This window comes from Salmo salar, chromosome ssa09 (assembly GCF_905237065.1).
Source record: "Salmo salar chromosome ssa09, Ssal_v3.1, whole genome shotgun sequence".
In the NCBI taxonomy this organism is placed as follows: domain Eukaryota; kingdom Metazoa; phylum Chordata; class Actinopteri; order Salmoniformes; family Salmonidae; genus Salmo; species Salmo salar.
In genome coordinates, this window is record NC_059450.1 from 2,009,249 (window position 1) to 2,081,337 (window position 72,089).

Consider the following 72,089-nt stretch of genomic DNA (forward strand, 5'->3'; position numbering starts at 1 on the left):
CGTATGTACATTCCGTCTGCTGTCCGTGACCAGTTGATCTTTTGGGCCCACACGTCTCCCTCCTCTGGTCATCCATGGATCGGTCGGACGGTGCGCTGTCTGACTGGGAAGTACTGGTGGCCCACTTTGGCTAAGGACGTGGGGGTTTATGTCTCCTCCTACTCGGTGTGTGCCCAGTGTAAGGCTCCGAGACACCTGCCCAGAGGTAAGTTACATCCCTTACCCGTTCCACAACAACCTTGGTCACATCTGTCAGTAGATTTCCTAACGGATCTTCCTCCCTCACAGGGAAATACCACGATCCTGGTCGTTGTGGATCGTTTTTCTAAGTCCTGTCGTCTCCTCCCTCTGCCTGGTCTCCCTACGGCCCTACAGACTGCGGAGGCCCTGTTTACACACGTCTTCCGGCACTATGGGGTGCCTGAGGATAAAGTATCAGATCGGGGTCCCCAGTTCACATCGAGAGTTTGGAGGGCGTTCATGGTCTCGATTAGCCTTACCTCGGGTTTTTACCCCGAGTGTAACGGGCAGGTAGAGAGAGTCAACCAGGATGTGGGCAGGTTTCTGCAGTCCTATTGCCAGGACCGGCCGGGGGAGTGGGCAGCATTTGTGCCCTGGGCCGAGATGGCACAGAACACGCTTCGCCACTCTTCCACTAAACTCTCCCCCTTTCAGTGCGTAATGGGGTACCAGTCGGTTCTGGCACCATGGCATCAGGGTCAGACCGAGACTCCTGCGGTAGACAACTGGTTTAGGCATGCGGAGGAGACATGGGAGGCCGCCCGTGTCCATCTCCAGTGAGCCGCGCGTCGCCAGAAAGCCAGCGCGGACCGTCACCGCAGTGAGACCTGGTCTGGCTCTCGACCCATAACCTGCCCCTCAGCCTGCCCTGCCGGAAGCTGGGTCTGTGGTTTGTGGGGCCATTTAAAGTCCTGAGGAGTGTGAACGAAGTATGTTATAGATTACAGGTTCCCTCTGATTATCGTATTGACCCCTCGTTCCATGTGTCTCTCCTCAGGCCGGTGGTGGCTGGTCCGCTCCAGGAATCTGAGGTGTGGGAGGTCCCTCCGCCCCCTTTGGACATCGAGGGGGCCCCGGCGTACATCGTTCATTCCATCCTGGATTCGAGGCGTCGGGTGGGGGCCTTCAGTACCTCTTGGAGTGGGTGGGGTATTGGCCGGAGGAGAGGTGCTGGGTTCCGGTTGCAGATGTTTTGGATCCTGAACTGCTGCGGGAGTTTCACCATCGCCGGCCGGATAGCCCTGCGCCTCGTTTTCCGGGTCGTCCTTGAGGCCGGTGTCGGAGCGCCGCTGGAGCCGCACATCAAGGGGGGGGTACTGTCACGACTTCCACCGAAGTCGGCTCCTCTCCTTGTTCGGGCGGCATTCGGGGATCGACGTCACCGGCTTTCTAGCCATCGCCGCTCCATTTTTCATGTATCCATTTGTCTTTGTCTTGTTTCCATACACACCTGGTTTTCATTTCCCCAATCAATCTACTTGTATTTAACCCTCTGTTTCCCATCATGTTTTGTGCATAATTGTTTCCTGTTATTATGGTGTTTTATTTACGCGCTTTACTTTTATGATGTTCCGTGTTTTGAGCGAGTTTTATTTATGTAGTGCTCAGGTTTTTGGAACTAAAATATAGTGTGCCTGTTTACATCACTCTACTCTCCTGCATCTGACTTCGCCTCTAATACACCCGCTGACACCTACATTTTCCAGTTTGGATGATTGTGTTATGCTGTAGCTACTTTTGTAAATGTCGAAACATTGCATCCAAAAATAAACTGTTTACATTCCGGACTGAACTTGGTATGGACTGTGTTTGTGCAAAATGTTTCTGTGAAAAAACAGTGTGGCCAGCTCAAATGCTGACTGTTGTGTCAATCGTAACTGAACCTTCTAAATAAGCGTTCTAATCCCACCGGATTGAGCGTACGCTGCAGGAACCACTGTAGAATGATCACACCTGTTTTTGGTATGTGAGAAAAGGTTAAAACACGGCCAAATCTACACTGGATTTCTTTACCAAGAAGACAGTGAATAATCCTGATGGGCATAGTTCCAGTTTTGACTGAAATCTACTTGAAATGGCAATACCTGAAAATGGCTGTCAAGCAATGATCAACAACAAAATTTGACACTGTTGTTACTTCGACGTTGTCTGCATCTGGGTCTTACCTCAAACCTGATAGTACGAACTGACCATGACTGACCCAGCAGACCAGGGCCAGCTGCTCAACTCCATCTCCTCCCAAGGTGCCACCCTTGGTAGGCACGAGGAATTGCTTAGTGGCCTTATGGAAGGGGTCCAAACGTTGGCTGAACGCCATTACCGGGCGCTGGACATTTTGCTGGAGCGATTCCGTGGGTTGTCTGGGAGGTAGCCTACCACGGTGGTAACCCCACAGCCTCTCAGTAACTCAGCTGTTAGCAGCACTGTCTCATCGGTCACCGCACCTTCTCGGGAGCCCCACTTACCTCCCCCGGAATGCTTTGATGGAGAGCCAAGCACCTGTCGGGTGTTTCTAGCTCTGTGTGCCCTCATCTTCGAGCTTCAGCCCTCCTCCTTCACCTCAGATCACTCCAAGATAGCCTACCTCATCATGCTGATATCCAGCAGGGCTCTCACCTAGGCTACTGAGGGTGGAATCCCGTGGCGCGTTATTCAAATACCTTAGAAATGCTATTACTTCAATATCTCAAAGATATGACTATTTTACACCATTTTAAAGACAAGACTCTCGTTAATCTAACCACACTGTCCGATTTCAAAAAGGCTTTACAACGAAAGCAAAACATTAGATTATGTCAGCAGAGTACCCAGCCAGAAATAATCAGACACCCATTTTTCAAGCTAGCATATAATGTCACATAAACCCAAACCACAGCTAAATGCAGCACTAACCTTTGATGATCTTCATCAGATGACAATCCTAGGACATTATGTTATACAATACATGCATGTTTTGTTCAAACAAGTTCATATTTATATCAAAAACCAGCTTTTTACATTAGCATGTGACGTTCAGAACTAGCATACCCACCGCAAACTTCCGGTGAATTTACTAAATTACTCATGATAAACGTTCACCAAAAACATAACAATTATTTTAAGAATTATAGATACAGAATTCCTTTATGCAATCGCTATGTCCGATTTTAAAATAGCTTTTCGGTGAAAGCACATTTTGCAATATTCTGAGTAGATCGCCCAGCCATCACGGGCTAGCTATTTAGACACCCACCAAGTTTAGCCCTCACCAAAGTCAGATTTACTATAAGAAAAATGTTATTACCTTTGCTGTTCTTCGTCAGAATGCACTCCCAGGACTTCTACTTCAATAACAAATGTTGGTTTGGTTCAAAATAATCCATAGTTATGTTCAAATATCCTCTGTTTTGTTCATGCGTTCAAGACACTATCCGAAGGGTAAAGAAGGGTGACACGCCCGACACGTTTCGTGACAAAAAAAATCCAAATATTCCATTACCGTACTTCGAAGCATGTCAACCGCTGTTTAAAATCAATTTTTATGCCATTTTTCTCATAAAAAAGCGATAATATTCCAACCGGGAAACCCTGTTTATGTTCAAAGAGAGAGAAAATAAAAACATGGGGTCGCCTCGTGCACGCGCCTCAGTCTCATTGTCCTCTGATAGACCACTTACCAAAGGCGCTAATGTTTTTCAGCCAGGGGCTGCAAAGACATCATTCAGCTTTTTCCCGCCTTCTGAGAGCCTATGGGAGCCGAAGGAAGTGTCACGTTACAGCAGAGATCCTAAGTTTTCAATAAAGAGAGTCAAGAAGCCCAAGAAATTGTCAGACAGGCCACTTCCTGTAAGGAATTGTAGGCGGAGACGTGTGAGTTCCATCGCTCCACCATCCTCTTTCTGGGTTACATCATCTCTGCCGGGAGTGTCCAGATGGATCCTGGGAAGGTGAGAGCGGTGGTGGATTGGCCTTAGCCTACGTCCAGGGTGCAGCTGCAACATTTCCTGGTGTTTGTCAACTTTTATCGCCTCTTCATCTGGGGTTCCAGCACCCTGACTACCCCCATCTGCACTCAGCTCTACCAAGGTTCCGTTCACGTGGTCCTCTGCCGCTGACCGGGCGTTCCGGGACCTCAAACACCGCTTCACCACTGTTCCTGTCTTGGTTCATCCTGACCCTTCCCGTCAGTTCGTGGTGGAGACCGATGCTTCGGATGTCGGAGTGGAGGCTGTCCTGTACCAAAGTTCTGCCATGGACCTTAAGCTGCATTCCTGCGCCTTCTTCTCCCACCGCCTCAATGCCACGGAGATGAACTATGATGTTGGGAATCAGGAGCTTCTCGTGGTGAAGACGACGTTAGAGGAATGGAGTCACTGGCTGGAAGGGGCGGAACAGCCATTCGTTGCATGGACCGACCACAAAAACCTAGAGTATCTCCGCACCACCAAGCGCCTCAACTCCAGGAAAGCAAGACGGGCCCTGCTGTTTACTTTTCCCTCTCTTACCGGGTGGGGTCCAGGAAAGTTAATCCGGATGCCCACGGTTACCACCCCGGAGCCTGAGACCATCTTTCCCACCTTGTGCCTGGCGACGCCACTCAGCTGGGGTCTGGGGAAACAGGTCCGGGAGGTACAGCGGTTCCAGCCGAACACTGGGGGGGCCCAGATAACCAGATGTTTGTGCCTGATGCTGTCCGCTCCACGGTCCTGGAGTGGGCCCATTCCTCCAGGTTTGCCTGCCACACGGGCTCCTGTCGGACTCTGGCCTTTGTGCGACAACCTTTTGGTGGCCTACTATGGTTCCAGATGTCACCGTGTTTGTCGCCACTTGCACGGTCTGTGCTCAGAACAAGACTCCTCGGCAAGCTCCGGCTGGTCTTCTTCAACCACTGCCTGTCCCTCACCGTCCCTGGTACCACATATCCCTAGATTTCATCACGGGTCTCCCCCTATCTAAGGGCAACACTGCCATCCTGACTGTAGTCGACCGGTTTTCCAAAGCCGTCCACTTCATTCCTCTCCCCAAACTACCCACGGCCATGGAGATGGCCCAGCTCATGATGCAGCATGTCTTCCGTATCCATGGACTGCCCATGAGCATGGTCTCCGTCCGGGATCTCAGGTCTCGTCCCACTTCTGGAAGGCGTTCTGCACCCTCATTGGGTCATCGGCCAATTCTGGGTTCCACCCCCAGTCCAACAGCCAGTCGGAGCGAGCCAACCAGTACCTCGAGACTACTCTGCGCTGCCTGGTTTCCGCCAACCCCACCATCTGGAGCCAACAGCTTGTATGGGTGGAATACGCCCACAACACCCTTCCCTGCTCTGACCCCGGCCTATCACCATTTGAGTGTTCCCTGGGGTATCAGGCCCCGCACTTCCCCGAGCAGGAAGAAGAGGTCGGCATACCTTCTGCCCAGATGTTTGTCCGCCACTTTATTCCAGGTACTCCTCGCTCTTTTGTTTGGTTTTCAACCATGTTTTTTGTTACCTGTTTGTTTGGTCTTCATCCCCGTGCCCTTACATGGCACGTCGTAATTTGGGCTTAATAAAATAAAAAAAATTACGCATTCCTGCGTCTGTCTCCCGATCCTTCATACCAGCGTGACAGAATAATTGATCATTAAGGGAGACCGTGGGAATGGTCCATCCTACGCCGTTGTGATTGGTCCGTCCGGTGCCGCCGCAACTTCGGCATCTGCAAATGGGCCGTCCAACGTTGCCACAACTGGCCCATCCGACGCCGCCACAACCAGTGCCACTTCGGCAGCTGCATCGGGTCCTGATCGACCCGCACTGCGTTCCTGTGATCGTCCTCGAGGCCGGTGTCATTGCACTGCTGGTGCAGCATGTCAGGGCGGGGGTACTGTCACAGATCCCTCCGGAACTTTAATTACGCACACCTGTCCCCTATTCCCAGTGATTAGTACTTGTATAAGTGTTCCCTGTGGTTTCCATTGGGCGGTCAATTATTGTTCCAATGTCCGTTAGTTCGTGTGAGTACCTGTGCTGTGTGTTTTGGCTTTCGTGCCATTGTGGATTGCAAAGATGATTACGGGTTTCGTCGCATGTGTTAATCATCGTGTGCTTGTGTTATTTATTTGAGGTACTCCTCGCTCTTTTGTTTGGTCTTCGTCCCCGTGCCTTTATACGGCACACCGAAATATGGGTAAAATAAAAAACCCTATTGTCTCCTGAATTATTCTTACCAACATGACAATCAATGGCTGGGTGCTCCTCTTACCCTCCTCATCCGCTATCTGACAAGTTAAAACCTGTTGAGGATAGGGGGCAGTATTTTCACGGCCGGATGAAAAACGTACCCAAATTAAACTGGTTACTACTCTTGCCCAGAAACTAGAATATGCATATTATTAGTACATTTGGATAGAAAACACTCTGACATTTCTAAAACTGTTTGAATGGTGTCTGTGAGTATAACAGAACTCATATGGCAGGCAAAAACCTGAGAAAAATTCAACCAGGAAGTGGAGGATCTGAGAATTGTAGTTCTTCTTTCTAATCCCTTTCGAAACTACAGTATCTGTGGGGACACGTTGCACTTCCTAAGGCTTCCATTGGCTGTCAAAAGCCTTCAAAAAGTTATTTCAGCTTCTCCTGTCACTGGGCAGAGTATAGTAGCTCAGTCACTGAGTGGACTGCCTGGGGACAAAGAGATGTTCCGCGCTGTTCCTTCTTTTTCTCCTTGAATGAATACGCTTTTGTCCGGTTGGAATATTATCGCAATTTTACTTTAAAAATACCATAAAGATTGATTTTAAACAACGTTTGACATACTTCTAAGTACGGTAATGGAACATTTTGACTATTTGTGTCTCGAATTGCGCTCGCGCGGTATGCCTTTGGATAGTGACCTGAACGCACGAACAAAACTGAGGTATTTGGACATAAATATGGATTATTTCAAACAAAAACAACATTTCTTGTGGAAGTAGCAGTCCTGGGAGTGCATTCTCACGAAGATCAGCAAAGGTAAGAGAATATTTATAATACTAATTCTGAGTTTAGGTGACCCCAAACTTGGCGGGTGTCTGTATAGCTTGCTGTGATGGCGAGCTATGTACTCAGAATATTGAAAAATGTGCTTTCTCCGTAAAGCTATTTTAAAATCTGACACAGCGGTTGCATCAAGTAGTACTGTATCTATAATTCTTAAAATAATTGTTGTGTATTTTGTCAACGTTTATGATGAGTATTTTTGTAAATTCACCAGGGTTTTTGGTGGGAATACATTTTCGGAACATCACGCGCCAATGTAAAATGCTGTTTTTGGATATAAATATGAACTCTATCGAACAAAACATATATGTATTGTGTAACATGATGTCCTAGGAGTGTCATCTGATGAAGACCGTCAAAGGTTAGTGCTTCATTTAGCTGTGTTTTGGGTTTTTGTGACATATATCCTTGCTTGGAAAATGGCTGTGTGGTTATTTTTGTCTATATACTCTCCTAACACAATCTAATGTTTTGCTTTCGCTGTAAAGCCTTTTTGAAATCGGACAATGTGGTTGGATTAAGGAGAAGTGTATCTTTAAAATGGTGTAAAATAGTCGTATTTTTGAGAAATTTAAATTATTAGATTTTTGATGTTTTGTATTTTGCGCCATGCTGTTCCATTGGATGTTGGCTAGGCGTTCCGCTAGCGGAATGTCTGTCCTCAACAGGTTTTAATACAGGAGATGAGAGATAGATCTCTGACACCAGATGGCATGACTGTATGTGTGCTGGAGAATAATAGGAGCAAAGGCAGGGGCCTTCACCAAATCCAGTCCTCTGTGAATGATATTAGCTAAGGACTGAACTGAATGATAAGTATTACATTTTACTATAGTGGTGCAGTGGAGTATTTATCATTGGAATTGTTGCAGACTACACTGCAGCTTCCTTATTGGTTGATCATGTCACCTTATGAGTGCTCTACCAACTAAATTATAATTAAGTTCCTGCTCGAGCCAGAAGCCACTTCAAGACAAGAATATGACTTTGCATGGTGTTAAAGCATAATCATTCGCAGTACCTTAAACATGAGTTCAACGGCATCTAGGAAATGCTGAGTTTTAGGGTACAACTCCACGGCCTCCAAAGTATTGTTCTTTGAAAAGCATTATGCCTGGAGAAAATGAAACACTGCATTCCACAGTAAGAACCTCATACCAACGGTCAAGCATGTTGGTGGTAGTGTGATGGTTTGGGGATTCTTTGCTGCCTCAGGACCTGGACTACTTGCCTTAATAGAAGGAACCATAAATTCTGCTCTGTATCAGAGAATTCTACAGGAGAATGTCAGGCCATCCGTCTGTGAGCTGAAGATGAAGTGTAGCTAGGTCATGCAGCAAGACAATGATCCAAAACACAATGAAGTTTACATCAAAATGGCTAAAAAGCCATAATCCCAATTGAGATGTATTGGCAGGACTTGAAATGAGCAGTTCATGCTTGAAAACACACAAGTGTCGCTGAGTTAGAACATTTCATGGAAGAGTGGGCCAAAATTCCACCACAGCGATGTGAGAGACTGATTAACAACTTCAAAAAGTGTTTGGTTGGAGTCTTTGCAGCTAAAGGTGGCACAGCTAGTTATTGAGTGTAAGGGGGCAATTACTTTTTCACATAGGGGCATTGGATGTTGCATAACGTGGATTATGAAATAAATGAAATAAGAATGCAATTGTTGTGTTATTTGTTCACTCCGGTTCCCTTTATCTAATATTAGGTTTTGGATGAAGATCTGATAACATTCAGTATAAAAAATATGCAAAAGTTGAGAAAATTAGAAAGCGGCAAATACTTTTTCACGTCACTGTAGCTATAAAGCATATCTGCCCATGTTATCCCTTTTCTACAGAGCGCCCCGTCACCGGTAGCAGTTTGTGGTTCTCCGGTAGAAAACTAACCAGCTTCTCCAGTTCGTCATAATCCTCCAGCACGTAGTAGCACTCTCCTAGCCTCTCTTGGTTGTGCCCCAGAAGGTAGTATTGGACCGCGTTCACCCTGGATAGAAGAACGTTGGCATCTGTAGACTCTACTCTAATGTCAAGGGATATCTTTACAAGGAGTATAATGGGGCAACTGTAAGAGTATCTGTCTGATAGTCAATGTTATTTACATCAGTTCAATCACAATTTTCACTTCATTACCATAATTTTAAAGTTTAGATTCAATTGACCATCACTGACCACATTACTTGACTATACTTAATGTAGGCTATAAATTACTTGATTATGCTCGTGTTATACTTCATTCACATCACTATGTACAACTGACAGGCCCATACCACTTCTATCTGTCCACAAAGTTGTCCCCAATGGCATTGTACGCCTGCTCCAGCAGTTCATAATCATATTCACCCAATCCAGTCTTCAGTAGCTGCAGGACCCTAACCAATCACCCAGCTTAATCCTAAAGCTGATGGCCAGATCCCTACAGAGAGGATGTTATGTTCCATTAGCTGTAGGGTACGGTATCCATATTAGGACAACATCACACATCCATGGAAGTTAAGTCAACAATGAAAAACAAATCTTTCAACCAGGATTTCTGCACCTTTGGGAAAGTACAGTAACTGGAATTGTGCAACCTGTAACGGCCGTCGTCAGATTGAGACCAAGGTGCAGCGGAGGATGTGTTCATATTAAGGATTTTAATAAACGAATGAACACTATACAAAAAGAAAACACGACAAGGAATGACAGCCAAACAGTCCTGTCAGGCTTAACAAACCTAGACAGAAAACATTCACCCACAAACCCCAAAGGAAAAACAGGCTGCCTATGTATGACTCTCAATCAGCAACAACGATCTACACCTGTTCCTGATTGAGAGCCATACACGGCTGAAACAAAGAAAACCACCAACATAGAAAAAGAAACCTAGAACGCCCACCCATGTCACACCCTGGCCTAACCAAAAATAGAGAACAAAAAACCCTCTCTATGGCCAGGGCGTTACACAACCCTACATGCAAATGCAATATAATCATTCTCTGCGGTATACTAACCAAAAACCATATTTTGAGAATATGCCACACTTTAGGGTTGTAATACAGCATGTCAGCATAAGACTCACTCTCTTCTATGACATGCTGTGGAGAATGTATTTGAACCAGACTGGGGGTGTTGGGACGGAATGTTTTGTTTCTATTCCCTCTTCATTCCAACACTGTGGGTAAAATTTGAAGTCATGCGTGAGAAAAGGAGAAAATCTAGGCCACGACTTCTGTTCTGCTGGTTTTGACCCATGTGTGTGTTTGCATGTGTGTGTGTGTGAGAGAGAAGGTATGAAATGTTACCAGTACCTGACCTTCAAAACACATTCCAGTGATGTATGAACCTAAGGGGGACGAAAGGCGACTGCACTACCTCTACTTACCTTTACTTCATCCCAAATTGTATAGGCCTAGTCCTTGTCCCTTATCTAGATACTTCACAACAGACAGAATTGTCTCATTGTGAATTTGAATTAGAGCAAAAGTAGGCTGTTCTTAGAACCATTTACTACACCTGAACTCCTGAACCTGAAAATGCCTTTGGTATGCGACTTGTACACAGGGCAATACAGGCATGCAAAAATATCTGTAGCACATCATGTCCACCACTAGATCTTGTTCAGTCATTTAAAGGGACTTCTGAGTCCTGATGGGTCGGTTTCTGTATCAAAGGGCGGAAAAGGACGTTTTTTCCCAAAAGTTCCCAAATTCCTTGAGTTGCTGTGAGAAATGACACAGGAAGCTGATGTCTTCTTTCAACCGGCATCCTTCAGCCGAGTGCTACCAAAACAGCACAAAAAATCAAACAAACTCTGTCACGCCAGCGTGGGGGTTCTCCCACACAACCGGATGAATAATACCCTTTGATAAGAAGGATACAGTGATGTGGTTGTCCCACCTAGCTACTGTATCTTAAGATGAATGCACTAACTGTAAGTCGCTCTGGATAAGAGAGTCTGCTAAATGACTAAAATGTCAAATCTAAAGCTTTCAACCTGTATCGCGGATGGAATGCCAAAGCTCACCTTAGATGACATTCTTGAATACGAATAAACTGAAAATGCGACTAAATTTAATTTTATGAATGGGACAAATCTCTTACTTTGAATCTCTGTGTTGTAAGACATTCCGCATGTCACACATACCACAGTTTCTCATCTGCTTGTACAAACAGCTATGCCTTTTGGTTGAATAGCATGAATGCTTCAGTGAGATCAATTACCTTGGGGCCTGGGGTTCCTTTAAGGAGAACCTTATTAAACAGACCATAAGCATGTAACAACCATTGACTTTCCACTTTCTCACATCACTATGGGTCCTACAAATTTACTCTGACCCCCAATCCAAACTTCTATGTGGAACGTTTTCAGGATGAGTTGATGCTTGTTGGGTATAAAAGTGAGCCTACTGAAAATGCTGCAATACAGGAAATCATTCAAATTGCGTAGGAATGGAGGAATGATTGAGAGTATAGATTCATGAAAGGCCTTAAAGGGACAGTTCACTCCAATATCAAAATGATATCAGAATTTTTCAGAACTCAAAAGTAGTCTAATGTCAGCAGTAGTCTAATGTCGGTAGGTAGCCTAGTGGTTAGAGCGTTGGGCCAGTAACCGAAAGGTTGCTAGATTGAATTCCCGAGCTGACAAGGTAAAAATCGATTGTTCTGCCCCTGAACAAGGCCATCATTGTAAATAATAATTTGTTCTTAACTGACTTGCCTATTTAAATTAAAAGGTGAAATAATGTCAAGACAAATTTATGTCGCAAGCCATCAGTTGTGTAGATCCAGCTGCATGCCTCAAAACCAAATTAACGGAAAACAAATATGGTGCTTATCTTTTCCAACCATTCTGGATTGAAGGACGTATAGCTGTATCTACACATCAGATGGCCGGGGACCGGGACCACTTTTGTAGTCTTCTGAAGGAATCTACTAAACTTTTGAAGATTTTGGCGTGAACTGTCCTTTTAAGTGTGTCTATTAAATGCGATTACTGTCCATGTAATCTCATCCCCAGGCTTTTGGCCAAAGGGGCGGAAGTGTTTTGGAACATGATTACTGTCCATTGTATTTACCAGTCTCGCATGAGGGTTGTCGTCGATGAACTGGGAGGCGTCCTTGATGCTCGCTTTCTCTATCAGCGCACAGCTGTCCCGGATGGAGCGGATCTCAAAGTTGATGAGATAATCCTTGTTTGGCCTCTCCGGATCCTGAGAGGAAATCTGGGATCACTTCACATTCCCATAAAATCATGGATATTCCGGACCTTTTGGCATCAGACTCCATTTATCAAACTATACTAAATAACAAAAGTAGACACATGCCTAAGGTTGCAATGGATTGGGCAATGTCTTTGCTGTTGTTGTGTACACCCATTTCTGTTCTGCTGGAAACCATTATGCATTCCAATAGCAATAGAAAACATCTGTTCCCATACAGTTAACTGCCTTTGTTTATTGTTATCAAATTACAGGTACTATTATGAAGAAAAGAAGGTTACCTTCATGATTTCATCCAGCAGGAAAGATTTGTTTCCCAGGTCTTCAAAGTTGCAGATGTATCCAGACGTTTGAATAGGTTCCTGATTAATATGGGGCATTTAAATCAAACGAAATGGTATGTTTATGGCCAATATACCAAGGCTAAGGGCTGGTCTTCAGCACGATGCAGCGCGGAGTGCCTAGATACAGCCCTTAGCTGTGGTATACTGGACATATACCACAAACCCAAAGGTGCATTATTGCTTTTATAAACCGACTATAACTACAGCAGTAAAAATAAATGTTTTGTCATACATGTGGTATACGGTCTGACATACCATGGCTTTCAGCCAATCAGCATTCAGGGCTCGAACCTTCCAGTTTATAATTAATAATAAAACACCAACTCGTTTTTTATTCTTGTGGGTGATCCCTTGATGATGGTCATTAAGTTGTACAAACATCTTGCATTAAGTAAAAGATGAGAAAAACATCCATTATGCCAGTGTTCCCCAACTGGCGGCCCGTGGACCGAATTTGGACGCGGGTGGTTTTATTTGGCCCACTAAGTTTTCAGAGCATTTTTATGTAAAAAAAAATGTTAACTTAAAAAAAAAACATTGTTGGACATAAGACTAAAAACACCAGGAAATTAGCTCCAAGTGATTTTAATTTAAGAAATCTGTTCAAGAATTCTCACGCATAATAGAGAGACACATGATCGTATAAAAATGCAAGCAAGGTTTGAAATTAATCTTTTTTTGACAAAACATATCTGTTTGGGCTTCTTGTGGTCAATTTGCAGTTACAAATGATTTGTAATTATGATCTGGCCCCCCCGACCATCCGCTCAAGATAAACATTTATTGACCAGCGGCTGAATCTAGTTGATGATCCCTGCATTATACTCAGAATAAAATGTTTAACCTCCCATCTCATTTCCACTTGGAAGGGAGGGGAACAACAAACTAGAAGTAGTGTGTAGTTTCCAATTTAATTATTAAGTATGCTGAATGGGTTGTCTGTTGGCAATATCCAATATGGTCTTAACATGAACAATGATTACAGCAACTTTAGAATACAATTAGTCTCGTGCACCAGCTGTGTGCAATATCCTGGGGAAGAGGTTGAGTCAATAGTCGTCTGAAAACGTATTTTTTATATGCAGTGAAGAGTGCTTCCTTAGCTTATATAAACTATGCCTTGTATATGTAGGGTTGAGAAAACAAGTAACAAAGGAATAAGATGAACTGTTTATTTCTCTCACTCCCTCTGGGGAGATCCAACCGCTCCATTGTGATTATTTTTAGTTGTATGGTGGCTATATTCTCATCACAACCAGACTGTTAAATGACAGAACTCACAAATTACACATTTTGGCCTAACCACCTAGAAATGTTTCATGAAGAAACACTGGAGTGTCCAGCGATGAGTCCAGATCTAAATATCATCAAAACCGCAGCCAACGTGAGTAAAGAATTTAAACATGTTAACCCTCGCAAGGCCCAGACGGCATCCCTAGCCGCGTCCTCAGAGCATGCGCAGACCAGTTGGCTGGTGTGTTTACGGACATATTCAATCAAGCCTTATCCCAGTCTACTGTTCCCACATGCTTCAAGAGGGCCACCATTGTTCCAGTTCCCAAGAAAGCTAAGGTAACTATCGCCCTGTAGCACTCACCTCCGTCATCATGAAGTGCTTTGAGAGACTAGTCAAGGATCATATCACCTCCACCCTACCTGGCACCCTAGACCCACTCCAATTTGCTTACCGCCCCAATAGGTCCACAGACGACGCAATCGCAATCACACTGCACACTGCCCTAACCCATCTGGACAAGAGGAATACCTATGTAAGAATGCTGTTCATTGACAACAGCTCAGCATTTAACACCCTCCAAACTCGTCATTAAGCTCGAGACCCTGGGTCTCGACCCTGCCCTGTGCAACTGGGTCCTGGACTTCTTGACTGCCCCCAGGTGGTGAGGGTAGGAAACAACATCTCCACCCCGCTGATCCTCAACACTGGGGCCCCACAAGGGTGCATTCTCAGACCTCTCCTGTACTCCCTGTTCATCCATGACTGCGTGGCCATGCACGCCTCCAACTCAATCATCAAGTTTGCAGACGACACTACAGTGGTAGGCTTGATTACCAACAACGACGAGACGGCCTACAGGGAGGAGGTGAGGGCCCTCGGAGTGTGGTGTCAGGAAAATAACCTCACACTCAACGTCAACAAAACAAAGGAGATGACCGTGGGCTTCAGGAAACAGCAGAGGGAGCACCCCCCTTATCTACATCGACGGGACAGTAGTGGAGAAGGTGGAAAGTTTTAAGTTCCTCGGCGTACACATCACGGACAAACTGAAATGGTCCACTCACACAGACAGCGTGGTGAAGAAGGCGCAACAGTGCCTCTTCAACCTCAGGAGGCTGAAGAAATTCGGCTTGTCACCGAAAACACTCACAAACTTTTACAGATGCACAATCGAGAGCATTCTGTTGGGCTGTATCACCGCCTGGTACGGCAACTGCTCCGCCCTCAACCGTAAGGCTACCTTATACACTTTTGTGTATATGGTAGTTGATGTGAAATTGTTAGATTATTTGTTAAATATTACTGCATGGTCGGAACTAGAAGCACAAGCATTTCGCTACACTCGTATTAATATCTGCTAACCATGTGTATGTGACAAATAAAATTTGATTTGATTTGAGCAGTTTGCAGCTGAAGAGTGGGCCAAACTGTCAGTAGAAAAGTGCAGCAAGCTCATTGATGGCTCCAAGGACCGCTTGTCAAAGATTATCTTGGCTAAAGGCTGTGTAACCAAGTATTAGCTCTTGGATGCTAATGATTTTGTCCATGACATTTGTTTTTCTGTCTCTAAATTAAAATTGTAAACTTAAGTTTCAAAAATAAAAATTGGTTCTGCAATCTAGAAAATTCAGTAAAAATGTCTGGCGGTCTAAGCTGATCCCTCTGGATCAAAATTGTCTGTTGACTTTTTCAACATTTTGTTATGTTACCGCATTATTCTAAAATGTATTAAATCGTTTTTTTCCCTCATCAATCTACACACAATACCCAATAACGACAAAGCAAAAACAGGTATAGACATTTTTGCAAATGAAAATAAATAAATAAACTAAAATATCACATTTACATACAGTTGAAATCGGAAGTTTACATACACTTAGATTGGAGTCATTAAAAGTAGTTTTTCAACCACTCCACAATATTCTTGTGAACAAACTATAGTTTTGACAAGTCGGTTATGATAACACAAGTCATTTTTCCAACAATTGTTTACAGACAGATTATTTCACTTAAGTTAACATACACTAAGTTGACTGACCCTTTAAACAGCTTGGAAAATTCCAGAAAATGATGTCATGGCTTTAGAAACTTCTGATAGGCTAATTGACATCATTTGAGTCAATTGGAGCTGTACCTGTGGATGTATTTCAAGGCCTACCTTCAAAGTCAGTACCTCTTTGCTTGACATCATGGGAAAATCAAAAGAAATCAGCCAAGACCTCAGAATTTTATTTTAGACCTCCACAAGTCTGGTTCATCCTTGGGAGCAATTTCCAAATGCCTGAGGGTACCACGTTCATCTGTACAAACAATAGTACGCAAGTATAAACACCATAGGTGTCCGACTTCCGCCGGAGTCGGTCCCTCTCGTTGTTCAAGCGGCGTTCGGCGGTCGACGTCACCGGCCTTCTAGCCATCACCAATCCACTTTTCATTTTCCATTTGTTTTGTCTTTGGTTTTTACACACCTGGTTTCAATTCCCCCATTTATCTGTTCATTATTTAACCCTCTGGTTTCCCCCATGTTTCTGTGTGTGTTTGTTTTATTGTAAGGCTGTATCTGAGGGCTGGTATATTGTTACCGGGTTTTGTATTTACGCCCGTTTATTTCATGGTACCGGTATTTTTCCAGCACCCTAGTATTGTGTTTATACTGGTGTTTTCTTGAATTAAATACCTTTGTCCATGCATCTCAGCTCTCCTGCGCCTGACTCCTTTCACCAGTTACCCACAGCCTTGACAGAAACACGCACCTCAAGGAATGGAGTCAGCAGGAGCAGGTGCCCCTGCAGTAGGGGTTGAGGAGCGAGTCTAGCAGCACGCTACCATGCTGCAGCATCTCGGCAGCGCCATGGATCGCGTTCTACAAACCATGGAGCACTGGGAGAGAAGAGGAGTTCCTCCAGCGTCTCCACCAGCTCCACCAGCACCACCAGTCTCACCATCACTCACCCCTCTTTCACCCAGGCCCAGTGGGATAAGACTCGCCCTCCTGAGGGAGTATGATGGAACGGCGGCGGGTTGTCAGAGGTTCTTGCTCCAGCTAGAGCTCTACCTGGCAACCGTCCACCCGGCTCCTTCGGGCCGAGTGAGCGTGGCCGCACTCGTCTCCTGCCTCTCAGGGAAAGCCCTGGAGTGGGCCAACGCCGTATGGGGGGAAGAAGAAGCGGTGTTGGACCACTTTGAGGATTTCACCATCTCGTCCACATGAGGCAGGAGCGCACAGGAGTTTGCGTTGGAATTCCAGACCCTGGCCTCCGGCGCAGGATGGAACGACAGGGCCCTTATCGATCACTACCGGTGCAGTCTGCGCGAGGACGTCTGTCGGGAGTTGGCCTGTAGGGACACCACTCTCACATTCGACCAGCTGGTGGACCTGTCCATCCGGCTGGATAACCTGCTGGCTACCCGTGGACGTTCAGATTGGGGTCTGACGGTTCCATCCCCCAGCACCACTGGTCCGACGCCCATGGAGCTGGGAGGTGCTGCACTTAGGACGACCGGAAGAGGGGCCGTTCCATGCACCATCTGTGGCCGCAGAGGGCACACTGCCGGTCGGTGCTGGGGAGGTTCCTCTGGGAGTCGAGGCAGCAGGCAGGGCACTCTCGTGTCGGCACCAGGCTCATCCAGAGCCCCCTGTTGCTCACATGTTTTTGTTTATTAGTTTTCCCCGCATTCCCAGCATAAGGCGCCCGTAGATTCAGGCGCAGCTGGGAATTTTATTGACAGAGCATTTGCCCATAGTTTAGGGATCCCCATTGTTCCTGTGGTTATGCCCTTCCCTGTGCACGCCCTAGGATCAGGGCTAATTAGGGAGGCCACCGCTCCACTGGGCTTGGTTAAGCAGGAGGGTCACAAGGAGAGAATTTTTATTTTCCTTATTGAATCTCCTGCGTTTCCCGTGGCACTGGGCCTATCCTGGTTGACCTGTCATAACCCCACTATTTCGTGGCAACAGAGGGCTCTCAAGGGGTGGTCACGAAAGTCCTCGGAGGTGTTTAGGGGTTTCCGTCGGTGCTACTACGGTGGAAAGTCCAGACCAGGTCTCCACCGTGCGCATCATGAGGAAGGGAAAGTATGGGGATATATTGAAGCAACATCTCAAGACATCAGTCAGGAAGTGATATTTTGTGAAGTGCACCAGTCCCTCCTGCAGCAAAGCACCCCCACAACATGATGCTGCCATCCCCGTGCTTCACAGTTGGGATGGTGTTCTTCGGCTTGCAAGCCTCCCCCCTCTTCCTCCAAACATAACCATGGTCATTATGGCCAAACAGTTCTATTTTTGTTTCATCAGACCAGAGGACATTTCTCCAAAAAGTACCATCTTTGTTCCCATGTGCAGTTGCAAACCGTAGTTTTCTTTTTTTATGGCAGTTTTGGAGCACTGGCTTCTTCCTTGCTGAGCGGCCTTTCAGGTTATGTCGATATAGGACTCGTTTAACTGTGGATACAGATACTTTTGTACCTGTTTCCTCCAGCATCTTCACAATGTCCTTTGCTGTTGTTCTGGGATTGATTTGCATTTTTCGCACCTAAGTACCTTCATCTCTAGGAGACAGAATGTGTCTCCTTCCTGAGCGGTATGACGGCTGCGTGGTCCTATTGTCAAGGCTGTGGGTAACTGGTGAAAGGACTCAGGCGCAGGAGAGCTAAGATGCGTGGACAAAGGTATTTAATTCAAGAAAATACCAGTATAAACACAATACTATGGTCCTGGAAAAATACCGGCACCACGAAATAAACGGGCATAAATACAAAACCCGGTAACAATATACCAGGTGAAGTGGAGGGCCGAATGTACCACTGCCCCGGAGATTCGGAGACATATGTTTCCATAGCCGCCGTCTCCTCTTGCGACAGGGGATACCCGTGACTCCTGGGAAGTGCTGTGTCTACCAGGAGATTTATTGCACAATCCCCCCCGTTGATGGGGTGGTAATTGAGTCGCCTTCTTTTTACAGAAGGCGAGAGCCAAATCAGCATATTCAGAGGTCAGGAAGTTAAAGCTTGGTCACAAATGGGTCTTCCAAATCGACAATGACCCCAAGCATACTTCCAAAGTTGTGGCAAAATGGCTTAAGGACAACAAAGTCAAGGTATTGGCGTGGCCATCACAAAGCCCTGACCTCAAGCCTATATAACATTTGTTGGCAGAACTGAAAAAGCATGTGCGAGCAAGGAAGCCTACAAACCTGACTCAGTTACATCAGCTCTGTCAGGAGGAATGGGTCAAAATTCACCCAACTTATTGTGGGAAGCTTGTGGAAGGCTACCTGAAACGTTTGACCCAAGTTAAACAATTTAAAGGCAATACTATCAAATACTAATTGAGTTTATGTAAACTTCTGACCCACTGGGAATGTGATGAAATAAATAAAATATGAAATAAATCATTCCCTCTACAATTATTCTGACATTTCACATTCTTAAAATAAAGTGGTGATCCTAACTGACCTAAAACAGGGAATTGTGGTTAAATTGTGGATTAAATGTCAAGAATTGTGAAAATCTGAGTTTAAATGTATTTGGCTAAAGTGTATGTAAACTTCCGACTTCAACTGTAAGTATTCAGACCTTTTACTCAGTAATTTGTTGAAGCACCTTTGGCAGAGATTACAACCTCAATTCTTCTTGGGAATAACGCAACAAGCTTGGCACGCCTGTACTTGGGGAGTTTCTCTCATTCTTCTCTGCAGATCCTCTCAAATGCTGTCAGGTTGGATGAGGAGCGTCGCTGCACAGCTATTTTCAGGTCTCTCCAGAGATGTTCGATCGGGTTCAAGTCCAGGCTCTGGCTGGGCCACTCAAGGACATTCAGAGACTTTTCCCGAAGCCACTCGTGCGTGGTCGATGCTGTGTGCTAAGGGCTGTTGTCCTGTTGGAAGGTGAACCTTCACCATAGTCTGAGGTCCTGAGTGCTCTGGAGCAGGTTTTCATCAAGGATCTCTGTACTTTGCTCCGTTCATCTTTCCCTAGTCTCCCAGTCCCTGCCGCTAAAAAACATCCCCACAGCATGATGATACCACCACCACGCTTCACCATAGAGATGGTACAAGGTTTCCTACAGATGTGATGCTTGGCATTCACGCCAAAGAGTTCAATCTTGGTTTCATCAGACCAGAGAATGGTGTTTCTCATGGCCTGAGAGTCTTTAGGTGCCTTTTGGCAAACTCCAAGTGGGCTGTCATGAGCCTTTTTACTGATGAGTGGCTTCCGCCTAGCCACTCGTGTGTAGATTAATGAGGAAAAAATATCTTTTTTATCCATTTTAGAATAAGACTAATGTAACAAAATGTGGAAAAAGTTATGGAGTCTAAATACTTTCCAAATCCACTGTATCCGTCTAATAGGGCTTTCGTTAATGGTGGTGTACCACAGGGCAGCACACTAGGCCCTCTACTCTTTTCTATATTTACCAATGACCTGCCACTGGCATGAAACAAAGCCTGTATGTCCATATATGCTGATGATTTAACCATATTCGTGTCAACAACCACAGCTAATGAAGTCACTGAAATCTTTCACAAGGAATTGCAGTCAATTTTGGAATGGGTGGCCAGCAATAAACTGGTACTCAACATCTCTAAAACTAAGAGCATTGTATGTGGTACAAATCATTGACCTACGCTCTGTACCTCAGCTGAATCTGGTAATGAATGGTGTGGCTGTTGAACAAGTTGAGGAGACCAAATTACTTGGTGTTACCTTAGATTGTACAGTGTCATGGTCAAAACAAATAGATTCAATGGTTGAAAAGATGGGGAGAGGTCTGTCCATAATTAAGAGATGCTCTGCTTTTTTGACACCACACTCCAAAAAGCAAGTCCTGCAGGCTGAAGTTTTGTCTTACCTTGATTATTGTCCTGAAATGTGGTCAAGTGCTGCAAAGAAAGACCTAGTTAAGCTGCAGCTGGCCCAGAACAGAGCGGCACATCTTGCTCTTCATTTTATAAATACTATGCATGCCAGTCTCTCTTGGCTAAGAGATGAGGAAAGACTGACTGCTTCATTCTTTTTATAAGAAATATTAATGTGTGGAAAATGTCCAATTGTTTGCATAGTCAACTTACACACATCTCTGACACACACACACTTATCCCACCAGACATTCCACTAGTGGTCTTTTCACAGTTGCCAAATCCAAAACAAATTCAAGAAAGCGTACAGTACTATACAGAGCCATTATTGCATCAAATTTTCATCTCATATTGCTCAAATGAACATCAAACCTGGTTTAATAAAAACTATGAAGTAACACCTCAAGGCACAACGCCTCTCCCTATTTGACCTAGAAATGTGTACGTACAGTATGTATTGAAATGAAGGCTATGTGTGACATTTTTAAATGTATGTAGTTCTGTCCTTAAGCTGTTATTGTCTATTAATGTTCTGTATTATGCCATGTTTCATGTTTTGTGTGTACCCCAGGAATGGGGATTCTAATAAAGTAAAATAAAAATATTGCTATCAGGTTGTAAGTCCCAGCTGGCCTGCCTGGTATATTGTTTGCTAGCTCCACCCATTCTGGATGCACTGTTTCAGTTTCAATATTTTGAACAAAAACGGACGACTGTAACTAAGGCTGGGAATGTCAATACAATCAAACTAGCAAAGGCACTGATCACAAGCCAGTCATAACGTGGCTAATAGGCTAGCGCACGTGTCAAACACAAGGCCCGCGGGCCAAATAGGACAAAAAGTGAGTATAAATGAGTCATCTACTTTATGAATTGACAGTGTGTGCATCGGTGAATTCAACTTCAATTGCACTGCTTCGTCTGTCACATTTACAGCGTGCAGCAGAGGGAAAGTGTACAGACACATGCCATAGTCCTAGCTAGGCTATTAAAATTTAGCAGTCTGGCTTCGATTTTTAAATCTTGACAATGAATAACCAAAAAACTAAACGTACAACCAAACACCATGCAAATGAGAAACATGTAGGCCTATTACAGCAACATTTTAGAAGTAGCCTAGGCTGGCTACACTACATTTTGAGTGCACCATTCAGCAATTCTGCATTCAACCGCACTGGTGATCCATGCATTGTAACAAAATTAAAAACAACCAATCAGCTATGTTTGTGTTATTTGGAGTTATTAAATACTTTTTGATTATGGTCGCAGCATATTATGCACATGTGCAAACTTAGCAGCAAAGGCTGGACAAATACTATTTCTCTTCTTTTATTTTAATATGTTAAAATGCTATATACAGCTTCCTATGTACATAAGTGGACATTATAATATGGCCTGTGCTCTGATTGAATTTAACACCCCTGGGCTACCGGATCTATTAATGTAGCTAGCTAATTATTTAAGCAAGCTAAAAACACGGTGTCACGTCCTGACCAGTAGAGGGTGTAGTTGGGTCAGGACGTGGCAGAAGGGAGTGAGTGTTTTATTGTTTCATTTAATTTTGGCCGTGTGACATCCAATCAAGCACAGCTGTAGAGGGTTGTGGTTGATTGGGAGTCACACATAAGTTGCCTATGTTTCCGTTGTGTGGGGTGGGTAATTGTTCTTGTCACTGTTGTTGCACCTGACAGGACTGTGTTGGCTGTCAGTTTTGTTGTTTTGTGAATTGCATAGTGTTCGTGACATTAAAAATGACGAACCCTAACTCCGCCGCATTTTGGTCCACTTCTTCCGTAGACAGCCGTTACACACGGAGCCTAACGTTGGATGTCACGTCATTGGAGGAGTGTGTGACTGACTGACTTTTCCCCCCATATAGTTTTTCATTGGCTACAGCTAGAGATGCAGGTCTCATTTGTTTAGCTAGCAAGAAATGTGAATTGCTTTGCTAGCTAATTGTCAATCAAATCAATCAAATGAGTGGGCAGGCAAGTTCCCATTCAGTTGTCAAAATGTAGGATGGGACAAGGACGCATTGGAAGGCAAGCTGCAGAAGGACAAGCAGGCTAATATTATCCATCGTTTATCAGTTTAATTTTGATGCCTGACTAGCTGAAAAAGTTTGAGGGTTTATCTAATATTCCCTCGTTAGATTTTAACTAATCTCTCTCTGGCTAGCATTAGTTGTTGCTCTTGTTGTTGTTGATGTGCATAGGCAACTGAGGGAGCGTGCCTACCTTTTCATGGTTGTTTGATCAATAGGAATGTGAAGTTCCCAAATGTAAGAGGGCTCCTGTGGTATTTGCATAAATCCATTCAGGTGTATTTTGTGGCTTTTGGCGAATGCGTTCTAATGATCTAAAGTTGCGCTGTTGCTACTGTATGTAGACCTATAGTCCAGTACCAAGTGAACGATGGCAGGCAAATGGCTCATTTGCATATAGGCCTACGTAACTCTGATTGGCTATGGTGCAGTACTATACAGTACTGCACCATAGAATCTGCGTAGATTCCGGTCCTGTACAAGACAGATGTTTTTATTAGGTTTTATTTACTGTAGTGTCTATTAACTGTCCAAACGGATGGCCGCTTTCCCACTCTAAATTGCTATAGAATGTTCACTTATGCGTTGCTATACATCATTCCCAATTATTCTATGAATTTATGAAAACGTGAAAATGACCATATCAAAAAAAATGTATAAAAAAGGTGTCATATTCTTCTTGGGGGTGTATAAGAACAGAATTTAATAAGATTTCATGTTGCTAAAATGCTGTTAATTCCACTTAAAAAATACATTTAATAAAAAAATGAAAATAAAATTAAGTCTCAATTTTAAATGTTTTTTTTTCAATTTCAATTCACCTCTGGGTCCAGGTTCCTGAACATGTACATCCTAGTCTTTTCCATCATTCCAAACAGATCAGGGTTGTCATTGGCCCACTGCATGTCCCAGACGTCCTTGCGCTCAAACTTGGAGGGTCACCTGTCGTCGTCTGGCTCCCTGAGCCGTCCCCTGAAGACACACACACCTCCATGTCCCCCCCAAAATATTTTATTGGTTTCTTGCATGAAGTTCGCCAAACAGCTTTTATACCAGACAATAATTGTCCAGATAGTTTATAACAATGCTATGTCAGATGTAATAATGTAATGCAACTAATTAGCTTCATAAAGACCTGCAACTGTAGCACCTTTTTAAGATGTAATAATACAATGAAGCGCACACAGTGAGCAATATGATACAACAATGAACAGCCAACAGTGAGACTTTCCCTGGAGTTACAGTTAAGTGAGAGCTGGTAGGCTCTGTAGTTTAAGGAGTATTTCTGCATCAGAGCAACGTTGGGAGGCTGTATTTTTATGAATAGTACCAGATTCGCTGCCATGTGATCACAGACAGAGACATAAGCACACAGTGAAAAACATTCCCAAATGGAACTTTTCCGTCTCTTGATGGACTGATTACCTTAAACTCTCCGGAGAGAAATACATACTACAATCAGTGTCTTGTCTGTTGCTGTGATGCAACAAATGGGGTCTCGTGTTGCCTAAAATATAAAGGGCAATATATGCGCCAATGGGTTAGGAGTTTGCTATTTCCATGCAATTTTATTGAATGTATTTTTGACTCTGGACCACAAGGGAGGGTTTTGACACATGGAGTTCAAATGCTGGGTGTTGTGTTGTGGGCCCATATTCGCAGAGTAGGAGTGCTGATATAGGATCAGTGTTGCCTTTTAGATCATAATGAATAATATTATATGAATATGGGGGGACCTGATCCTAAATCAGCACTCCTTTCTGGGACACTTTTTAAATACAGAGCCTGATCCCATGGAGGTAGGGGCCACCCACCTCCCTGCGACTGAGCGACACCGTCGGAGACAGCTGGGGCTTTGTTCCCATTGCGGACAGGAGGGATACCAGCTTCAGCAGTGTCCGATATGTCCCAATCCAGGGTCCACAAGAGCAGAGGGACGGTACCCTGATCATCCGTCTCCTGGGTGTGGCATGAGTATTCCACCATTCTCATTTTCCGCCAAACGTTTCTAGTATCTATATCACTAGCTGGCTGTCCCTCATATATTGTATCTAGTGGACTCCGGTGCTGCAGGGAATTTCATTGACCAGGCCCGCTCCATTTCCGGTTCTAGCGTGGGATGATTGACCACTGGGCTCCGGGTATGTCACACACATCACAGCACCACTCACCCTCACTGTGGGACCTATGCAACAGGAAAGCCTTCCCTTCCTCATCACTGCACCCACTCAGTCATCATCGGCCTCCCGTGGCTTCAACGTCATAACCCCACCATCTTCTGGTCGAGGATGAGAATCACCACCTGGGCACCAGGATACCGGGGGACCTGCTTTCCCACACCTAATGGTTCCACGTCTGTAGCAAGTCCGGGTAGCGCCCACCAGCCTATCCCTCCCTTATCGTTGGCCCGTGTTTTTGGACGTAGATGTGGACATCCGCCAGGTTCTGGAGAGGGAACCCGTGCCCTCTACCTGCCCTCCTGAACGCATCTACATTCCCTCGGAGGTGAGGGATAGGCTGTTGACCAGGGCGCACACATCTCTCTCCACTGGACATCTAGGTATCACTCGCACCATTCACTCCATCTCTGTGAAATACTATTGGCCCACCTTGGCGCAGGACGTGGCTCACTATATCAACTCATGTTCAGTATGTGCCCAAACAAAATCCCCCCTGCACGCTCCAGCAGGGAAGCTCCTTCCCCTTCCTGTGCCTCAACATCCCTGTTCTCATCAGTCCAAAGACTTTATTACCGATCTCCTCTCTGACGGTTTCACTACCATTCTGGTGGTTTCACTACCATTCTGAGGCACTGTTCCAGCAGGTCTTCCGGCACTATGGCCTTCCAGGGGACATCGTCTCCGACCGTGGCCCCCAATTCACATCACACGTATGGAGGGCTTTCATGGAGAAACTGGGAGTCACGGTCAGCTTCACTTCCAGGTATCGGCGTCAGTCCAATGGGCAGGTGGAGAGGATGCACCAGGAGCTGGGGAGGTTCCTGAGGAGACTGGAAGTGGGAGTGGGCCCAATTCCTTCCTTGTCGCTGTTAATGTTCTCATGTCCAGATGCTTCTCTTGTTTTTGAATTATTTACGTGTTAATTTATATTAAACGCTGCAGCTGCGGCTGCTTCCTAATGCCCTGCGTCCCCATTACACAAACTGAGTTACAGAGAACCAGGACATACTTGTAATGGCCGTCATTAGAATTAGACCAAGGTGCAGCAGAGGATGTGTTCATCATTAGAATTTTAATTCAAAAAAGAGAACACTTTACAAAAACGAAACAAAAACGACCAGAAACAGTCCTGTCAGGAAACACACTGAACAGAAACAATTACCCACAAAACCCAAAGGAAAAACATGCTCCTTATGTGTGACTCCCAATCAGCAACAACAAACTTCAGCTGTGCCTGATTGGGAGCCACACAATCAGCCCAAAACAAAGAAATACAAAAAACCTAGAAAACGAACATAGAACGCCCACCCAATGTAACACCCTGGCCTAACCAAAATAAAGAACAAAAAACCCCTCTCTATGGCCAGGGCGTTACAATACTGGAAAAGAAGACACATTTATTCAACAGACATACAAACCTATCACCATCATACAGGGTCCTATTCAAATCAAGAAATATATATTAATCCCATGCGCCGAATAAAAAAAAAAATACAGATAAGAGATAAAAGTAACAAGAAATTTAAGAGCAACAGAAAATAACAATAGCGAGACTATATACAGGGGGTTACCGATACAGAGTCAATGTGTGGGAGGACCAGTTAGTTGAGGTAATATGTACATGTAGAGTTATTAAAGTGACTATGCGTACATGACAGAGAGTAGCGGGAGGGTGGCAATGCAAATAGTCTGGGTAGCCATTTGATTAGATGTTCAGGAGTCTTATGGCTTGGGGGTAGAAGCTGTTTAGAATACTCTTGGACCTAGACTTGGCGCTTCAGTACCTCTTGCTGTGCGGTAGCAGAGAAAACAGTCTATGACTACGGTGGCTGGAGTCTTTGTAAATTTTTAGGGCCTTCCTCTGACACCGCCTGGTATAGAGGTCTCTGATACCGCCTGGTATAGAGGTCCTGGATGGCAGGAAGCTTGGCCCCAGTGATGTACTGGGCCGTTCGCACTACCCTCTGTAGTGCCTTGCAGTCGGAGGCCGAGCAGTTGCCATTCCAGACAGTGATGCAACCAGTCAGGATGCTTTCGATGGTGCAGCTGTAGAACCTTTTGAGGATCTGAGGACCCTTTTCAGTCTCCTGAGGGTGAATAGGTTTTGTTGTGCCCTCTTCACGACTGTCTTCGTGTGCTTGGACAATGTTAGTCAAGGAACTTGAAGCTTGCTCCACTGCAGAACCGTCGATGAGATTGGGGGCATGCTCAGTCCTCTTTTTCCTGTAGTCCACAATCATCTCCTTTGTTTTGATCACGTTGCGGGAGAGTTTGTTGTCCTGGCACCACACGGCCAGGTCTTTGACCTCCTCCCAATAGGCTGTCTTGTTGTTATCTGTGATCAGGCCTACCATTGTGGTGTCATCGACAAATTAAATGATGATGTTGGAGTCGTGCCTGGCCGTGCAGTCATGAGTGAACAGGGAGTATAGGAGGGGACTGAGCACGCACCCCTGAGGGGCCACTGTGTTGAGGGTCAGCGTGGCAGAAGTGTTGTTACCTAACCTTACCACCTGGGGGCGGCCCGTCGGGAAGTCCAGGATCCAGTTGCAGAGGGAGGTGTTTAGTCCCAGGGTCCTTAGCTGATTTATGAGTTTTGAGGGCACTATGGTGTTGAACGCTGAGCTGTAGTCAATGAATAGCATTCTCACATAGGTGTTCCTTTTGTCCAGGTGGGAAAGAACAGTGTGGAGTGCAATAGAAATTGTATCATCTGTGGATCTGTTGGGGCGGTATGCAAATTGTTGTGGGTCTAGGGTTTCTGGGATCATGGTGTTTATGTGAGCCAAGACCAGCCTTTCAAAGCACTTCATGGCTACAGATGTGAGTGCTACAGGTCGGTAGTCATTTAGGTAGGTTACCTTAGTATTCTTGGGCACAGGCACTATGGTGGTCTGCTTAAGACATATTGGTATTACAGACTCGGACAGGGAGAGTTTGAAAATGTCAGTGAAGACACTTGCCAGTTTGTCAGTGCATGCTCGGAGTACACATCCTCGTAATCCGTCTGGCCCTGCGGCCTTGTGAATGTTGACCTCTTTAAAGGTCTTACTCACATCGGCTGAGGAGAGCGTGACGACACATTACCATTGCATTATTTCCAAACTCTACGTCAACATCCTCCTTTGTGGAAATGAATTTGAAAACAAGAGAAGAGATTTTTATTTATTTAACTAGGAAAGTTAATTAAAACCTGTTAAGGTGTAGGGGGCAGTATTTTCACGGCCGGATGAAAAACATACCCAGATTAAACTGTTTACTACTCTGGCCCAGAAACTATAATATGCATATTGTTAGATTTGGATAGATTTGGATAGAAAACACTCTGAAGTTTCTAAAGCTGTTTGAATGATGTCTGTGAGTATAACAGAACTCATATGGCAGGCAAAAACCTGAGAAAAATCCAACCAGGAAGTGGGAGATCTGAGAATTGTAGTTCTTCTTTTGAATCCCTATCGAAACTACAGTGTCTGTGGGGTCACGTTGCACTTCCTAAGGCTTCCATTGGCTGTCAAAAGCCTTCAGAACGTTGTTTCATCATTCTCCTGTAACCGGGCAGAGAATAGGAGCTCAGTCACTGAGTGGACTGCCTGAGGACCAAGGACTTGGTGATGCGCCCCTCCTTCTTTTTCTTCTGGAATGAATACGCTATTGTCCGGTTGGAATATTATCGCATTTTTACGTTAAAAATACCATAAAGATTGATTGTAAACAACGTTTGACATGCTTCTTGGAACGGTAATGGAACATTTTGACTTTTCGTGTTTCAAATTGCGCTCGCGCATTATGCCTTTGGATAGTGACCTGAACGCACGAACAAAACAGAGGTATTTGGACATAAATATGGATTATTTCGAACAAAAACTAAATTTCTTGTGGAAGTAGCAGTCCTGGGTGTACATGCTGACGAAGATCAGCAAAGGTAAGAGAATATTTATAATACTAATTCTGAGTTTAGGTGACCCCAGAACTTGGCGGGTGTCTGTATAGCTTGCTTTGATGGCGAGCTATGTACTCAGAATATTGAAAAATGTGCTTTCGCCGAAAAGCTATTTTAAAATCTGACACAGCGGTTGCATCAAGGAGTACTGTATCTATAATTCTTAAAATAATTGTTATGTATTTTGTCAACGTTTATGATGAGTATTTTTGTAAATTAATGTGCTCATTCACCGGCAGCTTTGGTGGGAATACATTTTCTGAACATCACGCGCCAATGTAAAATGCTGTTATTGGATATAAATATCAACTTAATCGAACAAAACATACATATATTGTGTAACAAGATGTCCTAGGAGTGTCAGTCTGATGAAGATCGTCAAAGGTTAGTGCTTCATTTAGCTGTGTTTTGGGTTTTTGTGACATATATCCTTGCTTGGAAAATGGCTGTGTGGTTATTTTTGTCTATGTACTCTCCTAACATAATCTAATGTTTTGCTTTCGCTGTAAAGCCTTTTTGAAATCGGACAATGTGGTTACATTAAGGAGAAGTGTATCTTTAAAATGGTGTAAAATAGTCTAATGTTTGAGAAATTGAAATTATTCGATTTTTGATGTTTTGTATTTCGCGCCCTGCTGTTCCATTGGATGTTGGCCAGGCGTTCCGTTAGCGGAACACAGCTGGATGTGATGCAGTCTGGATTCAAACCAGGTACTGCAGTGACGCTTCCTGCATTGAGATGCAGTGTCTTAGACCGCTGCGCCGCTCGGGAGTGGCTCAGAGAGCTACTCATCAAGCTACATTGTTTCTTACAGTACTTAAAGTTTTACTTTCTTACTCCTTGTCAGATTTGAGTAACATTTAACTTTAACAGTTAAACAGTTTAATGCTTTGAACGTACTATGGCTGTTTCGTCAAGCCAGGGTCATTATCGCATTATGATTGGCCAATCAAGCAAAGTCTTAGGCCTCTCCTACATCAACTACCCCCTTTGAAAATGTAATTTTGATTCCAGTCAACATAGTTGTAGTTAGTGTAGAGCAACCATATTTCTGCCTGTCTGTGTGTGTACCAGGTCTGTGTGCTTAGTAGGATCTTCATTTTAGCCAGTTTGCTGCAGCAACAGGAATTGTAAATTATGTGGGTCATAAAGAAAGGATTTTTTTGTTGGGGTTGATAAATTTGTCATTAGCGCTAATCAAGTCATTTTAATATGATAATTACAAACTTTAGAACCCTTTTTCAACCTTGAATACAGTTTGCGTGGGTGCTTTGGTCTAGCACCTAAGACCACCAAAGAGACTCCTGGCTAATGCATTATAGCCCCCTCAGAACTCACTAGTCGTGATGATGTAAATTGGTATAAGTAACTGTAATAAAAAAAAGTAGCTGTGTAATGTTGCATTGTTACATGATTAGAAGTATTCTTTATGACGGCATTTCCATTAGGACTACAATGTGCGTACAGTGAAAATGATAGTCGGTACAGTAAGTACTAGGGCCGGGATGATACCAGTATCGCGATACTCATTAGTAACGTGGGCAAGAAAAAAAAAACACGAAGTGGATTCAACTTATTTTGGAAAACAGCCCTAATGTTGGAAACAAACAAATCATTATGTTGAAATCCAGAGTAACATTTATTTATTTTCCAAAGTACAGCACACAATATTTTACATACAGCAGGTTTTTAAAAGACCAAAGAGTTAGATCTGCTTTGTGTTTTCATTTTTGCCATGGAAAAAATAACGTGATGCTGGTATCGTCCCGACTTCAGTAAGTACAGCTACACCAGTGCTTTGATGTGTAATTTCTCCTAGTGTACATTATGTTGGTGAATTTAACTCCTTTAATCTATCCTTAAATGATATGTTATCCTTAGTCATTATACACTTTGATCAGTAATGTCATTACCAGATTAAATATGAACCGACCTAACATTGTACTGTATTACAGCACATATATGATGAATTTCTCATATTTCTATATCATTAACATATACCCAATGCAATTCTTACCCTTGCAATTTAATCCAAAGAAACTCAACATTGCAAAATCAAATATATAAAACGCAGTCTTCATAACAACTAAAAATGTCCCAAGAAATTGCCTACCTAAAAATAGCAAACATGACAAACCAAATAGCACTAAAATATTTTTCATTTAATATTAATCTCCTTTCACAAAAGGTTTATGTTAATAGTCTTAAAACTAAGCCAATCTAACCAAAGTACAAGCATGTGAAACCCATTCATGCGGAGCTGATTATTTACCCCAGATTATTGTTTTACCTCGTAAATAGGGTTTTTGTTGACAAAGTAAATGTAGGAGTCCCCAGCCAGTCCGATCCTCAGTACTCCCTCTTCGCAAGCTACCGCTGTCATTTGATTGCGAGGCACCTTCAGAGTTTGCAGATGCTATGCAAAAGGGAGTAAAAATTGCTTTGGTCAAATGCCATGTACCCTAATGACAATACTGTGTACTTTGTACAGGCTGAATCCTAATTGGATAACTATACTCAGTGGCCAGTTTAGTAGGTACGGCCCCTTTGCCTCCAGAACAGCCTGAATTATTCAGGGTATGGAAACATTGCTCAATTGGTATCAAGGGACCTATCGTGTGTCAGGAAAACACCATTACACCACCGCCACCAGCCTTTACCGTTGACACCAGGCAGGATGGGGCCATGGACACATGCTACTTACGCCAAATCCTGACTCTGCCGTCAGCATGACGCAACAGGAACTGGGATTCATCAGACCAGGCAATGTTTTTCCACTCCTCAATTGTCCAGTGTTGGTGATCGCGTACCCACTGGAGCCGCTTCATTTTGTTTTTAGCTGTGGTCGTCTGCTGCAATAGCCCATCCATGACAAGGACCGACGAGTTGTGCATTCCGAGATGCCGTTCTGTACACCACTGTTGTACTCCTTTGTTAATTGCCTGTTTGTGGCCCGCCTGTTAGCTTGCACGATTCTTGCCATTCTCCTTCAACCTCTCGTCAACTAACTGTTTTCGCCTACAGGACTGCCGCTGACTGGATGTTTTTTGTTTGTCGCACCATTCTGGGTAAACCCTAGAAACTATCATGCGTGAAAAGCCCAGGAGGCCGGCCGTTTCTGAGATACTGGAACTGGCGCGACTGGCACCAATGATCATACCTCGCTCAAAGTCGCTTAGGTCACTAGTTTTGCCCATTCTAACATTCAATCAAACGGTAATGCCTCAATACCTGTCTGCCTACTTTAAATAGCAAGCCACGGCCACGTGGGGGTTGGTGTACCTAATAAACTGACCAATGATTCTGGCTACTGAAGTTCACATAAAATCCTTTTGACATCAATGCCAAATCTACCACACCTTTTAATGAATACAATTTATTATACAACTTTTATTTATACTTCCTTCATTCAGCTCAGAAACGTGGTTGTCTGGAACCTTCCACATCAACAAGGAACATCTGAAAGCCATGCTGTGAGATTCTTAAGTCTTGACCTTAGAATCGCCGGGATCTCTCTCCTCTCCGAATGGGGTGTAGAACTGCACCACGTTGACTTCCTTACCCATGACCCTCAGGTACTCCCACTGCAAGCACGCTGCCATACTGGTTCTATTGCATACTGGCCATGTTCATCAGCATGTCTATGAACACTGGGCCTGGAGAGGGACAGGAGAAAGGGTTGCAAGGAAGGGATATTGGCCGTGGAGCAACGACCTTCATAAAGATTATCGTCATCATTGTCATTATGACTATATTACTCCAAACTTGAAAACATGAAAATATTGCTCATACAGTTTAGACCTCTGGCATAACTTGGCAAAAAGTGATTACAGCAGACATTTGAAAGGATTATGATTGATCAAGGATTATGCCATCTCAACAAGCCTTCCCACCCCATTCCCCCCCTTGCCCATTCACTCACTTTCATCCTTGTCATGGTGCATGACCTAACACCGTCCGTTATTGAAGGAGATGGCCAAGCAAGGGCAGTCTGGCTCCACGTAGCCCTCTGACCTTGCATACCAGTGGATCCCTGCTATACTGATGGCTCCAATCACGTTACACAGACAGTTGACCATCATCTTTATCTGCAAGATAACTGACTTTCTCTAAGTCTCCTATAGCTAAGAGGTATCCACTATTCAGAAGTGGGAATGTATTAAACACTCTAAAACAATTGGATCTTGCACATTTACTAACTGTACAAAAAAAGGCTATTGATCATTATTTTGGGGGTGTTGCTATCTTTTACATTTTTTAAAGGCTACCAGACTTACAATGAAGTTTCCCTGATTGGCGTAGATATATATTTCCCCATTGGCCATCCAAAAAAGGAGGATCTTGCTCTCTTTTTTTTTTTTTCTACTGGCCCCTCGTTGGAATCGAACCCACAACCCTGGCGTTGCAAACACCATGCTCTACCAACTGAGCCACAGGGAAGGACGGAAAGACAGTTGTGAAGAAGGCATGACATAACCTATTCCCCCTCAGGAGACTGAAAAGATTTGGCATGGGTCCTCAGATCCTCAAAAGGTTCTACAGCTGCAACATCGAGAGCATGGCACTACAGAGGGTAGTGCACACGGCCCAGTACATCACTGGGGCCAAGCTTCCTGCCATCCAGGACCTCTGTACCAGGTGGTGTCAGAGGAAGGCCTTAAAAATGGTCAAAGTTTCCAGCCACCCTAGTCATAGACTTTTCTCTCTGCTACCGCAAGGCAAGGGGTACCGGAACGCCAAGTCTAGGTCCAAGAGGCTTCTAAACAGCTTCTACCCCCAAGCCATAAGACTCCTGAACATCTAATCAAATGGCTACCCAGACTATTTGTATTGCCCCCCCTCCCCTCCTTTACGCTGCTGATATTCTCTCTTATTATCTATACATAGTCACTTTAAAAACTTTACCTACATGTACAGTGAGGGAAAAAAGTATTTGATCCCCTGCTGATTTTGTACAGTTGCCCACTGACAAAGAAATGATCAGTCTATAATTTTAATGGTAGGTTTATTTGAACAGTGAGAGACAGAATAACAACCAAAAAAATCCAGAAAAACGCATGTCAAAAATGTTATAAATTGATTTGCATTTTAATGAGGGAAAAAAGTATTTGACCCCCTCTCAATCAGAAAGATTTCTGGCTCCCAGGTATCTTTTATACAGGTAACGAGCTGAGATTAGGAGCACACTCTTAAATGGAGTGGTCCTAATCTCAGCTTGTTACCTGTATAAAAGACACCTGTCCACAATCAGATTCCAAACTCTCCACCATGGCCAAGACCAAAGAGTTCTCCAAGGATGTCAGGGACAAGATTGTAGACCTACACAAGGCTGGAATGGGCTACAAAACCATCGCCAAGCAGCTTGGTGAGAAGGTGACAAGAGTTGGTGCGATTATTCGCAAATGGAAGAAACACAAAAGAACTGTCTCGGCCTGGGGCGCCATGCAAGATCTCACCTCGTGGAGTTGCAATGATCATGAGAACGGTGAGGAATCAGCCCAGAACTACACGGGAGGATCTTGTCAATGATCTCAAGGCAGCTGGGACCATAGTCACCAAGAAAACAATGGTAACACACTACGCCATGAAGGACTGAAATCCTGCAGCGCCCGCAAGGTCCCCCTGCTCAAGAAAGCACATATACATGCCCGTCTGAAGTTTGCCAGTGAACATCTGAAAGATTCAGAGGACAACTGGGTGAAAGTGTTGTGGTCAGATGAGACCAAAATGGAGCTCTTTGGCATCAGCTCAACTCGCCGTATTTGGAGGAGGAGGAATGCTGCCTATGACCCCAAGAACACCATCCCCACCGCCAAACATGGAGATGGAAACATTATGCTTTGGGGGTGTTTTTCTGCTAAGGGAACAGGACAACTTCACCGCATCAAAGGGACGATGGACGAGGCCATGTACCGTCAAATCTTGGGTGAGAACCTCCTTCCCTCAGCCAGGGCATTGAAAATGGGTCGTGGATGGGTATTCCAGCATGACAATGACCCAAACACACGGCCAAGGCAACAAAGGAGTGGCTCAAGAAGAAGCACATTAAGGTCCTGGAGTGGCCTAGCCAGTCTCCAGACCTTAATCCCATAGAAAATCTGTGGCGGGAGCTGAACGTTCGAGTTGCCAAGCGTCAGCCTCGATACCTTAATGACTTGGAGAAGATCTGCAAAGAGGAGTGGGACAAAATCCCTCTTGAGATGTGTGCAAACCTGGTGGCCAACTACAAGAAACGTCTGACCTCTGTGATTGCCAACAAGGGTTTTGCCACCAAGTACTAAGTCATGTTTTGCAGAGGGGTCAAATACTTATTTCCCTCAAAATGCAAATCATTTTATAACATTTTTGACATGCGTTTTTCTGGATTTTTTTGTTGTTATTCTGTCTCTCACTGTTCAAATAAACCTACCATTAAAATTATAGACTGATCATTTCTTTGTCAGTGGGCAAACGTACAAAATCAGCAGGGGATCAAATACTTTTTTCCCCTCACTGTACATATTACCTCAATTACCTTGACTAACCGGTGCCTCCGCACATTGACTCTGTACTGGTACCCCCTGTATGTAGCCTCGCTATTGTTATTTTACTGCTGCTCTTTAATTATTTGTTACTTTTATTTCTTATTTTTTTTGTATTTTTCTTAAAACTGCATTGTTGGTTTAGGGCCTGTAAGCACTTGACTGTTGTATTCGGCGCTTGTGACAAATAAAATTTGATTTGTGTTTAACTCCATCTGCTCTAAAATTCGATTAATTTCGGCCAGTGAACCACCCTTACTTACATCATTCAAGAAGATCGAAATGCATATTCCCATGAAACTGAATTAGATCAAATGGTTGTCATGCATGCAGCATGGACGTTTCACCTGTAAAACGTTGCTGCTCAGCTATTTTCAGGTCTCTCCAGAGATGTTCGATCGGGTTCAAGTCCAGGCTCTGGCTGGGCCACTCAAGGACATTCAGAGACTTGTCCCTAAGCGACTTTTGCGTTCTCTTGGCTGGTTGCTTAGGGTTGTTGTCCTGTTGGAAGTTGAACCTCCACCCCAGTCTGAGGTCCTGAGCACTCTGGAGCAGGTTTTCATCAAGGATCTCTCTGTACTTTGCACCATTCATCTTTGCCTCGATCCTGACTAGTCTCCCAGTCCCTGCCGCTGAAAACATCCCCACAGCATGATGCTGACACCACCATGCTTCACAATAGCGATGGTTCCAGGTTTCCTCCAGACGTGATGCTTGGCATTCAGGCCAAAGTGTTCAATCTTGGTTTTATCAGACCAGAGAATCTTGTTTCTCATGGTGTGAGAGTCTTTACGTGCCTTTTGGCAAACTCCAAGCGGGCTGTCATATGCCTTTTACTGATGAGTGGCTTCCATCTGGCCACTCTACCATAAAGGCCTGATTGGTGGTGTGCTGCAGAGATGGTTGTCCTTCTGGAATGTTCTCCCATCTTCACAGAGGAACTCTGGAGCTCTGTCAGAGTGACCATCGGGTTCTTGGTCACCTACCTGATCCCCGATTGCTCAGTTTGGCCAGGCGGCCAGGTCTAGAAAGAGTCTTGATGGTTCCAAACTTCTTCCATTTAAAAATGATGGAGGCCACTGTGTTCTTGGGGACCTTCAATGCTGCAGACATTTTTTGGTACCCTTCCACAGATCTGTGCCTCAACACAATCCTGTCTCGGAGCTCTAAGGACAATTCCTTCGACTTCATGACTTGGTTTTTGCTCTGACATGCATTGTCAAATGTGGGACCTTATATACACAGGTGTGTGCCTTTCCAAATCATGTCCAATCAATTGAATTTACCACAAGTGGACTCCAATCAAGTTGTAGAAACAGGATGCACCTGAGCTCAATTTCGAGTATCATAGCAAAGGGTCTGAATACTTATGTAAATAAGCTATTTCTCTTTTTTATTTTTAATACATTTGCAAAAATTTCTAAAAATCTGTTTTTACTTCGTCATTGTGGGGTATTGGGGTATGCGGTAGATTGCTGAGGATTTGTTTTAATTTAATCCATTTCAGAATAAGGCTGTAATGTAACAAAATGTGGAAAAGTCAAGGGGTCTGAATACTTTGCGAAGGCACTGTTTTTTGATATACACACACAAACTACACAAAAATGCACACTTCCTTTTACCTCATCAACACAAACCTTAAGCCACATGAATATGACAAGCTCATTTTCTTATTTAAATACAAGTTAAGGAATACTCAATAATTATTCATTAACATAAATTACATTTAATGTGTCATGTCTTTCATTTATCTTGCACATGCCACAATAAGGAAACAAATCAATTGTCAGTGATATAGACTATTGCTTCCTCTACACTTTCATTATAAGTGGAAGATAAAATACATATGTAATATTCTTAACTGGAAAGGTGCTACCATGGGGAGCAAATTATTGTGCAAAAAAATCTACTTTGAAATGGGGGTTATCTGTCGTGAGCAAATGGAACATTAGTGGCCAAGTCATTCAATGGTAAACAAAATGTCTTATATGTAAAACACATAGATTGAAGGAGGTTATACAGTACATAACTCCAAAATGGACTGTTGTTAATAATGAAGGTTGCTAAAACAGGAAAACTATACAGCCATTTTAGATTGAGGTTAACTGGGTGAGCTCTGAATGGTCTCTTTGCAGCATCCTCTTTAGAATCAACGCATTCGTCCAAACTGGGTCACTTTCCTCGATAGATCATCTAGTGGACAACAGTCAAGGAAACATTTGTCTTCTTCAATACATATACACTATATACATATGAGCAATCTTAAACTGTCATAGTTCTTTATTGTCTCGGGAATCGGAAAGAGGAAAGGGAAAGCATTACTGGTGTAGCACACACCCTGTAGCCCCCGTAAGGGCCCTATGAATTTTAGAGGCCTCCTTATGGGGAGGTTGGGGTCCCCCCAGAGGTTGTGCCCCCCAGATAGCATTATCGCTCAGCCTCATGGCAAAATATGTGGAATAGCAGGAAAATAGCTCAGGGATTCTTGAAAGTCGGGAAAATCCTTGTCCGGCAGGGAAACTTTATTTTTTATAGTATTTATTTTGCATTATTTGAGCTGAAATTTTATGAATATTAACTGAAAATGATCGTATGTTGTTCCTTGCATTAAAGAATATTTCTCTCAAAACATTGCGTCTGGAGATTTGGTTTACTGTGTCAGATTTGTCTAAAATGAATCAGGAATGAGCAGGGTCAGTTATACCATAAGGACCCTTTATTCGTGTCCTCATTACATGTAGTGGAACAAGACAACTCATAATATCATAATAAACACATAATAAATTCTCCACTTTTGATAGATTTAAACAAACAATATTGGAATCACCACAGTCACAACCATAAATGGTCAACTACATCTGCCTGATAGATTAAAATAGAATATTAATTTTGTTTCAAATATGTCATTTTTAATTATGTTTTAGAGTCATAAAGTAACTGAGGAAAAACGAAATTGCTACTCGGTCAGATTTTTGTCTAACGTCAAGTCTGTCAGAGTCCTGAAAGATCTGATAGAGTGGTTGTTTTTATAGGGGATTTTCCAGTTAATCATTTTTCATTTTTTACAAATGTCTGTTTTGAGTCTCAACGTCAACAGTGAAGAGGCGACTCCGAGATGCTGGCCTTCTAGGCAGAGTTCCTCTGTCCAGTGTCTGTGTTCTTTTGCCCATCTAAATATTACATTTTTATTGGCCAGACTGAGGCCAGGCTTTTTCTTTGCAACTCTACCTAGAAGGCCAGCATCCCGGAGTCGCCTCTTCACTGTTGATGTTGAGACTGGTGTTTTGCAGGTACTATTTAATGAAGCTGCCAGTTGAGGACCTGTGAGGCGTCTGTTTCTCAAACTAGACACTCTAATGTACTTGTCCTCTTGCTCAGTTGTGCACTGGGGTCTCCCACTCCTCCTTCTATTCTGGTTAGAGCGAGTTTGCTCTGTTCTGTGAAGGGAGTAGTACACAGCGTTGTATGAGATCTTCGGTTTCTTGGCATCCCGGAGGCGACTCCGGGATGCTGGCCTTCTAGGCAGAGTTGCAAAGAAAAAGCTATATCTCAGACTGGCCAATAAAAAATAAAAGATTAAGATGGGCAAAAGAACACAGACACTGGACAGAGGAAGATTGGAAACAAGTGTTATGGACAGGCAAATCTAAGTTTGAGGTGTTCGGATCACAAAGAAGAACATTCGGGAGACGCAGAAAAATGAAAAGATGCTGGAGGAGTGCTTGACGCCATCTTTCAAGCATGGTGGAGGCAATGTGATGGTCTGGGGGTGCTTTGGTGGTGGTAAATTTAAAGATTTGTACAGGGTAAAAGAGATCTTGAAGAAGGAAGGACGGCGCTTAATTGGAGCCAATTTCCTCCTACAACAGGACAATGACCCAAAGCACAGCTCCAAACTATGCAAGAACTATTTAGGGAAGAAGCAGTCAGCTGGTATTCTGTCTATAATGGTGTGGCCAGCAGTCACCGGATCTCAACTCTATTGAGCTGTTGTGGGAGCAGCTTGACCGTATGGTACATACAGAAGTGAAGCATGGGGTGAAATCTCTTCAGATTACCTCAACAAATTGACAACTAGAATGCCAAAGGTCTGCAATGCTACAAATGGAGGATTCTTTGATGAAAGCAACGTTTGAAGGACACAATTATTATTTCAATACAAAATTATTGTTTAAAACCTTGTCAACGTCTTGACTATTCATTTTGCAACTCATTTTATATATGTTTTTATGGAAAACAAGGACATTTCTAAGTGACTGCAAACTTTTGAACGGATGTTTATATATTTCAATTGTTGTTAATATTGAGACAAATATTGAGATTGTCCTGTCTTTCAAGAATCCCTGAGCTTGAAAACAGCAACATTTTCTCTCAGCCTCATGGAAAATGTGTAAAATAGCATGAGATTAGCTATAAAACTGATTTTTTTTCTCTCTTTCCCATGGAAGAAAAATAAATCCACTCAGAACTGTGATACACCACTGGCAGGCATACTGTATGTACAACATTGCAGCTGGCTGTAGTGGCTTTGAGGTCTTGTGAAATTGCTAAATAAATAAATACCACCCATTATAAAACAATGGTGAGGTAAAAGGATATGTTTGCTGGTCAGCTCCTGTATGGTGAACTGCATCTTCATCTGGAAGGCAATCTGAGCATCACACATGCACGCGTTTTCACTCAGCTTATTCCCACTCATCTCGTTCGCATCCTCTGAAAGAGACATCAGTGGCAGAATTGAATCATGAATAAATTGTACATTTCTATATAGAAATGTACATTAAGTAACTCTAATTCCCATTAAACAAGTTATAGCTAACAAGTTGATAGGCTACTCAGTATTACACAGTAAAGTGTAATAACGTGACACTTCATCCACACCTAGGAATCTATTAAAACCCTTTTCCATATTGGTTACAAGGAAACAAATTGTGGAGTTACAAATTGCTACCAAATATTATAATTTCCTGTTACTACGTGGTTTTGGAGCAACTTAATGAAAAGTGTGAAAACTAGTTGACTTAATGTAAAGTCAATACTACAAATACAGACATTGCATACAGTCAAGTGGTGTCAAGTACTTGGTCAATGATCAGGTGAAGCTTTTTCAATCATTGAGGGGAAGTCAGTGGTAAATCAATTGGGTTTTGCAAAAGGTTAACAATCACTTTAAGGCTTATACAAGGCGGTGGGCCAGCCATTCATTCAAGCACTTGTTCATCATAACACAAACCCATTGTCACGTATACTCCCTCTACGGCCTCTAGGTCATCAGGCTGCTGATTTATCCTGCACACCTGTCACCATCGTCTCGCGCACCTGTGCCTCATGACACACCTGGACTCCATCACCTCCTTGATTATCTTCCCTATATCTGTCACTCCCCTTGGTTCTTTCCTCAGGTTTTATTTACTCGGTTTTCTTGTCGGTGCTTGTTTGTGTTTTGTGTTCATTGTTTCTTTTATTTATTAAAACACTCACTCCCTGAACTTGCTTACCGACTCTCAGCGCACTTGTTACACCCATCATCTAATAGTTCATATACTTAGATTTTCAAAGTCTCCCGAAGATTTGAAGCAAACCATAGGTGACGGCATGCAATTTGAGATACCCAGGCATCGGTCCAACAAACGCATGAGGCCAAAAACAAGTCAGATGGCCGAGCTCCTTCGTGTCCTTTTCCTGTGTCTAAATCCTGTTCCGCTAGCAGCTAGCTCATGCTTTACCTCCCTATGCTCATCCATTTCCTTCTTCCTTACTTTGGCACAACTTGCTCTTTAAGGTGTGAGCTATGGAGTCGATGGTGCTAAAGGTGGCCAAGTTAAAGTAATGCTGGCTATGGGGCACAGAGGCTATCTCCTGGAGCTCTCTCTCCTCTGTTTTAACCACACCGACTGTATATATCTCCACATCTGGGGAAAGATAGGAAGACAGGACAGGACAAGGGTCACTTAGACAAACCCAAAACTGAGGTAGGGTAGATGCAGGGTTGGGGAGTAATGGATTAAAAACTGTAATCCATTACGTTACCAGCAAAAAATATTGTAATCAGACTACAGATACTAGATTACTTCAAGGGTTACTTTTAAATTCTGAAAGGATGTTTGCTAAAAAACATCAGACACTTCTGTTTTCTCAATTTACATTCAAATCAGCATTGAAAACAGGCGCAAGTTTAAGTTTGTTACACCTGAGCGACTCTGACCACAAGTCAGAGACCATTATGATGACTCACCAAATGTGTTTGATGGATCGCAGGAAAAGAGCAGGAATAGGCTTTTGTAGGCTACAATCCAAGCTATGTCTTCCAATGGTGCGACTGCTGTCGACATCCACAGATTACCCAACTTGAATAAACGCTTGGAGGTAAGGATGACAGTAGTGATGTAGTCTACGGTGATACAGATATCACTTATTATTGATATCTACATAGTGCATCAATGTGATTCACACTGCTGCTCTCTCATTTAGCTATTTGCGCCTTACGGATTGTGATTGTTGTGGATGGCTGTTCACAAATCTAAATTTGTATTTGAACCCAATAATGGTTGAATTCAAGAAGTTTAAGCTGCCTATCAATCATTGATTTTGAAACCAGTGGACAGCCAGTGAAAAATGCGTAGTGTGTATCCAAGCCTGTGGAAAAAAAGTGGTGCTTTTATTGCTCAATCTAATTCATGCTGATAAAAAAAAAAATCCATAGGCCTACGGACACATGCTCAAACTTGCACACTTTTGATAGACTTAAATTGGCCATCTGTAGTTGCTACTGTCACGACTTCCACCGAAGGTGTTTCCTCTCCCTGTTCGGGAGGCGCTCGGCGGTCGGCGTCGCCGGCCTACCAGTCATCACCGATCCCTTTTCCGTTTGTTTTGTCTGTGGTTCTTTCACACCTGTTTTCATTTGCCTTCATTTCTGTTTGTATAATTACCCATGTTGGCCTGCCTAGGTTTGTGTGGGATTGTTCATGTGATGTTGTTCGCTAAGGTTGTGCCTTATTGGTTCTCACGTATTATACATCGTGTGTATAAGTTTAGGAGCGTTGTTTTTTGTTTCCCTCCTTCCGTGAGTAACTGGTTTTCTCTGTTATCAAGAGCGTTTGTTTTGGTATTGTACCCGACCTGTATGTTTGTGGGACTTGCCTATTAAATACGCATCTCGGACATCTCTGCTCTCCTGCGCTTGACTCACCTCTACACAATCCCGTCACAGCTACATCCATTTTTGGATGTGTGTATATATATATATATATATATATATATTTACATTTACGTAATTAAGCAGACGCTCTTATCCAGAGCGACTTACAAATTATATATATGGTTCTCATGGAGTGTGACAGTTGAACAAAGCTCATAAGGCATTTATAAGTTATATTCTTCAAGAATCAATGGATATACATACGTGTATCCATCTTGAAGAATCAATGGATATATATATATAGAAAAATCAATGGATATATATATATATATATATATATATGGAAGAATAAAATGTATAAATGCCTCATGAGCTTTGTTCAACTTCAGCCCAAAATATAAGTTAGTTTTTCTCCAATATTTGTAAACATTGTAAATGTAAACAAACACTGTATAGCTTCATAACATGGTTAAAACAATAATTGTCATATCATGGATGGTCAGTCCTTGCATCCATAGCTCTGTCTATTAATCTGAGAGTGGTTACATTTCTCCAGGCCCATCCCTCAGCTTTTTACCAAAACATAGGCGGAGCGACAGTTTTGTTATTGTTTCCATCTGTGGATTTGCCCTTTTTAAACAGCTGTATATTATCAAGATATCAAAGAACACCAACAAAAAAGTAAACAATAGGCCTACAGCAAATACAGCACATGGCATTAATTTTTCACATGTAAAAGCACTTTTCAGTAGTGCTCAAAGCATGCCATTCCATGAGCGCAGCATTTATTTTTCAACTCAAATCAATGAGCCCAATCAGTCGTCCATGACAACAAAATGATAAACAACAGAGTAGGGCTGTCTAATAAGTCCTTAGTTTTGAGGTCATGCTCAGGTAAAACTATTTGGTTAATCTATATTTCCATATTTCCAAGTCCTATTCTTGAAGATCAAGGGATATAACATTTATTGGAATGACTGCAATTCTGATAGACTTTGGTTTTTAATGTGAACATATTTAATTGTATTATTACATGCAGTAGAAAGCGATGGGTTAGAAGAAGCATACATAACCAACCCATGAAGTAAAACATTTTTACATCCACATACACTCAAAAGTTTTAGAACACCTAAGGGTTTTTCTTTATTTTTACAATTTTCTACATTGTAGAATAATAGTGAAGACATCAAAACTATGAAACAACACATATGGAATCATGTAGTAACCAAAAAAGTGTTAAACAAATCGAAATATATTTTATATTTGAGATTCTTCAAAGTAGCCACCCTTTGTCTTGATGACAGCTTTGCACATTCTTGGAATTTTCTCAACCAGATTCACCTGGAATGCTTTTTCAACAGTCTTAAAGGAGCTCCTACATATACTGAGCACTTGTTGGCTGCTTTTCCTTCACTCTGTGGTCCGACTCATCCCAACCATCACAAATTGGTTGAGGTCGGGGGATTGTGGAGGCCAGGTCATCTGATGCAGCACTCCATCACTCTCCTTCTTGGTAAAATAGCCCTTACACAGTCTGAAGGTGTGTTGGGTCATTGTCCTGTTGAAAAACAAATGATAGTCCCACTAAGCGCAAACCAGATGGGATGGAGTATCACTGCAGAAAGCTGTGGTAGCATGCTTGTTAAGTGTGCCTTTAATTCTAAATAAATCACAGACAGGGTCATCGGCAAAGCACCCCCACACCATAACACCTCCTCCTCCATGCTTTACGGTGGGAAATACACATGCGGAGATCAGCCATTCATGAACACCGCATCTCACAAAGACACGGCGGTTGGAACTAAAAATCTCAAATTTGGATTCCAGACCAAAGGACAAATTTCCACCAGTCAAATATCCATTGCTCATGTTTCTTGGCCAAAGCATGTCTATTCTTATTATTGTTGTCCTTTAGTAGTGTTTTCTTTACAGCAATTCGACCATGAAGTCCTGATTCACACAGTCTCTGTGTTAACTCTGTGAAGCATTTATTTGGGCTGCAATTTCTGAGGATGGTAACTCGAATGATCTCATCCTCTGCAGCAGAGATTACTCTGGGTCTTCCATTCCTGTGGCGGTCCTCGTGAGAGGCAGTTTCATCATAGCACTTGATGGTTTTTGCAACTGCACTTGAAGAAACGTTCAAAGTTCTTGACATTTTCCATATTGGCTGACCTTCATGTAATGATGGACTGTCGTTTCTCTTTGCTTATTTGAGCTGTTCTTATTTGAGCTGCCATAATATGGACTTGGTCTGTTACCAAATAGGGCTGTCTTCTGTATACCCCCATACCTTGTCACAACACAACTGATTGGCTCAAACGCACGAAGGAAATAAATTCCACAAACCTTTTAAGAAGGCACACCTGTTAATTGAATTGCATTCCAGGTGACTACCTCATGAAGCTGATTGAGAGAATGCCAGGAGTGTGCAAAGCTGTCATCAAGGCAAAGGGTGGCTTTTTGAAGAATCTCAAGTATAAAATATATTTTGATTTGGTTAACACTTTTTTGTTTACTGCAGGACTCCATATGTGCTATTTCATAGTTTTGATGTCTTCACTATTATTCTACAATGTAGAAAATAGTAAAAAATAAAGAAAAACCCTTGAATGAGTAAGTGATCTAAAACTTTTGACCGATAGTGTATGGCCAGCTATGTAAACTTTAACATTGATTTATCCTGCAATATATGTTGTTCAATTGGTAACATGCATTTTTTTATTCTTCAAATGCCTCTTTAAGGGGAAAGTAATCTAAAAGTAACTGAATGTAATCAGATTACGTTACTGAGTTTGGGTAATCCAAAAGTTACATTACTGATTACAATTTTGGCCAGGTAACTACTAACTGTAACGGATTCTGGACTACAGGAAAAAGAGAACCGAGCACTTTCACATTCTCATCAACGGGGCTGCAGTAGAGCAGGTTGAGAGCTTCAAGTTCCTTGGCATCCACATCACCAACAAACTAACATGGTCCAAGCACAACAAGACAGTCGTGAAGAGGGCACGACAAAACCTATTCCCCCTCAGGAGACTGAAAAGATTTGGAATGGGTCCTCAGATCCTCAAAAGGTTCTACAGCTGCACCATCGAGAGCATTCTGACTGGTTGCAAGACTGCCTGGTATGGCAACTGCTCGGCCTCCGACCGCAAGGCACTACAGAGGGTAGTGCCAATGGCCCAGTACATCACTGGGGCCAAGCTTCCTGCCATCTAAGACCTCTATACCAGGCGGTGTCAGAGGAAGGCCCTAAAAATTGTCAAAGACTCCAGCCACCCTAGTCATAGACTGTTCTCTCTACTACCACAAGGCAACCGGTACCGGAGCGCCAAGTCTAGGTCCAAGAGGAATCTAAACAGCTTCTACCTCCAAGCCATAAGACTCCTGAACATCTAATCAAATGGCTACCCAGACTATTTGCACTGCCCCCCCCCTCTTTTACACCGCTGCTACTCTCTGTTGTTATCTATGCATAGTCACTTTAATAACTCCACCTACATATTACCTCAACTATCCAGTGCCCCCGCACATTGACTCTGTATCGCTACCCCACTGTATATAATATCGCTATTGTTATTTTACTGCTGCTCTTTAAGTACTTGTTACTTTTATTTATTTTTCTTATCCATATTTTTTAAACTGTATTGTTGGTTAGGGCTCGTACAGTGGCTTGCGAAAGTATTCACCCCCTTGGCTTTTTTCCTATTTTCTTGCTTTACAACCTGGAATTAAAATTGATTTTTTTGGCGGGGGGGGTTGTATCATTTGATTTACACAACATGCCTACCACTTTGAAGATGCAAAATATTTTTTATTGTGAAACAAACAAGACAAATAAGACAAATAGACAAATACGTGAGCGTGCATAACTATTCAAAACAACAAAGTCAATACTTTGTAGAGCCACCTTGTGCAGCAATTACAGCTGCAAGTCTCTTGGGGTATGTCTCTATAAGCTTGGCACATCTAGTCATTTGGATTTTTTTCCATTCTTCAAGGCAAAACTGCTCCAGCTCCTTCAAGTTGTATGGGTTCCGATGGTGCACATCAATCTTTAAGTCATACCACAGATTCTCAATTGAATTGAGGTCTGGGCTTTGACTAGGCCATTCCAAGACATTTAAATGTTTCCTCTCAAACAACTCAAGAGTTGCTTTAGCAGTATGTTTAGGGTCATTGTCCTGCTGGAAGGTGAACCTCCGTCCCAGTCTCAAATCTCTGGAAAACTGAAACAGGTTTCTCTCAAGAATTTCCCTGTATTTAGCGTCATCCATCATTCCTTCTGACCAGTTTCCCAGTCCCTGCCAAAGAAAAAACATCCTCAAGCATAATGCTGCCACCACCATGCTTCACTGTGGGGATGGTGTTGAGAGGTGTTGGGTTTGCGCCAGACAGCGTTTTTCTTGATGGCCAAAAAGCTACATTTTTGTCTCATCTGACCAGAGTACCTTCTTCCATATGTTTGGTTTTAACCAAAAAGCATGTGGGAGACTCCCCAAATGTGTTTGCTTATTTGTTTCTTCAAGCAATGGCTTTTTCTGGCACTCTTCCGTAAAGCACAGCTCTGTGGAGTGTACGGCTTAAAGTAGTCCTATGGACAGATACTCCAATCTCAGCTGTGGAGCTTTTGAGCTCCTTCAGGGTTATCTTTGGTCTCTTCGTTGCCTCTCTGATTAATGCCCTCCTTGCCTGGTCCGTGAGTTTTGGTGGGTGGTGTTGCAGACTCTGGGGCCTTTCAAAACAGGTGTATATATACTGAGATCATGTGACAGATCATGTGACACTTAGATTGCACACAGGTGGACTTTATTATGTGACTTCTGAAGGTAATTGGTTACACCAGATCTTATTTAAGGGCTTCATATGCATGCACCACTTTACTGTTTTAAATTTTTTAGAATTTAGAAGTAATTTTCTTCATTTCACTTTGCCAATTTGGACTATTTTGTGTATGTCCATTACATGAAATCCAAATAAAAATCCATTTAAATTACAGGTTATAATGCAACAAAATAGGAAACACGCCAAGGGGAATTAATCCATTTGCAAGGCACTGTAAGTAAGCATTTTACTGTTGTATTCGGTGCATGTGACTAATACAATTTGATTTGATTTGATTGCATTTAGAAAGTAACCTACCCAAACCTGGGTAGACGATACATGGGATGGGACATCTAAGGATTACAGAGCTATGGAATGAGGAAACATGCATTCATATAAAACACTCGAGTTGGGGGGGACAACTGGCTTTACATTTGGAGGGGAAGATATCTGGAGTCATTTTAGAGTTTTACAACTTCTGAAATGTTACATTCAAAATGGTCTTAGGACCTCCTGAGTGGCGCAGCGGTCTAAGGCACCGCAATGCTGAGGCATAACTACAGATCCGGGTTCGATCCCGGGCTGTGTCACAACCGGGAGACGCATGAGGCGACGCACAATTGGCCCAGCATCGTCCTAGTTAGGGGAGGGTTTGGCCATCGTGCTCTAGCGACTCCTGTGGTGGGCCAGGTGCATGCACGCTGACACGGTCACCAGTTGTACGGTGTTTCCTCTGACACATTGGTGCGGCTGGCTTCCGGGTTAAGCGGGCACTGTGTCAAGAAGTGGTGCGGCTTGGCAGGGTCATGTTTCGGAGGACACATGGCTCTCGACCTTCACCCGAGTCCGTACGGGAGTTGCAGCGATGGGACAAGACTAACTACTAATATCATGAAATTGGGGAGAAAAAGGGGTAAAAATAAAACATTTAATGGTGTTACATACTGTGTAAGAAAAAGGGGCCTCATCCTGCTCTTTGAGGTTCCTGGCGTGCTCAGAGATGTCATCTTTCGACTGTCCCGGGGCACGTTGGCTGACTTTGGCCTGGCGCCCTCTCCCTCGGTGAAGCTCCTGTCCAACAGGTGGTGCAGGGCCAGACCGGTCATGGAGCCCTTGGCTGAACACCTCTCACCGCCTCCTTCAAAGCTTTGTCAGTCCGGTGCTGGTTTAAGGTGAACTCGGTCCGGACTCGCCTGGAGTACTGGATCAGGCCGACCTGTACAGTGCCAGGGCCGACTTGGAGCAAGTCCACCAGATGCACCACGAAACGCTTCACCAGCTTAAAGTTGTCAGGGTGGATGCTCTTGGAGCTGTTGATGACCAAGATCAGGTCGAGCTCCGGCCCTGCAGCCCGGGCTACTCTACAGCTCCATGGGTGTGAATGCTAAAGAAGCCACGCCGACACATCACAACAAACTCAGCATGTATTAGCCGTAAAGTGAAGCGGGGACCTTAGCTTACAAAGCTGGCATAACCACATTGGATAGTGGCATGTACAGTGCTTGACTTCGGCAGGAACAGACAGAAACTGAGTTCCATGCACATCAAATGTTCTACTGCATGAGTTCCTGTACCTCATTTAGAATATTGGCTTAAAAATATTGCGATGTTCCGGCACCTAAATATAAAACAGTACCAACACCCAAAATGAGCACCGGCACATATTTCAATCTACTTCAAACACTGGGCATGCATACCATAACAGCAGCGTTTAGGTTTTCTAGCCCATGAATTCTGGAATGAAGGTGCGCCAACCGTTCAAACCTGATCCATTATGGTATTGCAAAGAACCTGCTGCCAAGTGTAAACATAAGACAAAATCTTTCACATTAATATTTACCTTTACCCCTGAATACAAGGCTTGTTTGTATTCTTTGCCCTCTCCTTTCTCTATTACACAATTAATACAGTAGAAACGTTCACTACACAAAAAAAACATTTGGGTAACACTTTATTTGAATAGTACCTACACAAGGAATTCATAATGCATTGATAGCTCATACAGTACATAAGCATTTCATAATATACTTATGGCAACAATCGCAAGTTGAAATCTGCAATATAAGCAATATTCCTGTGACATAACAGAACAATCTACCTGTGGCTGTTGGCATGAGCATTTATTAAATTATTGCTTGTGAAAGGGTTATTCATGGGTATGAATGTGTTACAAAGTCCTTATGTAGGTACCTATCAAATAAAGTGATACCCACATTCCCGATAAAGTGTACATGTTGTCTTGTCCGCATTCAGTGTATAGCCATCTCGACACTTGCAGGTGTACGAGTTGTTGTTCTTGACACATATGTGGTTGCAGTCGTGTCCCAAGGCACAGGCATCCACACCTGTAAACAAACATCCTCACAGCTGATTGGCTTAGTCTGACAAAATCATCATCGTGAACAGGAATATTCCGTTTTAGATTAATGTAAATTACCAATGACTTTCTAATTGGTCAGTTGAGGGTTATCATACGGAATCTAATCAAAGATTGCTGTTACACAATAAATGTTGACATAATTATTATTCTATGATTTGCGTACCTAACACATTAATCAATGTTTTTTGGGTACAGGTGCACAACACCAGTTCTCATCTGCTGGTTTCCATTCTTGATTTTTAACCAATAACTAGTTTCGACCTGAGAAACCAGATATGTGTACTTCCTGGGTGATCAATAACATTAGTTGATCAAGGAAGACACACAAATCAGCTGGACTTTGGCCCTTAAGGGATTGTACACCCATGTTATAGGAGGACATAACGTGACTTAGCCTGTTGATCTCCAAAAGTCCTTAAAGTTGGAGGAGTTGAAAGCATGAAGGTCAGTCAATACGGAACATTTCAAGAACTTGAAACTTTGAAAGTTTCTTCTAGTACAGTCGCAAAAACCATCAAGCGCTATGATGAAACTGCGTCTCATGAAGACTGCCACAGGAAAGGAAGACCCAGAGTTACCTCTGCTGCAGAGGATAAGTTCATTAGAGTTACCAGCCTCAGAAATTGCAGGACAAATAAATGTTGCACAGAGTTCAAGTAACAGACACATCTCAACATCGACTGTTCAGAGGAGACTGCGTGAATCAGGCTTTCATGGTCAAATTGCTGATAAGAAATCACTACTAAAGGACACCAATAAAAAGAAGAGACTTGCTTGGGCCAATATATCTGTCCTTTGGTCTGATGAGTCCAAATTTGAGATTTTTGGTTCCAAACGCAGGGTCTTTGTGAGACACAGAGTAGGTGAACCGATGATCTATTCATGTGTGGTTCCCACCGTGAAGCATGGAGGAGGATGGTTTTTGCGAATGCACTTGAAGAAACTGTCAAAGTTCTTGAAATGTTCTGGATTGACTGACCTTCATGTCTTAAAATAATGATGGACTGTCATTTCTCTTTGCTTATTTGAGCTGTTCTTACCATAATATGGACTTGGTCTTTTACCAAATAGGGCTATCTTCTGTATACCACCCCTACCATGTCATAACACAACTGATTGGCTTAAACACATTAAGAAATAAAGAAATTCCACAAATTAACTTTTAACAAGGCACACCTGTTAATTTAAATGCATTCTGTGTGACTACCTCATGAAGCTGGTTGAGAGAATGCCAAGAATGTGCAAAGCTGTCATAAAAAAAATACATATATTTAGATTTGTTTAACACTTTTTTGGTTACTACATGATTCTATATGTGTTACTTCATAGTTTTGATGTCTTCACTATTATTCTACAATGTAGAAAATATAAAAAATAAAGAAAAACTCTGGAATGAGTAGGTGTGGCCAAACTTTGGACTGGTACTGTATGTATAGTGTAAGTGTTGTTTATTGATGTTTTCATGCAAAAGAAACCATGGTCTCAGCATGACTCCCTGCTTAAATACAGATGAACTAAATAAAAAAAATGCCTCACTCTCTTACCACACAGGGTTTCCCTGAACTTAGACGTGAGCTTCTCAATGACGCCGTAGGTCTCCACGTAGAACACGTGTTCATCCAGGGGCAGACTGGCCATGAGACGCAGGGACTTCATGTCCGCCCTGTCCACCCCCACTGCGTAGATCTCGATGCCCGACCGCCCTCGCTGTCGCGGCCACCTCCTCCACCGTGTCCTGGGGACGTCCATCGGTTACGATGATGGCCACCATGGCAATGTTCTTGTTAGCTAGCCGGGAGCCTGACTCCTCAGAGAAGGTCTCCTCCATGGCCGTCTTGATAGCCAGGCCAGTCATTGTACCAGCAGCTAGAGATTTGATGCGGGCCAGCGCTGCGTTCAGGCCTGCCTTGTCGAAGTGCGTCTTAAGAAGGAACTCGATCTTCACCGTGCTAGCGTAGTTCACGACGGCCACCCGCGTGGCATCCGAGCCAATGTCGAGGGTGTCGATCATGTCAGCCAGGAAGATTTTGACCATCTCAAATTCTGTGGGTCGCACACTACGTGAACTGTCGATAATGAACAACAGGTCTAGGGGCCGGCTTTTGCAGTGGGTTCCTGCGAGGGAAAATTGGGACATTGGTTTTTACCACCGAGGGTGGAATGGTTTGCTCTACACACTTTGACAGAGAACTGCTAGTCAGAGTTCCTCTGTCACATCTACTGTATCAAACACATTCAGGCTTCACATTCAGGTCTGGAGTTGCTGAGGGTTTTAGTAAGTCAGCTTGATATGTTTTACTGGTGAGTTTACTAGGTACTACTATTTCAAATAGATTGCATGGGAGCGTTAGTTTTAAGCGTGCAACCGTTTTTGCTTCAGTACACACAGCAATGATACTACAAACAGCAGTAAAAAGAACAGTTTTAAAAAGTCTGAAGAAAAAGTGGATGAAAGCTTAGTGAGAGAAGTTTCTGAACATTTCCGAGGAAAGTAAACATGGACACCAAACCAATTTCAATGTAATATAGTAAACAAAATAGAAGGTTCATGTTTACTTCTCTCAAGATTCACCTGCAGAGGAGGAAAAAAACTACCGAATAGTGACTTATATGACAGCACCTGCTCAATCCTAGGACAAAGAGATTGTAAAAGGAAGAAAAAACCCCACATAAAAACACCAAAAGAAGAGGGTGGGTTCCGATTCAAATTTATACCCAGAAACCAATCAGTCCTTGAGGGATTCAATCAAAAGGAGGTTTTTCTTTTTTGCCTAAAGTCTTTTACCTGTGTCAGCACTGATGATGGGAGTGGTGGTGCCGCTTGGGGTGCTGACCGGCTGTTCAAGTGGAGGGGGTGGTGCTGTGGGCCGGAGGTACATGACTGGCCATTTCCCGGGTGGCTGGTGATAGTAGTGATAGCCATTAAACCTGTAATTATTGCCATGTACTTTGGGCCACCATGATGGAGGAAGAGGGAGAAGTAGTAGAGCAATGGTTATTTTGTTTGCCTCAAGTGCAATGAGATGCCTATGGTATTGATGTGAAGTACATTAGCCTGCTGTTATTAGCCTTAAGCTAACAGCAATAACAGCAATTGCTAGCAGGGTTGGTCTGGAAAAGTGCTTCATAAATCCATTATTGTATGGAAATAATAGCCATAACGTTTAATGTAGCCTAGCCCAAAGTTTTGAGTACACATTGACACCAGTCCTTCCTTTGGTGTGCTATTTGGTTAACATTTTACAGCTAATGAATTTCAAAATGTATGCAATTGTATGGCAAGATAAGAAAGTATATTTACTGTAAAAAAATGTGTATCTGCCTTTATTCTGTAATACCCGAGGACTGGCCAATACCCGCTTAAATTTCAGAACTTTTATAATACATTGACGCCAATGCCAAATTATCTCAAATGTAAAGTCATGAAGAGCAATAAAACTTAAAGGAGAATAACTGTGCGTACTATTACAAAATAGCCTACATTGTACAAAAATGAACCAACCTCCCAAATCAATATTTTTTTTTATTCTGATTCTGAGACAACTGAGCTGGTTCCTGAACATTCCCAATTTGTTGCTGTCCTTGTGGAGCACTCTGAAATGGTTGTTGCTGTTGAATGCTCTGCTGAAATGTTTGCGGTGGCACGATAGGGCTGTCTGCGTGATGCTGCCGAGGATGGTATCCTCCATGAAGTCGGTATGTTCCTTGGACCTCCATAGCAAGCAACGACATGCAACAGACGAGTCCTCCAATTAACAATGTCATCCTGTGGCAGTTGGTTATTTTTGGTAAGCTACGTCTCAAGAAGCAATTCAGAATACTAAACCATGAATACAAACATTTGCTCTCTGGAGGCATATTTAACCATCACCAGGCTAAACGCGTGGGAGAAGGTCGTCCAATCCAGAAGTGGGAAGAAAGCATTACACAAGTTTTGGGTTGGTTTGTGCGACCCGAACAGTGGCTATGGAGGCAAACTATGTGATGTTGTTCTGAAGGGAAAAGGGACGTTATTTTGTTTTAATTGTTCATGCAAAGTGCGACCTCTAGCGTCACATACAAGCACATGCAAGCTTATTGGTGTGATCGGTTTTATTCTCAATTTGATATGCGTATATTTTTATATGAAAAAAAAAAATCTAAAACAAACACATCTAACACAACTACGTTTGAGGCATTTATCATTAATATTTGTTAAGTTTAGATTATTAGTTTGTTGGAGTTTCAGTATACAGGTTCATAAAAGAGTTGTTATTAGAAACTCAATTACTTTGATGTTACAAAAAAGCATCCAATGTTAATGTTAATAGTAATAGATACCGACATTTATAGCATTTAGAAATTGTCTTATTTATAAAGCTTCCATGTATAAAATTTGTGAAAATCAGCTATAAACAAACTCTTGTGCACAAAAATAAGCGATAGAAGCCACTGGAATTTGGTTAAATAAATTGGAAATAAATTGTAATATCTGTATATACTGTATTGCAAAGCTAGGGGGACATAATATATGTATTCTGGCCAAAATAGTACCTATGTAATGCTTGGGTTCATGTTAAGACAACCCTGTTGTTTTCCATAATGCATATTGTTTTATGCAAAGTTCCATGCTTCCAATCGCTATCACTGGTGACCGATTATTTACGTACTCACATTAGCAATGCTCTTCTGTTCGTAGTGTTTTCAGATGATGTTTGTGATGGCATTCTTGTCATTGATAATTGATCCCTCAGGTCAAAGGTGAAGCCCACGAAGATCTGGAGAAGGCTGGCCAGGATGCAGGAGATGCAGAGAGTGAAGGCCATGCCAAAGAGAGGGAGACTGACCTGGCAGGTGGTCTACTTTGGCTGTCCCAAGAAAAACTGATACAGCAAAAGCAGTCCAGCAGGGGCAGCATTTCCAGGAAGCAGAAGTAGCCTCTGGCCATGGCAAACAAAATGGCCACCAGAAGGGTGACGACAATCCCCAAGACTTTAAATGAGACTACAACAATGGTGAAACCGTCAGTCCACCCCAGGTACTCTGTGATTTTCACTCTGGATTCACTCAACCGGTTTGCACATTTGGGACTATTCAATTGGTTCCATTGTGACAGACAAGCTCAATCATTGCAGTATTTGAGCCGATGCAGGTCTGATCTGTGTTCATAAAGGAAGGAGTGTCTGTCAGATGCATCATAAGGCAATACAATGTGGACCAACTGGTTCCTACAGTGATGAGGTGTATCAGTGAAACACTTTGTACCTCGACTCTCCCTTCAGTGGGTAGAACAAGGAAGGAGGTTTGGCAGACCCTATTGTCCTGTTTCAGCATGTATTTGCATTTTTCCCATAGGGAATGCCTACTCTCTGAAGTTAACTTGGATGATTATCCTTCTAAACGCCATAAATTAAGTTGCTGTCGTGTGTGTGTGTGTGTGTGTGTGTGTGTGTGTGTGTGTGTGTGTGTGTGTGTGTGTGTGTGTGTGTGTGTGTGTTGGCCCGCTACACACTGTACTAAAAGTCCAAGCAAATACTGCCAATGTTCCCAGAACAGGAAATATGGCTTTGTTCCCAGAACCAATGGGAAACCAAAAAGGTATGTTCCCACAACTTCCAAGGAACCAAATGTGCAAGCTGGGTCCCTCCTGCAGCATTTGTTTGTGATAGTGGCAGGCAAAAAGGCTTGGTTTGCAATTTGTCCAGAAGGGGGTTACAGGTTCAGGTATAAAATTCAAAGTCATATTAATTCAGATATATTCATTTATCAAATTTGCATTTCATATTCTCACATATATTTATTGTACCTGTGGGCTGCTACTAGATAGAAGAAAAAAATAAACAATCAGAAAAATGCATACAAATATACTGCTCAAAAAAATAAAGGGAACACTTAAACAACACAATGTAACTCCAAGTCAATCACACTTCTGTGAAATCAAACTGTCCACTTAGGAAGCAACACTGATTGACAATACATTTCACATGCTGTTGTGCAAATGGAATAGACAACAGGTGGAAATTATAGGCAATTAGCAAGACACCCCCAATAAAGGAGTGGTTCTGCAGGTGGTGACCTCAGACAACTTCTCTATGCTTCCTGGCTGATGTTTTGGTCACTTTTGAATGCTGGCGGTGCTTTCACTCTAGTGGTAGCATGAGACGGAGTCTACAACCCACACAAGTGGCTTAAGTAGTGCAGCTCATCCAGGATGGCACATCAATGCGAGCTGTGGCAAGAAGGTTTGCTGTGTCTGTCAGCGTAGTGTCCAGAGCATGGAGGCGCTACCAGGAGACAGGCCAGTACATCAGGGAGACGTGGAGGAGGCCGTAGGAGGGCAACAACCCAGCAGCAGGACCGCTACCTCTGCCTTTGTGCAAGGAGGAGCAGGAGGAGCACTGCCAGAGCCCTGCAAAATGACCTCCAGCAGGCCACAAATATGCATGTGTCTGCTCAAACGGTCAGAAACAGACTCCATGAGGGTGGTATGAGGGCCCGACGTCCACAGGTGGGGGTTGTGCTTACAGCCCAACACCGTGCATGACGTTTGGCATTTGCCAGAGAACACCAAGATTGGCAAATTCGCCACTGGCGCCCTGTGCTCTTCACAGATGAAAGCAGGTTCACACTGAGCACATGTGACAGACGTGACAGAGTCTGGAGACGCCATGGAGAATGTTCTGCTGCCTGCAACATCCTCCAGCATGACCGGTTTGGCGGTGGGTCAGTCATGGTGTGGGGTGGCATTTCTTTGGGGGGCCGCACAGCCCTCCATGTGCTCGCCAGAGGTAGCCTGACTGCCATTAGGTGCCGAGATGAGATCCTCAGACCCCTTGTGAGACCATATGCTGGTGCGGTTGGCCCTGGGTTCATCCTAATGCAAGACAATGCTAGACCTCATGTGGCTGGAGTGTGTCAGCAGTTCCTGCAAGAGGAAGGCATTGATGCTATGGACTGGCCCGCACGTTCCCCAGACCTGAATCCAATTGAGCCCATCTGGGACATCATGTCTCGCTCCATCCACCAACGCCATGTTGCACCACAGACTGTCCAGGAGTTGGCGGATGCTTTAGTCCAGGTCTGGGAGGAGATCCCTCAGGAGACCATCCGCCACCTCATCAGGACCATGCCCAGGCATTGTAGGGAGGTCATACAGGCACGTGGAGGCCACACACACTACTGAGCCTCATTTTGACTTGTTTTAAGGACATTGCATCAAAGTTGGATCAGCCTGTAGTGTGGTTTTCCACTTTAATTTTGAGTGTGACTCCAAATCCAGACCTCCATGGGTTGATAAATTGGATTTCCATTGATTATTTTTGTGTGATTTTGTTGTCAGCACATTCAACTATGTAAAGAAAAAAGTATTTAATAAGATTATTTCATTCATTCATTCAGATCTAGGATGTGTTATTTTAGTGTTCCCTTTATTTTTTGAGCAGTGTATAGAGAACAGTATCAACAGTTTTGTCATATGCAAGGAATAGAAACTAACAAAGCTCCCCCTCCCCGACTCATTCCCCCAACCCCCTCAGTCCCCATCCATCCACCCGCCCGCAATCTCCCTCTCCTAACCGGAAACCATGTTTCCCCCTGCTTCCCTCCCCGCTCCTCCTGCATCTTCGTCTTTCAGATGGGCGGACCAGAAACCCAGTGACAACACTTAGGTCTGCAGCTGCCATTTTCTGATGGGAAAGAGAAATGTCCCTGTATTTACCAGAAAAAGTAGCTAATCCACCATGGCAGAAGAGGAAGATCCAGACTGTTGATTGGGAAACAAGAACAAACAATGAGGCATAAGGATTGGGTTTTGAAGGACCACTCGTCACATTGTCCAAGGTGGCTTTGTGTTACGATAAAAAATGCATTTTCTGTCCAGATGAAGATGTTGATACGGCATTGAAAAAGACCCACCACTAACCAAATGTCTCTTTGTTTTCCAGTCCAACAGGACTGCATCCCTCAGACCATCTGGTGCATGGACATCCTGTACCAGTGTGATCCAAGCGCGAGCGTCCAGTTGTGGAGACTACAGCACATCGAGCCTGTGGACGGACAGGTCAGTAACTCATCAAACATGATCAAATATTGTGTAAAACATTGAATTGGTAGATGAATGGACATTTTTACTTTATGTCCCCTTTTCCCCCTATTTTAGACATGCGGCGTGACATGCAAAACGTCAGGCTCACCCCAGCAGAAGCAGTGCTTGATCAATGCCACCCTCAGCAAGAAGATCTGCTGGAAGTGATGTACTCTCTCTCACACTCTGGGGTAAGACATCATTTAACCATCACAGATATAAATTCCCACTGTGCACATGATAAAATGAAATTTGAATTGTCTTGTACTACTGAATGAAACTGTGAGGAGATACACTCAGACCAGCCTTTGTGATCAAACTTATGTAAACTACATTACTTTAGTTGGCTGCTTTGAGCAAAGCTTGAATATAATGTAACCTATTCTGGGAGACTAGTGTGATTGTATGAACCATGTGGAATACACTACTGGTCAAAAGTTTTAGAACACCTACTCATTCAAGGGTTGTTATTGTAGAATAACAGTGTAGAATAACAGTGAAGACATCAAACTATGAAATAACACATATGGAATCATGTAGTAACCAAAAATATATTTTATATTTTAAATTCTTTAAATAGCCACCCTTTGCCTTGATGACAGCTTTGTACACTCTTGGCATTCTCTCAACCAGATTCACCTGGAATGCTTTTCCAACAGTCTTGAAGGAGTTCCCACATATCCTGAGCACCTGTTTGCTGCTTTTCCTTCACTCTGCGGTCCGACTCATCCCAAACCATCTCTATTTGGTTGAGGTCAGGTGATTGTGGAGGCCAGGTCATCTGGTGCAGAACTCTCCTTCTTGGTAAAATAGCCCTTACACAGCCTGGAGGTGTGTTGGGTCATAGTCCCACTAAGCCCAAACCAGATGGGATGGTGTATCGCTGCAGAATGCTGTGGTAGCCATGCTGGTTAAGTGTGCCTTGAATTCTAAATAAATCACAGACAGTGCCACCAGCAAAGCACCCCCACACCATAACACCTCCTCCTCCATGCTTTACGGTGGGAAATACACATACAGAGATCATCCGTTCACCCACACCACGTCTCACAAAGACATGGCGGTTCGAACCAAAGGACAACTTTCCACCAGTCTAATGTCTATTGCTCGTGTTTCTTGGCCCAAGCAAGTCTCTTCTTATTATTGGTGTCCTTTAGTAGTGGTTTCTTTGCAGCAATTCGACCATGAAGGCTTGATTCACGCAGTCTGCTCTGAACAGTTGATGTTGTGATGTGTCTGTTTCTTGAACTTTGAAGCATTTATTTGGGCTGCAATTTCTGAGGCTAGTAACTCTAATGAACTTATCCTCTTCAGCAGAGGTAACTCTGGGTCTTCCTTCCCTGTGGCAGTCCTCATGAGAGCCAGTTTCATCATAGCGCTTGATGGTTTTTGCAACTGCACTTGAAGAAACTTTCAAAGTTCTTGACATTTTCCATATTGACTGACCTTCATGTCTTAAAGTAATGATGGACTGTCATTTCTCTTTGCTTATTTGAGCTTTTCTTTCCATAATATGGACTTGGTCTTTTACCAAGTAGGGCTGTCTTCTGTATACCACCATACCTTGTCACAACACAACTGATTGGCGCAAACACAAAGAAGGAAAGAAATTCCAGAAATTAACTCTTAAGAAGGCACACCTGTTAATTTAAATGCATTCCAGGTGACTACCTCATGAAGCTGGTTGAAAGAATGCCACGAGTGTGCAAAGCTGTCATCAAGGAAAAGGGTGCCTATTTGAAGAATCTCAAATATACAATTTGATTTGTTTAACACTTTTTTGGTTACTACATGATTCCATATGTGTTATTTCCTTGTTTTTATGTCCTTAATATTATTCTACAATGTAGAAAAAAGTAAAAATAAAGAATAACCCTTGAATGAGTAGGTGTTCTAAAACTTTTGACCGGTAGCATATTTCTGGACAATTTGCTTCCCTGAAAACAGGTACTGATAGGAGGAGCAATATGAGTCTGTCAGAGGTCATCACTCTAGATCAGAATAGATGGAGGCTTTGGTGGTCCACATAACCAAGAAGCAAGTGTCCCTTCCAGTGATATGGAGCTGACCTTGGACCTGGTGCCAGTAAGGATGGTCTTCACGGAGGCGGTAAGACCCTCCCTCCTTGATATAGAAATCCTTCGACTTCACTGCCTCTTCAATGGTAAGGTCCCTTGCACCATAGGTATACTTGACCTCCAGCACCACTGTTTTAAAAATATATATATATTTCAACTTTATTTAACCAGGTAGGCCAGTTGAGAACAAGTTCTCATTTACAACTGCGACCTGGCCAAGATAAAGCATAGCAGTGCGACAAAAACAACAACACAGAGTTACACATAAACAAACGTACAGTCAACAATACACAAAAGAAAAGAAAAATAGAAAGAATCTATGTACAGTGTGTGCAAATGTAGAAGAGTAGGGAGGCAGGCAATAAATAGGCCATAGGGGCAAAAATAATGACAACTTAGCATTAATACTGGAGTGATATATGTGCAAATGATAATGTGCAAGTAGAGTTACTGGGGTGCAAGAGGGTAAGTAATAATAAGGGGAGGAGGTAGTCGGGTGTGCTATTTACAGATTGGCTGTGTACAGGTACAGTGATCGGTAAGCTGCTCTGACAGCTTATGCTTAAAGTTAGAGAGGGAGATAAAAGACTCCAGCTTCAGAGATTTTTGCAGTTCGTTCCAGTCATTGGCTTTGAGGATGACCAGTGCAATATACCTGCTGGAGCGCGTGCTATGGGTGGGTGTTGCTATGGTGACCAGTGAGCTGAGATAAGGCGGGGCTTTACCTAGCAAAGACTTATAGATGACGTGGAGCCAGTGGGTTCGGCGACGGATATGTAGCGAGGACCAGCCAACGAGAGCATACAGGTCGCAGTGGTGGGTAGTATATGGGGCTTTGGTGATAAAACGGATGGCACTGTGATAGACTACATCCAGTTTGCTGAGTAGAGTGTTGGGGGCTATTTTGTAAATTACATCACCGAAGTCAAGGAGCGGTAGGATATTCAGTTTTACGAGGGTATGTTTGGTGGCATGAGTGAATGAGGCTTTGTTGCGGAATAGAAATCCGATTCTAGATTTCATTTTGGATTGGAGATGCTTAATGTGAGTCTGGAAGGAGAGTTTACAGTCTAACCAGACACCTAGGTATTTGTAGTTGTCCACATATTCTAGGTCAGAGCCGCCCAGAGTAGTGATGCTAGTCGAGCAGGAGGGTCCGTGCAGCAATCGGTTGAAGAGCATGCACTTCGTTTTACTAGCATTTAAAAGGAGTTGGAGGCCACAGAAGGAGTGTTGTATGGCGTTGAAGCTCGTTTGGAGGTTTTATAGCACAGTGTCCAAAGAAGGGCCAGATGTATACAGAATGGTGTCATCTGCGCAGAGGTGGATCAGAAAATCACCAGCAGCAAGAGCGACATCATTGATATATACAGAGAAAAGAGTCGGCCTGAGAATTGAGCCCTGTGGCACCCCCATAGAGACTGCCAGAAGTCCGGACAACAGGCTCTCCTATTTGACATACTGAACTCTATCTGAGAAGTAGTTGGTGAACCAGGCGAGGCAGTCATTTGAGAAGCAAAGGTTATTGAGTCTGCCGATAAGAATGCGGTGATTGACAGAGTCGAAAGCTTTGGCCAGGTCGATGAAGACGGCTGCACAATACTGTCTTTTATCGATGGCGGTTATGCTATTGTTTAGGACATTGAGTGTTGCTGAGGTGCACCCATGACAAGCTCGGAAACCAGATTGCATGGTGGATGGTCTGTGGTGCCCAACAGGATCCTAGACCCTGTGACCCAAAGCCCTGATTCCTGCACATCCATCCCTGTAGCCATTTTGAATGCCTTGATACCCTCCTCTTCGTTATCTGTCCCCACTTTACAGACAGTACTCCATCCAACGACTCTGATCTGAGGACCCTTTTTAGCAGCAATCGAGTAACACGCTTGGCCTGAACAACTGCTCCATAATTGTTGACCGTCAACCTCCCTCTCCTCAGAGTTGCAAAGAAAAAGCCATATCTCAGACTGGCTAATAAAAATAAAAGATTAAGATGGGCAAAAGAACACAGACACTTGACAGAGGAACTCTGCCTAGAAGGCCAGCATCCTGGAGTCGCCTCTTCACTGTTGACGTTGAGACTCAAAACAGACATTTGTAAAATATGAAAAATGATTAACTGGAAAATCCCTTATGTTTTGCGGATATTATTTAATGAAGCTGCCAGTTGAGGACTTGTGAGGCGTCTGTTTCTCAAACTAGACACTCTAATGTACTTGTCCTCTTGCTCAGTTGTGCACCAGGGCCTCCCACTCCTCTTTTTCTTCTGGTTAGAGCCAGTTTGCGCTGTTCTGTGAAGGGAGTAGCACACAGCGTTGTACAAGATCTTCAGTTTCATGGCAATTTCTCGCATGGAATAGCCTTCATTTTTCAGAACAATAGACTGGCGAGTTTCAGAAGAAAGTTATTTGTTTCTAGCCATTTTGATCCTGTAATCGAACCCACAAATGCTAATGCTCCAGATACTCAACTAGTCTAAAGAAGGACAGTTTTATTGTTTCTTTAGTCAGTACAACAGTTTTCAGCTGTGCTAACATAATTGCAAAAGGGTTTTCTAATGATCAATTAGCCTTTTAAAATGATAAACTTGGATTCGCTAACACAACGTGCCATTGGACCACAAGAGTGATGGTTGCTGATAATGGGCCTATGTAGATATTCCATTAAAAATCAGGCGTTTCCAGCGACAATAGTCATTTACAACATTAACAATGTCGACACTCTATTTCTAATCAATTTGATGTTATTTTAAATGGACAAAAATGAGCTTTTCTTTCAAAAACAAGGACATTTCTAAGTTACCTCAAAATTTTGAACAGTAGTGTATATATTTTTTATCTAATTGCTCTGCTCACTAGCTAGCTAAAGTGTAGTCAGCTAAGACACAGAAAGGGGTTGTAAGAAGTTCAACACTATTCAATTAATTTAAATACAGCACATGGATTCAACATGATTGAGCACAGAAGGTCTCTGATCGCTCTGGTGAACGGTAGCTGACAGTGTCGGTAAGAGACGATGTGCAGGAGCTTCCTGCAGGAATTTGTAGTCTTGCTGAGGCCTCCCCTTTTGCAAATTAGCATTTCACATTTTTTTGAGTACATTGAGGCAAATATATTGATAAAACTCACCTTGTCAAAGAGAGACTTACAATGTTATCAAAACCTCATGCCAAGATAAGCCTACACCAAACACTTACTTAATTTTTAAGTGTTTGTAAAATTCACTATGTGAAAAACTTATGGTGGAAAAACAGGAACCATTTCCGTGTTTGACCGGTAGGTTTAATGGGTATTATCTCGACTAACCTGTGCCCCCGCACATTGACTCTGTACCGGTACCCCCTGTATATAGGCTCGTTACTGTTATTTTATTGTTGACTTGAATTATTAGTTATTTTTCTATTTTCGTTTTTATTTCTTTATTTTACTTCAGTTTATTTAAGTAAATACTTTCTTAACACTTATTTTTCTAAAAATTGCATTTAAAATGGGTGAATCTTTCCTTTAAAACGTATGTAACCAAATAAGTGTCACGACTTCCGCCGTGGTCGGTCCCTTTCCTTGTTCGGGCGGCATTCGGCGGTCGACGTCACCGGTCTTATAGCCATCGCCGATCCACTTTTCATTTTCCATTTGTTTTGTCTTTGTTTTCTACACACCTGGTTTCTATTCCCCAATTACATGTTCATTATTTAACCCTCTGTTTCCCACATGTTAGTGTGCGTGTTTATTGATTGTTCATGTCGGTACTTGTCGGCTGGTTATGTTTGCCAGGTTATGTATTTACGCCCGTTATTTTCGAGTGACCGGTATTTCTCCACACCTTGAGTAATATCTGTATACTGGTGCTGTCGTGGAATTAAATACCTTGTACACTCACTCATAAGAGTAGGGGTGTTAACCCCGGTGTCCTGTCTAAATTCCCAATCTGGCCCTCATACAATCATGGCCACCTAATCATCCCCAGCTTACAATTGGCTCATTCATCCCCCTCCTCTCCCCTGAAACTATTCCCCAGGTCGTTGCTGTAAATGAGAATATGTTCTCAGTCAACTTACCTGGTAAAATAACGGTAAAAAAAATTAAAAATTCTGCTCTCCTGCGCCTGATTCACTGCACCAGTTACCCACCATCTGACAGAAACACGCACCTCAAAATGGAGTCAGCAGGAGCAGGTGCCCCGGTGTTAGGGGTTGAGGAGTGCGTCCATAGCGTGCCATGTTACAGCATCTCGGCACCGCCATGGATCGCGTCCTGCAGACCATGGATCGTTGCAAGAGAAGAGGAGTTCCTCCAGCGCCTCCACCAGCACCACCACAGGCACCACCACTCACCCCTCCTTCACCCGGTCCGAGTGGGATTCGGCTCGCTCTTCCGAGGGAGTATGATGGGACGGCTGCCGGATGTCAGGGGTTCCTACTCCAGCTGGAGCTCTACCTGGCAACCGTCCGCCCTCGTCTCCTGTCTCTCAGGGAAAGCCCTGGAGTGGGCCAACGCTGTATGGGGGGAAGGAGAAGCGGTGCTGGACCAATACAAGGATTTCACCCGCCGCTTCCGGGCAGTATTCGACCACCGGCCTGAGGGTAGAGCAGCGAGTGAACGTCTCATCCACCTGAGGCAGGGGATGAGGAGTGCACAGGAGTTCGCATTGGACTTTCGGACCCTGGCCGCCAGCGCGGGATGGAACGGCAGGGCCCTGATCGATCACTACCGTTGTAGTTTGCGCGAGGACGTCCGACGGGAGTTGGCCTGCAGGGACACCAATCTCACCTTTGACCAGCTGGTGGACCTGTCCATCCGGTTGGATAACCTGCTGGCTACCCGCGGATGTCCAGATCGGGGTCTGTCGATTCCATCCCCCAGCACCACCGCTCCGACGCCCATGGAGCTGGGAGGTGCTGAACTTAGGGTGACCGGAGGAGGGGCCATTCCATGCACAATCTGTGGCCGCATAGGGCACACTGCTGGTCGGTGTTGGGGAGGTTTCTCTAGGAATCAAGACAGCAGGCAGGGTACTCTCGTGTCACCCCAGGTGAGTCGGCACCAGGCTCAGCCAGAGCCCTCTGTTGCGCACATGTTTTTGTTTATTAATTTTCCTGAGTTTTCCCCGCATTCCCAGCATAAGGCACTCGTAGATTCAGGCGCAGCTGGGATTTTTATTGACAGTCCATTTGCCGATAGTTTAGGGATCCCTATTGTTCCAGTGGATATGCCCTTCCCTGTGCACGCCCTAGATAGTCGACCATTAGGGTCAGGGCTAATTAGAGAGGTCACCGCTCCACTGAGCATGGTTACGCAGGAGGGTCACAAGGAGAGAATCAGTCTTTACCTTATTGACTCTCTTGCATTTCCCGTGGTGCTGGGCCTACCCTGGTTGGTCATATGTGGCAATAAATAATTGCCACATATGTACTGGAAAAATCTCAATAATGGGAGAACCTTCCAGAAGGACAACTATCTCTGCAGCACTCCACCAAATCAAATCAAAGTTTATTTGTCACGTGCGCCGAATACAACAGGTGTAGACCTTACAGTGAAATGCTTACTTACAGGCTCTAACCAATAGTGCAAAAAAGGTATTAGGTGAACAATAGGTAAGTAAAGAAATAAAACAACAGTAAAAAGACAGGCAATATACAGTAGTGAGGCTATGAAAGTAGCGAGCCTACATACAGACACCGGTTAGTCAGGCTAATTGAGGTAGTATGTGCATGTAGATATGGTTAAAGTGACTATGCATATATGATAAACAGAGAGTAGCAGTAGCGTAAAAGAGGGGTTGGCGGGTGGTGGGTGGCGGGACACAATGCAGATAGCCCAATTAGCCAATGTGCGGGAGCACTGTTGGTCAGCCCAATTGAGGTAGTATGTACATGAATGTATAGTTAAAGTGACTATGCATATATGATAAACAGAGAGTAGCAGCAGCGTAAAAAGAGGGGTTGGGGGGGCACACAATGCAAATAGTCCGGGTAGCCATTAGATTACCTGTTCAGGAGTCTTATGGCTTGGGGGTTAAAACTGTTGAGAAGCCTTTTTGTCCTAGACTTGGCACTCCGGTACCGCTTGCCGTGCGGTAGTAGAGAGAACAGTCTATGACTGGGGTGGCTGGGATCTTTGACAATTTTTAGGGCCTTCCTCTGACACCGCCTGGTGTAGAGGTCCTGGATGGCAGGCAGCTTAGCCCCAGTGATGTACTGGGCCGTACGCACTACCCTCTGTAGTGCCTTGCGGTCAGAGGCCGAGCAATTGCCATACCAGGAAGTGATGCAACCAGTCAGGATGCTCTCGATGTTGCAGCTGTAGAACCTTTTGAGGATCTCAGGACCCATGCCAAATCTTTTTAGTTTCCTGAGGGGGAATAGGCTTTGTTGTGCCCTCTTCACGACTGTCTTGGTGTGTTTGGGCCTTCATGGTAGAGTGGCCAGACGGAAGCCACTCATCAGTAAAAGGCACATGACAGCAGCTTGGAGTTTGCCTAAAGGCACCTAAAGATTGTCAGACCATGAGAAACAACATTCTCTGGTCTGATGAAACCAAGATTGAACTCTTTGGCCTGAATGCCAAGCATCACATCCGGAGGAAACCTGGCACCATCCCTATGGGGAAGCATGGTGGTGGCAGCATCATGCTGTGGGGATGTTTTTCAGCAGCAGGGATTGGGAGACTAGTCAGGATCGAGGCAAATATGAACGGAGCAAAGTACAGAGATCCTTGATGAAAACCTGCTCCAGAGCGCTCAGGGCCTCAGACTGGGGTGAAGGTTCACCTTCCAACAGGACAACGACCTTAAGCACAGTCAAGACAACGCAGGAGTGGCTTCGGGACAAGTCTCTGAATATCCTTGAGTGACCTAGCCAGAGCCCGGACTTGAACCCGATCTAACATCTCTGGAGAGACCTGACAGCAACTCTCCCCATCTAACCTGACAGAGCTTGAGAGGATCTTCAGAGAAGAATGGGAGAAACCCCAAATATATGTGTGCCAAGCTTGTAGCGTCATATCCAAGAAGACTTGAGGCTGTAATCGTTGCCAAAGGTGCTTCAACAATGTACCTAGTAAAGGGTCTGAATACTTATGTAAATGGTATAATGATATCAGTTTTTTTATTGTGTGTGGATTGATGAGGGAAAAAACTCAATTTTAGAATAAGGCTGTAACGTAACAAAATGTGGAAAATATCAAAGGGTCTGAATACTTCCTGGTTGGCAGGAAGCTTGGCTCCAGTGATGTACTGGGCTGTACGCACTACCCTCTGTAGCGCCTTATGGTTGGATGCCGAGCAGTTGCCATATCAGGCGGTGATTCAACCGGTCAGGATGCTCTCGATGGTGCAGCTGTCGAAAGCATCTATATGTCTTTATTCAATTGTGGGATTGGTGCTGATTATTCAGTAGGACAAGAATAAACCATGAAAATAGTCACACTGCACCTTTACAATTTCCTCCATACTATATGTTGTCATGCCGAATTGAATAGAGAAATACACTGAACAAAAATAGAAACGCAAAATGTCAAGTTTTGGTCCCATGTTTCATGAGCTGAATTAAAATATCCCAGAATATTTTCCATATGCACAAAAATCTGTCTGTAATAAAGCCATTTTGTGGGGAAAACTCATTTTGACTGGCTGGGCCTGGCTCCCCAGTGGGTGGGTCTGCACCCCTGCCCAGTCATGTGAAATCGATAGATTAGGGCCGAATGAATTTCATTCAATTGACTGATTTCCTTATATGAACTATAACTAAGTAAAATCTTTAAATTTGTTGAATTTATATTTTTGTTCAGTATAGTAGAAAACGGAACGAATAGAGTGGAGGGATGGTGAGTTACGGAAAATGTATGAAAAAAACTACTGGTAGTAGGACCAATTGAGAGAGCAAGAAGAATAGGAAAGGAAAAAACAAGTGGGTGGTTGAGAGAAAGCAGGGCAGAGGGCACATGAAGGCTAAGTAGAGAGACAGTGGTGGTAGAGGAGTCTATTGTGAAATAATTGATGTTTGAAACTGTGCAGTGTTTCTGTGTGTGGGAAGGTGATACGCTTCATTTCAGTTGGATTCCACTTACTAATTTGAAAAAAGGGGTTGCCCCCTTGGAAGGAAATGGGGGATGTTTGCTGTTGAAACGGTGTTGACTGGCAACCTGTAGATACGAGTAACGTTAGGGCGAAGCATGTTGTGATGGTGTTGCTTGCATACACATAAGAATCGCATTGTTATGTCTCTTTTGTCTTGGTACACAGGTCCTGTTTGAGTTGTCAGTTTAAGTTTGTATTTGTATTCATTAAGGTACCCCATTAGCTGCTGCCCAGCAGCTACTCTTGGGTCCAGCAACCTTAAGGCAGTTGTATACAATTTAAAATATTACATGACATTACATTTCATAACACTTTTCATAGCACATTAAGTGTGTGCCCTCAGTCCAATACACTACTACCACAAATGTGACCGACTGACTTGAATTCGGTCTTATGTAGCATAATTTTAAATTGTGTTTTTTACACTGGATAAAAGCAGAGACACAGAGCTACAAAATTGTATATTATACACTGCATTCGAGGAACAATGGGAAAGTAATTCTGCTTTGAAAGTTGATAAACTTGTAACCCCACTTTTGAGAAAATAGCCTTTGAATGTTTTGGTACTGGAGAGCCCTTCTTTGTTTACACCCATTCACCATCATTCACACCCTCTTAGGCTTTCGCCCCACCCATCTCTCCTTAAGGGTTGATCCGAGCGTTCTGCACTAACAACAGCAATCAAGCACCCAAGCTAACTTGCTAGCTACTTCCAGACACAAATGGGAGAACAGCTTATTGAACATTACTCGCCCTAGCAGAGCTGGTTAGGCTGTTATATCCAGAGCGTTGGTGACTGTAACTGTGCTGTCAGATTGTCTTTTCAGAGCGTTTCGCTCTCGGAGCATTCAGAGCGCACACTGGACGCTCTGGCCAATGAGTAGGGTTGATCCGAACGTTCTGACCTCACTACGGCAGTCAAGCATCCAAGCTAACTGGCTAACACACCCCACTCTGACCATTTTACTCACCCTAGCAGAGCTGGTTATGCTGTTTTCATGTTATCCAGAGTATTCTGCGTTCTGGCACAATCAGACGATAGTCTTTTGTTAAGACCTGTAGCTAGCTAGCTAGGTAAACAATTAACCATAATCCCAACTCATGACGTTACTACCCTGCATGAATCTGCAGGTAGCTAACCAACCAGGTTCAATGTTAGCTAGCTAACATTCTGCTATAACTTGTGTCGTGGAAATTCTAATCGATAATGAGGAGAGACAAGGTCCATCACCAATCAGGATATTACTTTATTAATTATTGCATTAATGAGGCTTGTCAACACTCTTGACTGTTGGGCCGAGCAGCCTAACTTGATAATGTAAACCAGCGATATTATTTAGGAGATCTAAAAAATGCTTACTTATGGCTGGTTCCACCCCTCCCATGCAGATGAAGGGGCATCAAAAGCCACTCTGGGTTCATCCTGTTGTTATCTGTACGGGGGGTGTTGTCTTAACCCCACCCTGGCTTAGTTTCCCAGATGCCAGGATGAAGATGAGACAATGAGGGAATGTTCTAAACTCTTCCAAGCTATCTCCATCTCGGTTACACCCACCACATCTTATCTATGGAATGCCAGCTTTAGGTGTTTATCACCAAGTCATTGACAGCTCAATGTATTGATCACATCTTTACTAATGATTGAGAAATCTGCTATTAGCACTTGGTGGTCTATAGCAGCTTATCACAAGAATGAGCTATAAGTGAGGCAGGTGAACCTGTAGCCGAATTACTTTAACAGTATTTAACATGAGATCCTCTCTAAGATTTACAGGAATGTGGCACTGTACATAGGACGCAACCCCGCCCCATTGGCATTTCTGTTTTTTCTGTAGATGTTATAGCCATGTATTGCTATCATTTTATCATCAAAGGTATTATCTAAGTGAGTTTCAGAGATATAATATGAATGTCATCTGTTACAAGCAAGTTATTGATTTCATGAACCTTGTTTCTAATGTTAATATGGGCTATTTTGAGCACTTTTCTTGGATGCTTGATTGTTTTTATTGCTTTACTGGGAAGCTTATCAGAAGTAGACATGACAATATTATTTTTGTTTGAGCTGATAGTGCAGGGTGAGCTGCACACAGTGGACTTCCTACTAGGGCACACCACCTCAGTGCTAACAGTATAACTCTGGTTCATAGGCACACGAATACTGTATACAATATCTGTAGGATCAGCAGGGGCATTCAGGTGAGTTAGAGGGACATAAACTAGGTTACTTAAATTGTGACTGCCATTGCCCCTGGGACAATGTACATTTGTTGCAGCATTACTACAATTCAGCGACACGATGGTAGGCATTATCTGAACTGGGCTTGGGTCAATGATAAGTCATTGTCTCAACACAGCCTTGATATGTGTGGACAGTGTCCAGTAACCAAGATTATTTGGATAGACTCCGTCATTCATGTAGAGCATCTTCTGTTTATCTACAAAAGTTATCACAACAGAGCTACAATAATCTTTTAGCCAGGTGTGTAATGCCAGTAGCCTGCTGAATCTTTCACACCCATGGCCCAACAATGGTACCGGACCTGAAATAATTGTCTGCTTTTTGGAATCTTTCAGTGCTAGAATCAGTTCTTTAAATTCCATTTTCTGCAGTTCCGAGCTAGCCTTCCTAATGTTGTTTGACCCCACATGGACTACGACAGCGTCAACTCCAGGCAGCTGTTGTAGAATGGTCGGAAGCAGCCTCGTTATGATCTGTACTCGTGCTCCAGGATAGCACAGGGTTTTTGTCCCAAGAAACAAGATGTTTCTTACCATAGAGCTGCCGATGACGACAGTTGATGCAATGGCCGAGGATGTCCGGCCGTTGTTTCACCTCGAGTGGTTTCGCAAACCCTCAAGGACCAAAGGGCGGTGGGGCCCAATGGACCTGAGCCAGCTGTAGTATCCATCGTGGGTGATGAATGGGCCGGAGTCTTAGACAGCCTCACGGTCCAATGAGGGGGAGCTCTGAGGATCTGAACCCGAGGTAGAAGCCACTGGAGAGGGAGATAGAACAGAGGACGAAGGCACAGGTGCCTCCGGATCTGATCTCGAATCGGAAGCCCCCAGGGAAGAAGGCGCTGGAACCTCTGGATTCAGGGCAGCAAAGCTGTTTTTAGTATTTGTCCAGTCCGGGCTTACCTTCACCAAGGAGGCCCCGGTTGCCTCCTTGAATATTTGTAAAATTCACAATGTGAAAAATGTATGGTGTTGTAGAGTATTGTAAATCAGGCTAGTAAAACACGTTTTGTCAACAACACACGCACATTGGGGGGAGTGTCTAGTAGGGCTGTCAAAGTGAACGTCCTCAAATTAATAATTTATGTCGGATTCATGTCTCCGTCTCAACCAAAAATAAGTTAAATTATAGGACTAAATCAAATCAGATTTTTAAAGCGCATTTATGGTTTGATTTCACTTGATTTAATCCTATTCTTTAACTTAGAGTTTTGTTTGTGATGGAGACATGAATCTAACATATAAATTATTCATTTGAAGACAGACTTGAATTAACGCCTGACTTAAAGCGTCCGCATGCTTCCCAGCCGAAACAGTTCGGAAGAGTTTGTGCATATATTATGACAACATTCTTATAATGTTTCTGTTAATTTTTGACTTCGGGAAAGGATTTTCTGGGCTGTTCGGGCACACAACATTATATTCTCGAAGCAAGCCAAAGTTGGTATCTGAAGTCTACACCCCTTCGTCGCTGATTGGTTGTCATTCAATGACTGATGGCTCGTTTTCATGCACATTTTTTTATTGAGAAATACTGCACCAAACATCTTAGTTAGATGTAAAATGCAAAAATGTCAAAATTAATGACAGATTTATTGAGTTATCTTTGATTAATTCTAACTATTTTGAGGAAGTGTATACTGGCTACGATGTATCAAAATGGACAAACAGTACTTTTGCCGCTTTTTTCAAATTTTTCAAGCGAAGATATTTTAAAGGAGTATGCAAGCACACTCGTTCGGATTGCATAGCTGAGTTCGGCTAGGCGCCAGCCAAATTGAAGCATGCTGACGCCTTACGTCAGTGGCACAGATGGAACTATCTAAGCATAACTATCTCTACAGTACGTCGCCTTCAAAAGTTGATATTTGGTTGCGTTGACAACCAAACACAATTCAATATCACTTTTGTCATACAGTAAATAGCC

General features: G+C 43.5%; 1 pseudogene; it reads right to left on the reverse strand.

The window, feature by feature from the left end:
• Nucleotides 1–32,445: 32,445 nt before the first annotated feature.
• On the reverse strand, nucleotides 32,446–52,584 carry LOC106610580 (cartilage matrix protein-like; annotated as a pseudogene).
• Nucleotides 52,585–72,089: the final 19,505 nt, after the last annotated feature.